A 72089-nucleotide genomic window follows, 5' to 3' on the forward strand; every position below is an offset into this window, starting at 1 on the left:
TCATGAGACCATTCAGTAAGCACTGAATAGAATAGGAGAGGAAGCTTGGTAACATCCAGACATCTAAGAAAGCATCTTGACCCTTAAGAGGCTTTTGGTGAGCATCTAAATGGTTACTAGTGTTTTTCCACTTTGGATTTATCCCATGTGGTTTACTCACATACCTCTACCAAAATAGTCTTTATTTTCAAATTTCTGACTACCTGATGGAGCTAATTAACCACTACTCATTGGTTTGTCATCGTCGTCGTCTTCTTCTTCTCCTCCTTCTTCTTTTTTGACAGCCCTCTCTTATGTTTTTTCCAGTTTTATTAATATATAATTGACATATAACATTGTGTTGGTTTAATGTGTACAACATAATGATTTGATATACATGTATACTGCAAAATGATTACCACGAGGTAAGTTAACATCTATCACCTTATATAGTTACCTTTTTTTTCTTATGTTGAGAAATTCTAAGGTCTACTCTCTTAGCAATTTTCAAATATGCAATACAGTATTGTTAACTATAGTCATAGTTGTACATTACATCCTCAGAAGTCATTCATAACTGGAAGTTTGTGCCTTTTCACCACCTTCACTCATTTTTCCTACCTGCTATGGTTTGTGTTCTTATTTAACTCAATCCATGACTTGTTCTAGGCAAATTAGGCAACAAAATAAACCTCCTTTTCACACCACCACTCTCTTAAGTGATGCAATAAGATAACATAAGTCCACCTAATGCTGCTCCCAGGAAATGAGTAAGAAGCATCTACAAACCAGGCCGTCTCTCTGTCTATCTCTTTATCTACCTATCTGTCTATCCATCTATCATCTATCTTCTCAAGCCACTAGGTCATCATGGAAACCCCTCCAGGAGTCCATTCCTGTGGTACTGAGAGCAAACAGCAGTACCACAGGAGGCCACCTGGGGAGAATGAACATACTCCTTGTGCAATTTAACTTGTGCATTCAGGACTGGCTTCAGTCATACCTTGGAGATCCTGTGGGTTTGGTTCCAGACCACTGCAATACAGCAAATATCAGAGAAGAATGCAAGTCGAATTAATTTTTGATTTCCCAGTGCATATAAAAGTTATGTTTACATTATACTGTAGTCTATTAAGTGTGCAGTAGCATTATGTCTAAAAAAAAACAATGTACATACTTTAATTTAAAAATATTCATTTTGGGTCACATGGTTAAGCATCTGATTCTTGATTTTGGCTAGGTCATTATCTCAAGATTCTAGAGATCAAGCCCTGCATTGGGCTCTGCGCTGACAGTGCGGAGCCTGCTTGGGATTCTTTCTCCCTCTCTCTCTCTCTCTGCCTCTCCTTCACTCACTCTCTCTCTCTCAAAATAAATAAATAAACATTTTAAAAACTACTCATTGCTAAATAAATGCTAACCATGATCTAAGCTTTCAGAGAGTCATAATTTTTTTGCTGGTGGAGGGTCTTGCCTTGATGTTGATGGCTGCTGACTGATCTGGGTGGTGGTTTCTAACAGTCTAGGGTGACTGTGGCAATTTCTTCAAATAAGACAACAATGAAATTTGCCTCATTGATTGACACTTTCTTTCATGAACATTTCTCTGTAGCATGTGATGCTGTTTGATTGGATTTTACCCATAGTAGAACCTCTTTAAAAATTGGAGTCAATCCTCTCAAACCCTTCCACTGTTTTATCAACTAAGTTTATGTAATATTTTAAATCCTTTGTTGCTATTTCAACAATCTTCAGAGCATCTTCACCAGGAGAAGTTTCCATCTTAAAAAACCACTCTCTTTGCTCACCTATAAGAAGCAATTCCTCCCCCTTTAAAGTTTTATCACAAGATTGCAGCAATTCAGTCACATCTTCAGGCTCCACTTCTAATTCTAGTTCTCTCACTATTTCCACCATATCTGCAGTTACTTCTTCCACTGAAGTCTTGAAACTTCAATTTATATATAAAAAAAAATGTAGTACCTGTGAAATTCAACAAAGTGAAGCATAATAAAATGAGGTGTCCCAGTATATATTCCACTTGATGGAGTGCTGCTGGGTATTCGTCACTTTATCATTTGGTGGATAAGTTCATAGCTGGTTCATAATGGGAAGCTCATTTCAAAAGATCAGGCATTTCGTGTCTACCAAGGTCTAGTAACAATGCAAGGGTTGTTTCTCAAAATAAGAATAGTTACTTGTTGAAGAGGTCATAGCTTTTATTATAAAAACAATCTTAGAGGTCTTAAATGTGAATTTGCTACTGGGGTTCCACAAAGCACCCCAATCTGCCACAAACTGTTTAAGCTTCATTGGATCTGCTGGGTCATATGGGCTGGCTGGTAGAGCTGATCACACTGCAGTCTGGACTGATTGCCAGGGGCTGTATTGATTTGAGTTAGTAAGGAGACAACATCTGGAACAGCAGCTGCACTTGGAGGCATCACCTAATTAAGCTTATGATAATCCACTCTCATTCTCCAAAACCCATCTGTCTTCCCCATCAGCCTAATTGGAGAGTTAAATGGAGCTGTGATAGAAATGACCACTCCCTATCTTTCCAGTCATTGATGGCAGCATTAATCTCTGAGATTCCACAGGAATGTATTATTGCTCTTCATTGACTCTTCTAGTGAGGAAGGGGAGATCCAGGACCTCCATCCCTGGTCCTTCCACTCATAATAACTCTGATTCATGAGACAGAAGCAAATGTGAGTAGCGTGCCAATTGCCTAGGATATGTTTTCCTAAAATACACTCAGGAAATGGAGGGGAAAGAAGAGGACGTGTCTGCAGGTCTCATTGTGTCCATGGTGTGATGGACTTGGGTCAAGAATCCACTTATCACCTGACCACCATAAGCTTCTGCTTTGACCATAGAATCACAGTGTCATTCTTCTTTGCCTAGAATGTGCTTTTTTAGAGCTATTATCCCAAAACAAGTGAAAAGTCTACTTATTTATATTCCTTTCCTCAGAATATATTTAAACCAGAAAATGACCACAGGCCTGGAAATAGGGATAATGACTATGTCTCCCTTTTGGTGAGCTCTATCAATAGATATGGAGTTCTTATGCAAATTTATTAGGAATTTTGTGAGTTGCCCATACATTTCAGATCTATAGACTCCATGATCGATAAACCAATGTGAAATACCCATGTGCCTCTATTAGAGAGAGTACAACCACCTAACCTCCGGAGGTTAAGTCCCTAAATTGGCTTCTGCACCTGACCCTCCTCCACTATAGGATTTTCCCATCTCTGTTGTAATCAGGCATACCATTTCACTATCAGTGTTTCTCTCAACATCCCTGACCTACAAGGAAAAACACGATTGCATTTTGTAAAGATGCCAGTGGTTCTCAATTTGAAATATTTCTCAAAGCCTTAATAAGGACAGAGTTTTCTGCGCCTATTTAAGGAAACACAGTTAGGAAGAAGGTAGGATTCATATTCTAAACCTAGTCTTTTGATTCCTTTCTGTATATTATGGCAAATCATTTGTGGCATCTTCACTTTATTTAGCATGATCACCATTCAGTACAGCTTCCTGTCAGTCAAACTACCTAAAAATTAAAACCACCTTGCCTTCTCAATGAATTCAGATAACTATGCCTATGTAAATGACAAAAACAAAAACAAACAAAACAAGAACAGACAAACCTGCTAACTTAAACTTTATTTTTTCAAGCTTTGGTTGAGCTTGTTCAGAAGTTAGTCCTACATATTTTTCCCATGTCTATTATAATATAAATTGATAAATATATTTATTTTATTGTATAACCTACTACTAAGGTAGACACCCTGACTGAGTGTGCTAAAATCTAACTCAGTTTGCAATGAAGATAGGGCTGGACGCCTGGGTGGCTCAGTTGGTTAAGCTGTCAGACTCTTGATTTCAGGTCAGGTTATGATCTCACTCTTCAGTGACTTTGAGCCCCACCTCAGGCACTGCGCTTAACAGTGTGGAGCCTGCTTGGAATTCTCTCTCTCCCTCTCTCTCTCTCTCTGCCCCTTGCCCCAACTGTGCACACACGCACGGACACACACCCAAACACGCATGTAAGCGTGTGCGCACATGTTCGTGCACACTCTCTTCCTCTCTCTCTCTCTCTCTCAAAAGAAAGAAAGAAAGAAAGAAAGAAAGAAAGAAAGAAAGAAAGAAATGGAGATTTGGAAAAGAGGCTTAGAACCCAAAGAGCACTGGCTCAAGAAAAGGAGGAATAGCCCCCATAAGATAAAGAAAAGAGATCTGCTTAAGCTATTTTGGTTACATTGACTGGCAAGAAAAGCTTAGACAATTTGGAATTTGTGGATATTGCAAGTCCTTCACATTCTCCCATAAGTCTCATTGCAATATTCAGGGTCTTACTCTGTCCCATTTCATGCTTTTACTTTACCAGAGGAGACCTGGAGACAGGGCATGTTGACAACCCATGGCCAAATCTTTTCATTTGTGTTTTGGGGACCTCAGCTCTGTGGATGTAGGAACAAAAAAAGAGAGAGAGAGAGAGTCTACTAGAATCATCAGGTAGAGTCCCTGGGTTTAAGTTTGTGACTTGAGAATTTAATATTTAAACTTCTCAGTCTCTTTTTTTTTTTTAAGCCACCTAGTGCCAGCCGAAGCAGCCACTCCCACCCTGCCTTGAATTCCTTCACGCCAGCAAGTGGATACCCAAAGCCTTACCTTCAAAGTGCACTTGATTCCAAGTGATTTCAGGAAAATAAAGGGTTTCAGCACTGCTTGCCTCAGGCTGTCACCTTTCTATCACTGCCACATACTGTGCGTTCACCCCCTTTAGCATTCACCCCCCCCCTTAGTACCAGGTATGCCCGGAAACAATTCCAGGTTTCCTCATTCTCCTTCTGGTCTGGTGCTTATAATCTACTCCAGGGACAGAGTTCCATTCCAGTCAAGGCTCCTTAGTGCCCAGAATACAAATGTATATTTGTTAACTCTTGATGGTTTTTGTTCCTTTGTCACTTCCTTTTTTATTTTTTGTTTGTTTTTGTTTTTGTTTTACAGATAATGTCCCAGAAAAGCTAGCAGGCTTCTACACAATCTTGTTTGACTAGTCTGGGCAAATGAAATCTCCTGTCACACTCTATTAAATGCTTAAGCCAGAGTACTTTTTATTTTGAGGTTTTTGTTTTTTTTTTTTTTAATTTTTATGGCCCTGTGTAGAAAATGCCTACCTATATATTATGCAAATTGAGTCTACAAACAGATAATATATAGAAATGTAGAGATGATAATATTCTTCTATTCTGTGTGTTTTCTAATTTTGTATTTTTACCAGGAAAATACAACACGTTTCAGAGTAGCTTTTTTTTATAATAATTAATATTATTCTGTTAAACACTAGGTCTTTTCAAAAGCGTCTCTGCTATTTTAATGCATACTTATCTGAACCAATTAACTTGTTTCGTATTTTTGAAATTTTGTTAACGTTGCTCCCATCATCTACTTTTCTTTTTTTCAAAAGTATTAACTGCAAATCCTGTGCTGGCTTTTGCTCTTTAAACTAATTTGTTTTTCTTGGTGCATCTTATTAAGACAATTGGCACACATATCCCAATATTTGTATCTTTGTGAGCATTCCCTATACATTTAGAATTAGTATCTATTTTCAGTACCTTCATTATCCTTCCTAATCACAGGATATATTTCTTCACTGCTTTTCTGTTTGAAACCCGATTTTATTACTTAGTCCCTCTACTACAATTAATTTACTTTAGTTGAATTGTTGCTGTATTTCACTTGAGAGACAACAGCATGCCTCTGGTGGTCCAAGTTATCACTTACCAAAGCACTCAGTGTGGAACCTTGGAGTTATCGAATTAATTTATTTACAAACACTTTGAAGATCCTACTGTATGAAGTGCATTGCATATAGCACTCTAGAGGGGTTACAGGAGAAATAATTTCTACTTTTAATATACTTATAAATTCATGAGAAAAAATACTCAGAAGTGAAATCGATTATTCTTTAAAATGTTAATCAGCCCAAAATGGCATAGTTTATTCCTACAATGATTTAGTGACTCTTAATCAATGCCCACTATGTGCCAGTCACTGGACCACGTTCTGGAAGTTCAGTAAAACCATGGTACCTGGCCACATGGCTTTGGGAATATACCCTGGAAGGCTGATTGAAAGTGAACAGAAATTACAAGTATGAGCACTACCCAAGATAAGCATTGAATGCTCTTGGAACAGGTACCATGGAAATCCAGTCTAATCATGGGGCTCAGAAAAGGCTTCCTTGAGTTAATGATGTTTACACTAAAAAGATTAATAACATCAGGTAGGTGACTAGAAAGGAGTGGAAAACAAGGACTGAATGGTATTGACTAAAGGAATACTTCGACTGCTGTCGGAAAGGCCTTTGGAAAGAGATAACCCTTGAGATGGCATGTCACTCAAACTAGAAAAAAAATTTTAAAGCATTAGCTATGCTCTCTATTAAAAATGCTGTGTGCTGGGAAGGACATGGAGGAGTTATAAGTGACTGAGGAATGCATTGCAGGTGAAAGGAAGAGGTTAACAGAATGGAAGGCAACATTGTAAGTGGGGACTGGACGGATCATAGAGGGCAAGCTGATGGGGAAGGTGTTAGAGAAACTTTATCATCTAAGGAAGTGTGTTCTAGATGATAGATATCAAAAGGAGAATAAGAGGAATTAGAGGCTAGGAGAATCCTTGCAACAATGTATTATTGCCCGGATTGGGCAGTGTGGCAGACCCTGTTGGAGCCCTGCCCAAATCCCTTTGGCACCGCTAATCCCGTTTCCATACAAACCACCTGCTACCTACCACAAGCATCTGTGACTCTCTGCCCTAGGGCTTTCCCTGGCCACAGGAGCATGCCCGCCCTATCCAGGACACAAACCCGATGTTCAGGAGAGTTAATACCTTTAACCGGGAAAGGATAGAAAGTCAGTGCATTAGTACCCCAGGTCTCCCACCCCAGCAGAGGGGGACAGCTGTGGGGGATGTCCTGCTCAGTCTTCCAGAGGTCCCTGGCAGGAGAGATCACCAAGTACCTTCCATTAGCTTTCTCCTGTTCTCCATATTACTTCCTCACTCTTGCAGGAGCCGTCCTAGGATCACCTCCAAATAAGTGGCCTGTACTACATCCCTGTCATACAGTCTGCCCCTGGAGGACCCCAAGAGCAGTTAGCTACTGAGGAAATTGAGGAAGAATAAGGAGTATTTGGAGGTACAATCAAGAGATAGTCCCTTAGTGGATATTCAACCTGTGAATCAGGTGCCCATCCCCAAATGCTGCAGCCAACTCATTTTCTCCTAGTAACGAAGATGGACAGTGACAAAGAGACGTGATCCTTAATTTACAAATATCTACAGAAATATAATGTTTAGTACTTTACATGGTTGTGTCCCAATTATTGATCGCAGGTTGTTTTGGTCACCAACTCACAGAGAATGAGCACCCACGAAACCAGGACATCTCTGCATTAACAAGGACTTGAAAGACACTTAATCGAACCGCTCGGTTTACAGGTAAGGCGACAGAGGCACAGGGAAGAGAAATGACTTCAGCACAGTCACACTGTTGGTAAGTCGAGATCTGCAAATAAGATCTGGATTCTCTGACTAGTACATCCGTCTAGTACATCCTACCCCACGGCTGCCTGCCAGCAGGAAGAAAAAAAACCTTCAAAAATAATAGGAAACCATTGTTTTACCATATGAACAGTTAAGGACTGACACCGTTTTTAAGGCAGTTGCTCTTAGTGCTAACAAAACAGCAGTATTTAGATACAAAAATGGTGATTCGTAATATTCTAAGCAGGTCCTCTTGCCACGTGTTGTTTTTCTTTTTTCTGGATTGAAAGATAATAGAAGTTGATGTGTAAAGGAAGCAGTTCAGCACTCCCAGGTGATGATAAGGGAAGTATATAAGTGACCCTTGTCATTTAATACAAACCAGACTGTTCAACTAACGCAGAGAATAGCTGTTAATGACCTATCAAAACACCACTCACCAGAATTCAGACGTGAAAGTCAAACAGGGAGAGATAGGTCGAGCTGAACACATCTGGAAAAGGACAACAGAAGCATCCAGTGTTGCACTGGAGTTTGGTGGATGTTAATACAGCTGTTCTATGGAAACTAATCTGGGTCCACAAAATCAAACGCGTAAGTGCACTGTTGGTCTTATCTGTAACTGAAATAACTGAAATCATTTTCCATATCAAGCTCACTGTGTCTCAGGTGACAAAACTTAATTTTCATTTAATTATGTATGACCCTCTGGCAGGGGTGTGTCTAAGTTTCTGGGGGGCTCTGACAAAGTACTGAGGTATCCGTGGGGATCAGGGGGTGAGTGGGCTTTGGATCAGTCCAGTCCGTACATTTTCTTGCTACATGTCACACACTGACATGTTTGTTTGCCATGCTTTCTGTGCCATGTTTGCACCGCTCTTGGTAGCAGGGAAAATGGTCTGCTTCTCCTCATGCCATGCCAAGGAGTGTGCAGACCCTGGGGAGCTGACACAGGTCCACATGTGTGGATACAGCTCATGACATTTCCTCTACTCTGGAGCCATGCTGCTTTCCCAAGCCCTGGTCAGGAAAGGTAGCACCAGGCTCTATGTCTCCGGTTTCCAGCCTCGTCCAGGTCCCGGGCCTCAGGCCAAGGAATACAAGCAGCAAGGTTTCCAGGGAACAAGCCAGCCTCTAAGTCTCTCCCTTCCCCCTGGCCATATACTTCCTCCAGTCTAGACCCTATAATTGGGAAAACTAAACCTGACTGATTAAAGATTCTTTCAAACGTTGCCTTATATTTTGCCCTTAACTTTTGAAGATCCCAAGAACCAAAAATTTCCCTCTTTTTTTTCTCTGTGTTCTCTGATGCCTGGTGGATTAGTTGCTTGAATAGAGAAAGTGTCACATGGTAATAACTGCAAAACAACCAGAAAACTGAAGATCAGTCATCAATTAATATATAAAAATGTGTCTCCAGTGACATTTATACAAATTTTAATTCTTACTCTGCATTTTCATGTGTAATATAAGAGCTAAATTGTGATTGAAATTGAGACTGGTGAATGACAGTGAGTCTGTCTGAAAATCCTAGGCTATTTACACACAACATAGCAACAGTTAACAAAAATCTTAGAAGCACGATTCAGAATCCTCTGTGAATAAAAGAAAAGCTTAATGCTGATGAACCCACCCCACCACCACCACCAAGAGGGGAAACACTAGCTCCACTCTGCTCATTGACTGACAGGCTGAAAGCCCCATGATCCCACCCACAGAAATTTACCTATTGGGATGGATGTCACCCGCCAGTCATTTCATTACAGTTGATTTACAGCGATAAGGTCTAGTACAGTCCCACCCAGATCCGCATTGGTACTCAACTGGTCGTCTTCACAACAAAAGTAAGAAGGGCAATTTTCAGCCTCTTGATTTGTCATGTACAGGACCCAGTCCCCAAAGCAAGACAGGGCAAAGCTGGGACTGGAGTTCAGGTATCTCTGTTTAACTCATGTGCTGGGTTTTGTTTATCTGTTTTTCTTCTTGTTTATACTCACTGGTCCATGCTGATCCTAGTGTTAGCCATTATGAGAGACTTGAACACAGTGTACCTTAAATTTGAAACTCTTCATTCTTGACTTCCTTAAGGAAACTAGATATCCTGTCTGTAGATTATGGCGTTAGAATGGAACCTAAGAAAACCTAAAAAGAATTTTATTTGAAATTTATGGAAATACATTTTTCTCCTCCGTGTGCAACAGCAGTCACCGGAAAAAAAAGTTAGTTTTCCTGTATATATAACAGTCTTATTTAGCAAGAAAGCATTTCTTCGAAAATAATTTCTAGACTAGAGACACAATTTTAATTAAATAGAAGCCATTCAATATAATAGAAGCTACAGTTAACTGCTTTATGGATATCCTTCTCGGGTCAAAAATAATTTGGTAAAACACCTTCCTGAAATTATGTCCATTTTGGGTCTCACTATATCATGCAATTGAAAGCTAAATGAAATTCTGATTAGTAGCCCACTGCTAAATGATACAACATAAAAGGCTAAATGCCATATAATTGATAAGCAACTAAAAACTCAGCTAGTCTGTATACCCTAAGCAAATGAGCATATTTCAAAAACAATGATATGATATCTCATTATCAATCTCAAAATTACACTCTGGCACGTTCAGTATGCTGAGTAAAAGTTTATTTTTCCTTTGTTCCCAAACACCATCCCTTATCAAGTTAGAGAAAGGGCTTGTTTTCTCTAATTAACCAGTATTTATTGAGCACCTACTTGGGATAAGTTACCATGCTAAAAACATTATGGGTCCTTAAAGGGATAATAAAAATTATCACTTCCTTAAAGTAATGTACTAAATATTTCTTAAGAAGTGTTAAAAAATGCTTATTTCTAAAAATAAATTCTAGACATTAGAAAGGACATCTTGATAGAAGTGAAAGCAGCCAACTCTTATAGGCACCATTGTTTTCTCCTGACCTTCATCCCTTGGTAACCTGTCTGGCAATCATGGTCTCTGCCATTCTGAGGGGAGAAACTGTTTCCCTTTTAGCTTCGGTCCAATTATGGATGTCTTATCTTTTCTTTAATTACTCATAGCATAAATGAAGTAAACCCTGAATACTTAAATAGCAGCTAAAGGATAACAAAAGGTTTATTAGCAGCTAAAGGGTAACAAAAGAGAAATACATTCACACATGCACACACACCAACCGCGGCACAAGATCATATGACTTAAAATATATACATATTCAGCTTCAGCTTGAGGAGTTGCCTCCCTGCTTAACCCTTAGTGTCATTCCATCTGCAAGAGACTACCTTTAAAATCTGCCACCGTGGAAGCCCACTCAAGTACTTCCACATTCAGCAGTCAACGGACAGAATGATCATGATTGTGGACTGTGATGTCAGAGAGATAGGAGTTCAAATCCCAGTTTTGTTACCTATCTGCGTACATGTAAACCACTAAATATCTATTATCCTTTGGAAGGTAGCATTAATAATGCCTTCCTCATTGCGTTGTTTTCAGAATTAAAAGAATAACAAGTACTTGGCACACTGCAGAACATAAGTGCACAATCAATGGTAATTAATATTCTCATCATTATAATAATTATTACTTAGAAGCCATAAAAGATAGCAAGACCCAGAGAGAGTGGAATTACCTCTCTACCTACCTAGGCCCTGCCGTCTTAGTTTTCATTTTCTGTCACAGGACCTCCCTCCGGAAAGTCCACTGTCATCAAAAAACACTATGCTCACACTTAGCAATAGTCCTACTAACAGGCGTGAACAGGATAATTCACTCAATAAAATACTCTAAACACATGATCCTACATGACATATACATATACGGAGTGGAGACCATTTAGCTACAAATGCATAAAGGGTTAAACAGTAAATGTAAGAGATAGTTCAAGGCTTAACATGATTAATGAGCAAACCAAATGTATAGACCAGGTTTTCAAGATAGATGGGGAGGGGGTGTTGGTAAATGTTATGCTTTTGAAAAAAAAGGCTCATTGGCCAAATAAGTTTCAGAAACCTTGATTTTAAAAAGGAAAAGATGTATTACTGCAAGATTTCCATAATCTATAATAAGCTAATGAGCACTATGGAGCTTAAATGGTGAATATAAAATCTGTAGCATTTCCCTAATTTATGTATGCTGAACTTGCACAAACATGTCACAATTTTTTTTTTTTATGGTGCTAGAGATAGTTCAAGAACTAGTGTTTTATGAACATTGAGAAATACTGGTGAATTTAAAAGAGCATTATTATTCCAGAAGACAGATAGTTCCATGGGCTCTAACACGCTGTCCAGTTTTAATGGGAAAGAGATTTAATCTCTTTGAAGAATGGATAGGATAAACCATTCAAGGTAGGAATTAACAGGGAAAAAAAACGCTGATATGTAGCTACTTAACGATATGTTTTACATATTCATTTATTTATATATACTTCCATTTTATTCATTCATAATTCTAATTTCCACAAGGGATTTGAGGTGGCTCCCAGATGTATGTTTAGCCCTCACCTCCACTTAGCTACCACTTTAAAAACAGCCCTTTACATTGTGTGATGGGCTGTGGTTTACAAAGTCTCCATATGCAGGGTTCGTGAAATATAACGTGCTTAGAAATGATGGCGATGGGAGGGGCAGTCTTGTCAGTATTACTGATTCCCAGCCTTCAAAGAGATCCCTGTACTTACAGCAAGTGTCTCAGGTGAGTCTATGCAGGTACTGTAAGACTACGCTTTTTAAGTGTTGCCTTCGATTAATATTATTTTGGAAAGATATCTAATCACAAACTTTCATTTTTCATCATACTCTAAAAACATAATATTTCTCTAGGTAGATATGATAGGTAGATAGATAGATAGATAAAAAGATACATACATAGATGATAGGTAGGTATAGATCCCAAGAGCATTAAAAAATAAATTATGAATAGGAATAATGTAGACTAGGCATTTCTAACTCTGCTGAAATAATCTGTCCTAACAAAGAGGTGACTCAAACTTCTTATTTATTTCAAAGTCAGAAATGAAGGCAAGGAAGAAATGGAGGAAGGGAGAGGGAGAGAGAGAAAGGGATGGTGGGAAGAACAGAGGGAACAGAGCTGGTAGTCATGGTTAAATATTTCTGATTTCATTAAGATGGTTTAAAAAGAAGAATGTACCTTGTATAGTCATGGTGAATCATAACAAATAATTTGATTTAGAGCCACTGAAACCAATGTCCGGCTGAGTCTAAGAACAGTAGGGAAAGGAGTTACGTGTAAAACAGAGCTTGGGGTGGAGAGTGGATGATGTTTCTGTGGCAAGCCCTGAAGGAGTGAGCCACAGCCCAAGTTCTCCTATCTAAGGACAGGTGAAGTCCACTGACTCTGCTGGCAGCCCCATCTAAGGAATCCTGTGGAGGGGGAGCCTTGCAAAAAGAATCATTGAAGGGTAAAGAAGGTTTGGATTAATATCTATAAGCTTCTGGAAAGTAACATTTGTAATGCTATTTTCCAATATGATTTCTAACAACTAAGGGGCAACGAAAGGGAGATAAACACACAAAACATGGCACAAAGTGGTGTGGCTTGCACAGTCCTTGGGAGATGGGGTGCCTAAGTGACCCAGAATGACAGCTGTCATTTCCAGCCTGTTCCAGCCCCATCCTTACATCTTCTAATGATTACCTGCCATCTGTGTTCTCAGCCACACCCATCCGGGCACCAGTGACTGACTCGGCCTGGCAGGATTAGAAGCTTTGCCCCTGTCCACTTGCAAGTGGGATCTGGAAACTGTCCATAGCCATCTTAAGTCATTGAACCTGGAGGTCAACAGAACCCTCTGTGCCAGGAAGAATATTACATTTCAGGTTCCCTCACTAGCCCTCTCTGGCATGGCCAGCCTAACTGACCCTTTAGTGCAAACTTGCAGTGCCTGCCTTCTCTTGAGAGTGTCTTCCTCAAGGTGTGGGGAATTAGGAAACTGATTTTGAACACCAGCTAGCCAACTCAGGAGTCAGACCTTTATGACCTGGCAGGGGAGAGGAGGAAGATGGGAGAAGATAGGGGAATTTTAATCCATAAGGGGAAGGAGGCAGGAAGGGGGAAGCAGTGCATTGGGAACTTGGCCAGGCACACTGCATTTTCAGCCAGAGTCTCAGTCACAGTGAAGATCTGGAAAGTAAAAACTCCCGCTACAAAAAGGAAAACGTAACAAAATCAAAGATGAGGATTGCAAAGAAGACCTCAGTTTAGTGAGCGCTTGGATACCTGGGTAATTTATCTAGACATGTCAGGCACCAGGCTCAGGTCCACGGTGAAGAAGCCTTCAATTAACTTGCACTGAGGACAGGCTCAGATCAGGAAGCAGGTAAGGCTGTCTCCAGGGAATGGAGAGCCTGGATATTTTTTAGAAGAACTGACTAAGACTGGCATTGGCTTTCGTTTGTGATGTTAAAACAGCAACACTTTTCATTAATTATTCTTTGAATGTTGACATGTTTTCTCTACCACTTTTGGCACATCTGTCTTCTCACTATTTTTTTAGCATGGTGACTAATGCATACAATGGTTAGAAGGAAAAAATAAAGCTACACAATGCTGGGTTCGCTTTTATTGCAGCCTTGATATTTTTTGAAGTTTGATGGAATAAGACCATCAGTCACTGGCATGTCAGACATAATGAGTGCCTGACAAACAGAGCACAGAACCGAATCCCCCACAGTTCCTGTTCCCAGAAAAGGGGGTAAGCTCCTTCATAGAGAAGCTGCTGTGGCCTACACTTTCCCTAATGCATCCTTCACACTTCCATCAGCATCTCTTACGGGTCTACCCTTCTTATTTTTCCATACCTCTCTCCTTCCGGGCACCTTTCCTCCTAAGTCTTCTAGGGTTCCTGTTTTGGTACCCCCTCCTCCTTTCACTGGCTGACTCTTGTCTGCATCCCCTCTGCTCAGGACCTTGCAGACATCCCTGGGCACGATTTCAAGATCTCTGTGGAATTATTTGGCATATCTGTCATCAAAATTTCTTCCTACTTAAAGCACAAAGAAAACAGACTTGCTCCTTTTTCCAAGCACAGAGTTCTGTGTGTAGAGAACTTGTCTCCATCCCCCTCATTCCCTGACAGGCTAATCGCACCCTGAAGTAGTCAACATTCTCTCTCAGTGCAGGACTTCTCCCGTGTATGCACCCATTGATGTATTTTTTAATTGGCTTATAATTGACATAGAACTCTGTATCAGTGTCAGGTGTACAACATCATGATTTAGTATTTGTCTACATTGTGAAATGATAATGTCTCATTAATATCTATCACCGTACATGGTTACAATTTTCTTTCTCTTTTGTGTTGAGAACTTATAAGATCTAGTCTCTTGGCAATTTCAAATATACATTACAGTTTTATTAACTATAGTCATTATGCTGTACATTACACTCCCAGGACTTATTTATTTTATAACTGGAAGTTTGTGCATCAGTGTATTTATTGGTTTCATATTCATTTGGTCGTAACTATCTTTGGCTTACGCTTCTCCTAGTGGCTTTTCACTCTTCTCTCCAAACTTCCCTCAGTAACTCTGACCTATGTGTCTCAAATATGTCACATTCCTGAGCCCCCAATTGAGCTCCAGCAAGGCTATTGAGGTTAAAAAGTTTGGAGATCACTGACTGACCTGATTACCAAAGAGAGTACTTAAAATTGTAGCACAGGGCAGAACAGCCATACTCCAACCCCCCGACCACCCCCCGCCCAGCCTCAGGGAGCCTCTCCATGATGCAGCCAAGCAGAGTGAACTTCCAAAAAATGTCTACTGATTCCATCTATTTAATCAGGGAATCGCTGGAGAACCTCTCCTTATGATATTCATATACAAAAACTTCTCCCAGGAAACCATCAAGTATTTTCCAATGAAGTGCTCTTCAAAAGAACAACGGACAACAAAATTTTTAAAAAGTATTTCCTATATATTTATATACAAAAACAAACAACCTACTCATCAGAATTTTCAGGTTCCATATGTCTTCCTCAAATACAATTGTAGTTGATGAAAACCAAATTTAACAAGTACGAAAGCTTGTTATTTTTCCAGCTCTCACCTACTGTGTTCAAGTTCCTCCCACCCACCCCAACCTCCATCCAGCCTTCCTTGGACCAAGCTGTTTGGGGACATCCCTGAGAAGCCTTATGATCCAGACACACTCATGACTTCCACTGGGCCTAGCTCTACTCTCTCTTTCTACATACCTTTGTGTGTGTGTGTGTGTGTGTGTGTGTGTGTGTGTGTGTGAGAGACAGAGAGAGAGAGAGACAGAGAAAGAGAGAGATGATTCTGCTTTCAAAGCCTTTATTGTGTAGTAGAAACATAAGACTTGACATTTACTTAACTATCAAATATTTGCTCTTCACTATGCTAGGTTATTTACATCCATTATATCACTTAATCTTTGTAGCTTTCTCAATAAAATACATATTATTATTCTTCCCACTTTAGGAATAAAAAATTTAAAACAGAGACAGAGAGAAGCTAAATAACTTGCAGAATCACATACCAAGTGTCAGAGAGTGGTTTTGTCTTGAACACAAGTTTGTCTGGGTTTTCTCAAACAACCCACTTGCCCACCATTTCCCATCTTTCCATTTCATCTCCTGGCACCCTTACTCTACCAATCCTTCAGCCTCTCCGAAACTGGCAATCCATTGCTCCCACCACTTCATCACACACACATACACACACACACACACACACACACACACACACACACACACACACCTCATTTTTTTCCCTCCTTACCCAGCTTAAAATCCACAGTCACTCATCATAAACACTTGTTGGCACACACCTCCACTCCCGCTCTGGTCTGCTCCCTTTGCATACTCTCTTGGTGAAAGCCCAACCCTGATTGAACCCAATGCTGCACCTCTTCTATCTGCTCCCTGCCATCTGCTAATGGCTAGAGAGACACACACGAGAAGAGGACTGGTCTCTGGTGAGACATAGGCCAGCCCTTAATGGTGAGCAGATTGTTGTCACATGCGTTTAGAGGACTGGCTAGAACATAAAACTGAATGAATGAAGTAAGTTCTCTAAGTTCCCGAGTGCTTCCCAAGATGAAGCCTGCTTTATACGTAGGTTAGGAATCACTGCTTGAAATGTATTAATTGAGAAAGCTATTTCTCCTAGTTTCCTTAAGCCATCTTTGCTTTTCCTAGTAACACCTAAGCCTTACTTTTAGAAACTTTGTCCCCACCTTTGTTGAATTAACAAAAAGAGAAACTCACATGGATGTTCCAGAAGTATAAACAGTCTATATGTTGGCCAGCAGTGTTGCATACAAATGTCATCAGAGGAACCCTGGCTGACTGACTCCAAGTATCCTAACAGCAAGAGCATTTTCACCTTTAGCCTGTCAGGCTCAAAAACCTAATGTTTTCAGGGCACTAAGAGCAAATGCAAGTTCTCAGTGTAAACTCACAGCAACCAACTGGGCAAACAGATGCATAAAACCAGAATCAAACTACGAATAGACCTATCACAAAGTCTCCAATATTGGAATTGGTACAACCCTTTTCCTACCCTCTATTGGAAGCCAAATCATAAGCAGAAGTTTGCCTGGTGAGCTTATAACAAAGAAGTTGCCTTAATTGAATATATAAGAGCATTAGTTTAAGGTAGCCTGGGGTATCCAGTGCCACCATACTAATAATAGCTTTGCCAATGAGACTGGAAGCCTGAACCTCGGTTGGCCCCCACTTCTCCCTCCTTGGCACAGTGCTTGGACGAACACTTGTCAATATTGGCCTTTGTGATCTTCCTCCCATAATAATGAAAATACCTTTCTTTAATAACGTTGAGTCAGTCTGGTTACTATTAAGTTTTGCAGATCTGAAAACTATTCTGTTTAAGGTAACTTGACATAACTCTACTTTTTATTCAATACTTCATAGGTAAATTCTGAGTTCAGTGACTATGATATATATACAGATTCCTAGGGAATCCCTCTCTGCAGCCTCACAGGACGTCAGTGGGAAATTCCCGAATAAGTGAGAGGAAAGCATGATCTAAGTTCTATTTGGGGAGATAAGAAAAATCAGGAAGATACTTACGGTATTTCATCTCCCTTCTTCACCTGCGTACAGGGCTGGTACATCTTGATATGTGCCAGAAAATTGATTACAGTGGAAAATTCAACTCATGATAGAACACATCCCCCCAAATCTCCTACGTGTCTGATATTTTTTTCAAAGAGTTATCATTACAGTGAAACGCTACTATTTAATCCATCTCATCTCTGTGCGCCAGAAAATCTGTAAAATCTGTAGCAACAAGGAAACTATGTGATGTTGTCTCTTCAATTCTAAACAATCTAAACTGTCTTCGTCATCAAGAGCACTTGTGATATTCATTCTATGGCAGTATAATAAGCAAGATATCAAAGATATTGTTTTCTCTGCTTTGTCTTCTCTGCACACTCAATTTATTTTCTTTTAAACCTGGTCAAAAGAATGTAGCTTGCTGCCTCCAAACTCGTTATTAGTACAATAAGATAATGTTCACAGAATGCAATAACTGTAGATGGAATTCAAACTACGGATGGCTATATTAAGATCATATTTTTTGACTGAAAGAGCCTTTTTTACAATTAATTACAGAATACCAGTTAATTCCTCTGAGCATTTAGGTTTTTTACCATCAGTAATTAACTCCTCTGACCTTCCCTCATCTTTTTAACACTGCGAACCACTGTCATTAGCATCATGTGAGATGCGCTTTCTCCTCCTCGCCCCACACAGATGCAAATCTCAGCGACGGCACCGTGGCACCAAAATGTAGACGTGCACAAACTCGTCTGAGACCCCGCTCCCATCGGAGGCTTCCTGCACACAAACTCTGAGTTCTGATGCAAAATGCCACCAAGGTGATCTTCACCATCTGCCCAGCATTTCTGGGGAGGCATCACAGGCACATGTTGGAAGGAGGATGAGTCGATGTCTCCCTCACATTGGTCTGTGCTATTTTTTCCGCCCACCAAGCCAGTAAGCTGCACAAATCTCTGGCAAGAAGCCACTTTCAGTTTTCTGTGAAGCCGAGAGAGTGGTTCCCCTATATTTTAAAAAGGCAAATGCTTCCTTACCCAACCTAATCATTACTTAGAGAACGAGAGCAAAGTATCAAGCCCACTGCTTTTTTATGCCTGAAGAACCAGCCCGGGCTGCATTCTAAATGTTCCAGAGGACAGAAGAGTCGTGTACAAAATGGCTGGCTCTCCTCCAGGGGAACCACCCACCTTCTGACACTCTGAGTACAAGAATGTGCTATTTCTACTCCCTCCTGGAACCCCCAAGTGGAATGCGACCCAACCCTAGCACCAGGTGGCTCTCCTTGAAAAGTACACAGTTGTCATCCATTTAAAGCAGCATGCGTCCACTTGTAACAGAAGCAGATCTGAAAATGTTGACTATTTCCATTAACATCTGTGACTGGAGTTCCAGGGCTGATGTTGCAGTGTGGGTATTGAAGAAGGCGGGCTGGACGTGGTGAGGAAGCAGGAGGATTAGGACACAGACACAGAACGGTATTTGGGAATGAGAACTCCAAGAGCAAGGAAAGAAGTTCCAAAGGGAGGTGAAGAAGTACCAGAAATAACCCTTCCGTGTAGAAGTGTCCAGGGGAAAGTTACTGAAAATTCCCTTTGCAATGGATCTGAGGTAGTTGATTTATTTTTCCATTGATACATTAATATACAGTTGTTGTTTTTTTAAAAAAATTCCTCATTGGTCTCACATTTAATTTGATCTACTGAACATCAAGTTGCTGCCCACTCTTATTTCCAAAAGATAATTTGTATTCCACTTCTTTCTTTAAAAAACTGTATTGAGTGCTCTTTGTGAAACACTTTAGTATATGCCATGGTAGATGCAAGATTAATAAATATGGGTGGGTTTTTTTTTTTAATTTTTTTAATGTTTATTTTTGTGAGAGAGACAGAGAGCATCCGGGGGAGGGGCAGAGAGAGAGACACACACACACAGAATCTGAAGCAGACCCCAGGCTCTGAGCTATCAGAACAGAGCCCTAGCGGGGGCTCGAATTCACAAATCGTGAGATACTGACCTGAGCCAAAGTGGGATGCTTAACCAACTGAGCCACCCAGGTGCCCCTAGAGGCAAGATTAATGAAACACTAGAAGTTTTATTGATATGACAAGATCATTAAAATGTGGTAAGAATGCTCAGCCAGGAATGAGAAAATACAACAAGGTTCTTAGGGCAATCATTTGCTATTTTTAAGCTGTGACTTCTTAATTTATCAAATGAGAACATGTATTAGGAGGTCTCTAAGTTTGGATACAATGTTAACATTTCTTCATAGATCTTGCTTTTTTTCTTCCTCACTACCTCTTCTTCTTTAGGGACCTCTTTTTTTCTTTGTTGCAACACTTTCTTCTTAGAATTCCTTATTTCTTCCCTAGGCAATTTTATCTATTCCCATTGTTTTAATTTCCACTTATAGACTTATGATTCCCAGATGTAAATAGATAGGCAATGGGGGGAGGGCAGGGGGAGTGGAGGGAGGGAGAGAAGGCAAGCATACTTATCCCCTGGTCTCCAAACCTGGCATTCAGCTTTCTATTGAGTGTCTCCACCCATATATCCCCAATTCAACTCAAACTTCCTTGTGCAGAATTGAAAATCTTCTGTTTATATACCTATCTCAATAAATAATAATGTTATCTACTCAAATACCAAGTCCAAAAATGGAATTTTCCTCAATAGTTTGTATCACCATCGAAGTGGTACCCTGAACAGCCCATTCTCCCTCTTCCATCCTCACACCTCCAATCCATCTTCCAGGCCACCATCAGACCTTTCCAGACCCCAGTGATATTAATTCATTCCTTGTCTAAATTTAAAACAGTTAACTGCGAGTTTGTTGCTGCCACTGCCTCCTTCAAATCCACCAGTGGTTACTCATCCTCAAGTGTGCTTCTTAATCCGGAATACACATTCCCCAGGAGTCCTGGCAGTGTGCCAGGAGAATTGAAAACCCAGCATAATATCCTCCTTGAAATTCAATTTTACTTGATGGCAAGAACTTTCAAATATTGTTTTAGTATCAAAACTAATAGGCAAATACACAGTAGAATACAAAAATATGAAAGGAGACTTCAAATAAATTTTTCACTTATCATGGCCCTTCTTCAGGCAATGTACCCAAACCCATGGGGGTGGGGTGTGCAAAATATTCTTCTTCCTTCTTTGGAATACTTTGGAATAGACAAAAATGTTTGAGAAGGACTGTGAATGTAGAATAGAACCAAGACTTATTATATAGCCTTGGCAATTCTCTGTCATCTAGTCCACATGTATTGCTTCAGTGGCCTCGTCTTCTTCCCTTCTCCCCTCACCCAGGAGCTCCAACCATAGCAAGTTCCCTTTGTCTCAACATACTGCGTTGTTTTGTGTACAAAGATATGAGTTAGACAAGGATATGGAATGGGGGAGAACCGTGAGTAATTTGTGATGGTGTAAGCCTAGAGAACCTGGTTGAGAGTAGAAAGAACAGAGTTTGGGAAAAGATTGGAAAAATTGGGGCCAGCTTGTGAAGAACATTGTCTCCCACAGTAAGACTTAATATTGTAGGAAATTGGGAGCCCTTAAATGTTTTAAGTAGAGCAGTGACAGGATCATCTGTCTTGTAGAAATAAAAGCTCTAAGCTGATTTACGATATCTCCGGTGGTAACACAGTGGGTCAAAACCTGGGGTGGAGACTCTGGGCAGTGGTCCAGGTGAAAGATGACATTATTAACAATCACTGAAGAGTTGACCCATGGAAATGCGACATGGTTTACTATGGGGTTTGAGGTTAAGAAACAAAAAATTCAGCCACAGCAGGAACTGTGATAATGATTCATTTGGTCATCCTGTAGTAGATGTTTTAAGTAGCCATATTCGTGAAAACACATTCAGTTTTTCTAACTCCAACATATATAAATTAAAAACAACGAGACATTATTTCAACACACTGGGTTTACCAGTTTCAAGCCTCTTTAGCATCACATGTAGATTCTGTTCCCACTGACTGGAATGCCCACATCACCTCAGACCCTATTCCAGTGGTGGAACCTTAGTTATGTTTCAAAATCCAGACCAGAAGCTACCTCCTTAAGGAATGCTTTGTCATTGCCACCTCACCGCAGGTGCATCGGGAGGCCCTGTCTCTGTGTGCTCCCGAGTTCTGTGTCCACATGGCCCCAACAGCCTCATCCCGCTGTAATATAATTATGTTTCTGCGTGTTCATCTCCCACTTGAGACTGTGAGCTCCTTGAGAATGAGGCCACAACTTCTTTCCCTTTGTATCACCAGCAGCCTGCCCAATGCCTGCCACATATTAGATAATCAAAAGGTTATTGGCTGTGTACATCGAAGAATTAGAACTCATAAAGAAACCTGCCTCACTACTTTGTTACATTTCATACATACACATGTATGCCAAAGAAAATGCAAGGACGTGTAAGCTTATTTCAAAAACAAATGCCTATATTACAAAGCTAAATGTACCTGCTGTAAAATCTGTTCAACTAATACAGATTTCCTACATGTTGTGATGTCACTAACAAACATTTTATATTTGATGGAAATTTAAGTGGCAATCATGCAAATGTGAAATTTTAAGGTTTTGCGTTTAATTCTCCAATAACATTCTGAGAAGAGGGCAGAAGAGTTCTTAATATTCCTTTTTAGAGATTCAGTGGCTGAGATTCAAAGTGGATATGTGGCTATCCACATCTCACTTCTTACCCTCTATTAAGATGCTTACATATATGCTATTAGGAAATTTTAAGTAAAAACAAAATGTCAGAAGATAATTACATTTAAGAAGATGAAGATAAGTTTGCCTGATTTATTTCCTCTACTTTCATGGATGTATGTTATCTGCTCCAAAGGAGAGAAATATTCCCATGAAAAGGATAACTTTTTGGTTATAAAAAAGTTAATGTAAATAGAAGTAAGTTATTATTAATAGATCAAGATCTTACCACATTTCTCTGTACTACTTATATGTATATATACACATATATACTATTCACATATACATATGTGTATACGTATATATGGTGAGAGGGAGCGCAATCCATTACAACAGATATGTATATTTTAGTCAAAGATATTTTCCAGCTAGTTTCCTCTTTAATCTCTCTGCTGGCTTTTGTAATAGAGGCAACTGAGATACTATATCACTTCAAGTCATAAATCTAAGTCATGACTACTAAACTTTTAAAATGAAAATAGGGAAATTAGAAAATGAATTATAACCTTTATTTAATACTTGCTATGCAGAAACCTGAGATAAACTCTTAAATGTGTTGTCTCATTTAATACAAACAATGTTCCCTGGTTTTCCTTACTAGCACCAACTGCAAATAGCCACATGCACTTTGTGACGTAAATTTAGTACCTTACTGATTTAGAGCAAGTATCAAATCAAGAAGAATGAAAGGTCAATTTTTGCTTTAATTGACAGGACTAAAACATCTTTTATGACCCTCAAAATTCTGAGATGCATCTGCCTTCCTGAGTTTGATTAACACTCACGGTGTCTCATTTAAAGTTGGGGATGAAATGACCATGGAGTCTGTTTTGGTTTCCTGTGTCTGTACTGTATTATGTCACATTTTAAACAACGTGTAAAATTTTTTTAAACATTGTGTAAAAAACAGTTTTGTGTTGATGTGGGTCCAATTTTCAGAAGTTAGAAAACCTCAAATACAGACAGCACGCTCTTCTTAGAATGTAAGGTAAATTTCTCAAAAATATTTATTAAACACCTTTTAGAATGAGACCATTATTTAGGGATGTGGGGCCTGAGAGACTATGAAGACATAATACGAACAATCTAGTTCAATCTAGTTCAAGCAGTAGTACGTGAAGGAATAAACTAGGAAGATAAGTAGCAGAAACTGAGACTGCCACGTAGACACGTAACACCATCAGTTACAAAGAATCATAAAAGTCTACTTGACCACCATTATCACTTTGGAACAAGAAAAGCTGTCCAGAATGTATTGCCATTCCATCTTAATCTTCTGTACACTTTGGGAAGGTGGACTTTTCCTGTCACTGTTGTCATCATTGTTTTCTGCTCTTTAACAAGCCGTTCTCTAGGAAGCACATAAAAATCAACTCTGACTCCCTCCTCCTTCCCACACTGCCCCACAACCGCTTCCAATGTTAGCACTGGTCTGAAGGAATATAATTATTTACAAAGTAGAGAAAATCTGTTTTGGTTACTTCCATATCTTGTCACACTATGAGTTCATCTACTGAACACAGCTTCTAGAATTTTAACTTCACTACTTTATATTATCAATTCAGACAGAAATTAAACTTCTTTTGAATATCTGATTTTAGTAAGTTAGATGTTTCCTGCCAATGTTTCTCTAGACTCTACCAGACCTAATTTAATAATGAAAACACGAACAAAATCAGATTTCCTAGATGGAAAACCACTTACGTTTACAGATTTAAATTTTTGGTGGAGATTATTTATAAGCATATAATAATCACTCCTGTTGCCCAGGTTCTGTATTAAATGATGTGTACTCTAAAGATGGTATGCAGAAAGTAGACTTTGGAGAATTCTGCCTGGATTCTGCCAGGATCCTCCTGGCTGCCACACTTCCATGTCTACCTTGGAGTTTCCTGTAAAGTCAGATTTTTGCCTTTACCAAAGATGTTCCCAAAAATGACATGTATTGTAAAACCACATGTTAGGGTAGACAAGCCTGGGGACCTCCAAACTTGCATGTGAAATATGGCATAACAGGAAGAACATACTGTTTGGAGGAAGAAGGATGAATTCAAGCCCAAGCCCCTAATCTCACTGCCATTGTGATTTTGGGCACATCCCTTAACTTTTCTGGGTTTCGAGGTACACATCTGCTTACCTTTTAGGTGATGGGCTTGTTTATCAAATAAAATGATGTGAAGTTACAAACAAAATGAGTTACAGATATTCAAGAGTTTACGGGAAGACGTGGCAGTGCCTGGGTGGGTCAGTCGGTTAAGCATCTGACTTTGGCTCAGGTCATGATGTCATGGTTCACGAGTTTGAGCCCCACATCGAGCTCTGTGATGTCAGCACAGAGCCTGCTTCACATCTTCTGTCCCACTGTCCCTCTGCCCATCCCCTGTTGTTTCTCCTCTCTCTCTCTATCAAAATAAATAAGCTTTTTTAAAAGAGAGAGAGAGAGAGAGAGAGAGAGAGAAAGGATGTGGCAATGATTGCCATATTTCTTCTTTATCTTTTTTCTCTTAGTTTCTAATCACTCAGCAAAATATTTTTGGAGAGTCTGCTAAGTTCCAATGAAAAGCATTAGAGATTCACAGATAAAGTGATATGGTCCCTGCCCTGAAGTAGTAACAAAGTGACACGATCTGACTTTGGTTTATAAGGATCATTCTGGCTACTATGCTGACAATGCATGATACAGATGTAGAGGCAGAAGCAGACACCTGGTTTATAGACCATTGTATCATTTCAGGCAAATAATGATGGCGTCTGGGATGAGGGCTGTAGCAGTAGAAGTAGTGAGAATTCAACCGAGACAGGGACTGGTAACCAAGTCTGGAATTTATAACAAGAAGAGAATTGGTGTCTTTGTGGCAGAAGCAAAGTTCAATCAAAGCATGGGGACTAAGAGAGAGTTACATACAATAAAATAAAACTTTCATAGAATATATTGTAAAGATTAGGAGGGAAGTCAACGAGAAGGAAGAGTATGCAGGGGCAAAGCACCAGCTTTGGAGAGGCTTGCTTTGAGGACAGTGGCATAAATACACAAAATGTCCATGAGATTGGATCAAAGGGGTGTCTCAGAATGGAACTCATCTGAGTCCTGTAGGGGAGAGAATCTTCTGTCTTTACCATTAATGCAAAAACAGCTGCTACCCATTTGCCTAGGTGACTAAGATAAACATAGTGGAACTGAAGAGGTCTGAGCTGGAGCAAAAGAATCCTCACCCCTGAATACAGTTTTCACCAGGTATTTGAGAAAGGGGTAGAGAATATACAATTATTCCTATTAATGATTGAGTACCTACTATATATCTGCCACATTTAACCCTCACAACGAACACCTAAAAGATAGATTTTATCATCCCATTCTCAAGATGAGGAAAGTAACGCACAGAGGCATTAAAGAACACTCACCTGCCCATCTTCACACCATCAGAAATGACAAAACAGACTCAGCTCTCCCTCTCTTTCCATAATGCTACGCAGGGTCACAGAGACGCATCTCTTTTCAGAGCGTGAAAGACTGGGATTACTTGGAAACATAACATCAGGAAGGGCAGGGATAGACAGGATTAAAATAGACGGTTTAAGAAACAGGACTGGACTGGAGTTGGTAATGTTCTCCACTCCTCCACCGCCATTGTTGTAGCTCCCTCAGGTTCAGCCACTGGTCGTTAGCGGCTTACAGACTGCTCTCAGGGACCTATGAGAAAATTGCCAAGTAACAGTTACTTTCAGGTTTGGAATCCAAAGAAGTTACTATTTTAGATGACTAAGTGCTGGTAAGAGTGAATAATTTTCTTTAATTAGGACTATCATCATAGGCTCTCCCCTCTTCCAAATTCTCACCCTTTCAAGTCCGACAGGAATAAAATTAAAAAAAAAAAAAATCCAGCGGCCATGCATCACCTTCACCAGTACTTCTTGACTTTTCCAAACAGCTGTGCACACCATGGGGCTCAGGGCAACACAGAATTATTGCCTAGCACAGATTGGACCTGTGAACCCTGAATATTTAAAACCATGAATAATGAATCCAGACTCAGAGGACTTTGAGAAGGTATTCTTCTGACTGCTTATGGACATACTGCTCATTATATATTTTTACCTTGGTTCAAAGCTTTCCTTCCTGAAGGCTGTCCCCCTCACAATTTCACATAAAGGTGATGTAACTTTGATGATAAGCTCCAAGAATCAAGATACCAGAAATATGGCAGTGTGAGTTTTGCTCCGTGCACACCTCCATCCCAACCAGCAACTCTAAAGGTGCTTATTTGTTTCCTTGTTTGTTTTGTTTTAAAAGACGCTCTGCGTGATTACACATTTTAGCACGTAATTTCTGGAACATAATGATCTACTGTCTTTGACTTTGAATTACTTCATGTACCAAGGATTCTTAATATTTGATGATTGAGATTCAAATGGTATTAAAGCTGTTCACTACGTGTGGAGCACCAGTGTTTGGTTTTCTTCATTTTTCTTTTGGCCAATTTAATGAAGACCATGAAAATTGATTTAAAAAAAAAAACAACATAATATTTACATTGAAAAAGTAAACTGTGGGCACAAATAAACTAAGAAACAAGTATTCTTGGGTGTTAATTATCAAATGTCCAGATTTGGGAGGACAGTTCTGATTTCTAATACTCTGTGCCATTGTTTCCATTTCGGTCAAATCAGACTGTTACTATATACATTCTAGTTTTGAATGCAGATAATATAGACATTGTAGCATAAGTAAAAGAGACACAGATCTGGAATCAGACAAGTTAAATTCTCAGGCTCTGCTGCTGATTTCTATGTGACCTTGCAAAGGGGACTTAACATTCCTAAGCTTAATATTTCCTTATCCATGAGGTGATACATTTGTCTAGATGACCTCCAAAATCTCATTCTATTCTCAAATCTTATCTATATGTAATACTTTATGGGAAAATACTACACAGATACTATTTCAAAGATTAAAGAAATGTAACCCATTATTTTAGAACATAACATGTCCAGCTTTTACTGGTTTGCTTTTCCAAAATATATGATTTTCATTCCAGTCCAATTTGTGACTCTTTTTCAAGTTAAGTCTGGAATTGTTTCTGCGATGTAATATAGTTTCAGAATTTTCAACATACAGTGCACAAAGTATGATGAAATGCTCTACAACAAAATGTATAAAAGAAAGATAATATTCCTCAGACATGGATAGTTATGAATCTCATCCAAGTAGACAGGTAAAATAAACTTAGGGAGAAGAAAACTGACATTTAAAATTGGTAGAGATACAAGCATTTCTGCAGCAATAACATCTTATCCTTTCACAGCAATCTGTCTCCTTTTCTTTCTTCCAAACACATGAAAAAAGGCATTTCAAGTTACTGATTAACTTCAACATGCTGATCTTTGATTCTGTCTAAGGTCCATGAAAATTGACTAGATTTGCTTCTATCAGAGAGGAAAACTAAAAATGTTAACACATTTTTTTAAAAGCTTAGATTCTCTATTATTCCGATATATCAACCCAAGTCTCATTTGGTTGAACTATATTTTTATTTGTTCCTATTCCCAAAGAAACTAGAAACTTCTAAGGGGTTATTTTCCTAAATATGAAACTATATGTTATGATCTGAATGAACTAAATTTTCATGGGTTATCCTCCTTCTCTTGATATTTTCCACTGTAGAATGAGAGGGCCAGGCTTGTGGAGGGTTGATTCCATAGCCACTGAGGTTCTTATCTATTGTTGGCCTTGGCAATGGATGGAGATAAAGGGAAAAAACTAAGCAGGGAGTCACTTTGGCTAAAAAAAATAATAAAATACAAAACAAAATCCTTTGGTCAGGAAATCAAAATGAATATACCAAGTGAAAATGAGTTATCATATATGCCCTTACAAGGTGAAAGAAACAAAAATATGAGGTATAGGAAATATCTATTATTATCATACAACTACTGTGTAAGAGGCAGCATGGCTGCCCTTACATGAACAAGGCAGCCCTTTTCTCAACAGTTTATGTGATATAAATCACAAGCACTAATTTTTTTTTATTTTTTTTTTCAACGTTTATTTATTTTTGGGACAGAGAGAGACAGAGCATGAACGGGCGAGGGGCAGAGAGAGAGGGAGACACAGAATCGGAAACAGGCTCCAGGCTCTGAGCCATCAGCCCAGAGCCCGACGCAGGGCTCGAACTCACGGACCGTGAGATCGTGACCTGGTTGAAGTCAGACGCTTAACCGACTGCGCCACCCAGGCGCCCCCACAAGCACTCATTTAAGGAATAATGCAGTTTAGTGCTATGATAAAGGTCCCACACTCTGTGGAGAGGACAGGTTGCTGGTATTGGAGCCATCCTTGAGATTAAGAGGATCATGACAGATATGAACAGGAAGAAGGAACACAAGCACCTTGAAGAGAGGCCATGAAGAGAGGCATGTTTGAGGAAAGGCAACTGATGCTATTCTATGTAGGAGGTGTGGGAAAGGAAAGAGGTAGAGAAAGAGTACCACTGAAAAGGCAGGGCTTTATGTTATATGTAATGGGAAGGGGCTTGAAAGATTTTTGAGCAAAATGTGGGCGAGACATGATTAGACCAGTACTCAGTTAGGATAAATAGCCTGAGAGCAACATGCAGAAAGCCTTGGGAAAGACAGAAGGCAAGGAGATCTGGTAGGAGGCTGTTTCACTGGGGTCATGAGTACATTGGAAAATAAACAAATGCCCATTATTCCTTCCCAGTCTTTACCAGCCCAGGAAAAAAGTGAGTTTTGTATATGTCAGATATGACATCGGATACAAAATATCTAGGAACAAAAGTTAGAGTCCCTTCCTCAATCTAGCTGGGCAGCTATGGGTTGACTTGTTTTTTGTTTATTGTTTTTGTTTAGGCCCTGGCTTTTAGCATGATCAATTGCTAATGATTCATAGAATGCAATTCCTTATCTTTCTGCCCAGCAGAGACTCATAGTTCTAACTAATAGACATGTCCACATGGATGTTCCACAAACTTTTTGAAGGGACAGACACATCCAAGTTCTAACTCCCCTTCATCTCTGCTAGCCTACTTTTCCTACTGTCTTTCATGATTCTCTCAGTTTTCCTAGCCAAAAATTCCAAAGATACATACTATTTACTTTTCACTCTGTATCTAAACCATTAGCAAGTCCTGCCAATTCTTGCTTGGAAACTTCTCATGAGACTTTCCCCTTCTCTCCTTTCCAAGCCACCGTCTTTCCTTGCTTAGATCTGCATCGGCGCTCATCTGGATGATCATCTTGGTTTTCTATCTGATGTTACTTCAGTCTGCTTCTCAAGGCTGTCCTCCATACAGCTCCCAAAGGTATCTTCCTTTCAAAAAAATCTATTACCATCATTCACCTGCTTCAAATTCCACATATTTACATAAGCCTGAAAAACAAAACTCAAGCTCCTGAGTTTGGCGTGAAAGGACATTTTAAATGTGACCAAAATACAATTGTTTGCACCAGCTATTACATGTACTCCAAGCTCTAGCCACATTGAACATCACCATCTTTGATGAATTGCCGTAAGAGATTATCTTTCCGTGGCCACTGCACCTGCTATTTGCTCTGCTTCAAATGTCACCCTTTTTTTCTAAGCTGGGACACCTTTTCATCCTTCAAGAACCACATCAAAAAAATCAGTTTTTCTTCCCTAACACTGCCCTAGGAAATTAGTTTCTCCCTTTATCCAAGGTACATTGTTTCTACCTCTATTCTTGCATTTGTTCCCATTCTATTGTAACTTTGCCTGTTTATGTGTCAGAGCTCTTCAAATAGACAACAAAATTCTCAAGCGTATGGGCTAGATTTCATTGCCTTTTTATCTCCCATGTCTCAGATTAGCCTGGTAAGTGGCACATGTTCAATAAACGTTTGTAGAATGAATGACTGATTATCTCTGTCACTGTTGAATACTGTACAAATAAGTAATTACCTGTTAGGAATAATCACAATGTAGACCAGGACTTCACACAATGCACAATAGAGAAGAGAGAGGAAGTAAATCTCATGGAGATTTAGAGATTCATCCGCAAGGAATGTTTTAAAGAAAACAACTATATCCTTGTTAGCAGCATGGCTTTGACAGCAAAAAATCAACTAACGTGCTTTGGGTAGTGTGAATTCAAGACTTTGGTTGTGGAGAAGAAATTAAGGATACTTATTCTATCCCTGGGTGTCTCCTTTGTAGACGTGGTAATTGAAGCTTTGGAACAGGATAGGGATATCAAGGGATCAGGTGTAGGGAGAGAAGAGTACATACATAATCCATGTTGACATTCAAATTCTTTCTGGAGATGCCACAGTCAAAACATTTCTGTTTCTGAATATGGTTGTAGTGCTGTGTTTTAGTTTCTGCTTAATTCTGTTATGTTGTGTCATTGATATGCTCTAATTTGTATGCAATCAAGGAGAAAGCCGTTTAAGAGTAAGAATGCTTTCAGCTGATTAAAAGCCCCAGTTTTTCTGGGTATTTTGTTCAAATAAAAGATAAAGTTGGAGGCAGTATCAAAACGCTCTGCCTTCCCTGTTTTATGTGCTTCTCTTCTTTTCCCATTCACTTGAGCATGTAATAATCCATATTCCAATTACCTGCCAATTCTTGCGGGGGTTTTCCTGATAAAGTTCAACTGACATCTTGGCATGCTTGGTAAAATTACAACAATATTCATCTTAAATTCAACATGTTCCTCATAATATTTATTCATTATGCTATTTATAAAGAACTGGTTTTATGATAGTTTTAGAGAAAAAAAATTGCCAGAATCACAAAAAGGCAAAGCACTTCTACTCTAGCAGAGCTTTTTATGCCTTGTGTTCCCAATTACCTAACACAGATTTAAAACAGTCAGTTCCATGCAAGTTATATGCTCCAAAGTACTATGGACCTTATGTATAATGAAACTTGGGAAGAGCTCAAATGCTAGGGAAATGGAAGAAAGAACATTTTCTTTTCTCTTAATCTCCATTATTTAGCATCAATCACATTGTGTCATATGATAGGTTGGTTGATTGATTAGCTTACTTCCCATAAAGTTAGAAGATCGTGAATTTTATAGATCTCATTAGCCCCATGATTAGAAATCTTGGGATCAAAGATTCTGGGGCCTAGAAACATATTTGTGTTGTTCCTTCCTTTATTCTCAGTAGGTAGCCCAGGCCTCCAATTGATTCTTTTTTTAATGAATAAACAGTCAAACCTCTTTTATGTTTCTGTAGAAAATCAGTAGAAATGTTGATTATGTTCTCCTGTTCATCAAGTCATTAGTACATATACATTCTAAATTATTGGGAATTGCACCAAGTTGATTGAGAGTATTTACAGGATACCATACCTATGAGGTATGTGCCTTATGTAGGGTGAAAGGACAAAGTAACTGGAGAAGATTTTGCTTCTTGGGGAAAATATACAAGAAGAGGGACAGATAGGAAGGGCGGCTAATTTTTAGCTGCTCATTACATAAGGTCCTCTCTCTGGTAAAATAAATGGGTTTGCCTAAGAGACAAGACACTTTAAGTTTGGTATTGCCTACTCCACAGGTGGTAAACATGGGAAAGCTGAAACAAGAGAAATGCATGGGTATGTGGGTGTACATAATACAGAATTGGTGACTGCTGTTCAAACCCATGTGGTTATGGATGCCCACAAAAAACTCATACCCAGCTGGATGGATCCATTATAGTCATGGCAGCAACATAGAGGCAAAATTCCAGAGCTGAAAGGAAAGCAGAGAAAACGAAACTGAAACTAACCTATTTTGGAATATCTTGATATTGATGTAGCTTGGCATTGATTGCCTCACCCAAAAGTGGTGGGAAATAACTGCCCCAAGCTTTTTGGACCATAAAGGAGTCTGTCTTCCATTTCGATCCCACTCAGGTCAGGTATCTGAGAAAGCTTTACTGGATCCCAGAAACAGTTCAGTGTCAGGATCTTTAGCCCTTAACATGGCAGAGTGTCCCTTACCATCATTTGGAAACTGTCTTGTTGTATTAGGGAAAGCTGGAGGAGTTCCCAACAAACTCCAGAGTAAATGTATAAAAAAACCTATTAACTATGCCTAGATACATAAGTTGTCACAGGAGCCTAAAGAATTAGGGAGTAGTTCTCGGTAGATTTTGATAGTTCTACCCATAAACTTCCATATATTATTTGCAGCATGTGTGGTTCCATCAACTGCATACAAAGTAATGCTTTATAATGGAAGAACCCAAGTGTATATTGTTTAAATTATAATGTAGAGAACTGAGCTATTTACAACACTTTTGTTCCCTCATAAAAATAAGTCAACCCTCCTCCTCTTCCAACAGGAACACCCTAGCCAACCAAATTATACCACTTTAAAATTTGCAAAGCACCACAAAAAAAAAAAAAAAAAAAAAAGATCCAGATGTTTTCAGAAAGAAAAAGGGTGGGGTAATAAGTGCTCATGTCCTTCTTTTCTTGGATTATTTGATTCAAAGCACTTTTTTGTTTATTAAATCAACTAGTGTTCACAGTTTCTGTTCTAATTCTATTTTAGAATTTCTAATTCTAATTCTTACCAAGAATGCTATTTCTAAAAAAGGAATTCACTTTTATTCGATTCAATAGTTGACTTATTCTACTATTGTCGAGTTCCTAGTCTGTGCCAGGCACTGTGCTAGATTCTGGGATTATTTTAAGGAACAAGACCAACGTGATCACTGTTCTCATGACACAACTTAATTTCCTTTTTAGTTTGTTTCAATAGATTTTACCTCTTGTTCAAAATTTACACATTATTTTTTTAGCCAATCAAATTTCCTATTGAAGTGAATGTCACATCCCTCCAAGTTTATCTTAAAATTTAATGCACTTGTAACCAAAAATTATAATCTGACTGCTTCATAATTGCCAATTGATTATAAAGCTCCTTTGGAAGAATGACTGTTGGCAACTAACTAGGCTATGTTGAGAAGGTGGCGAAGTGGGAATAGAATTGCCCTGCAGATGTCAAAATACAACACAAAGTTCCAAGAGGCAAAGGAGTGTGGTCATAGTGCAGGCCCTGATGACTAGACAGTATATAGGAATTAAGATTCCACAAACAGACTCGTGTACTTTTTAAAAAGATAGTGGAATTCAGATGTTTTCTCCTTCCCGTGAAACTTGTCAAAAGATCTAAAATTTAAAACCATAAGCTATTAAAAAAAAAGCCTGAAAATACAGAGAAATTTGTTCCAAATCCAAAGAGAATGCCAAAAGTTAACTTTGCTGTCCTCCAAAGTATAAATTTCTCTTAAATAAAATTAGAGTACCCCAAGAGGCTAACCAACATTTTTTCTCTCTTTATCATAACTGCAATGGAATCATAGGCGGGGGAAGGGAGAATGTGAGGGTCAAATTCTACACTTCAGTGGTAGGAGAGAGTAATTGGAATACCTCTGTAGATAGTTGTATTTATTATCCATCTCCTCTTACCCTGCTAATTCCTAACACTGGAGAATAGCTTTTAGATGTGGTAAGGTAACAGGGAGAAAGGGAAGCAGCAAGCAGAATTTATTGAACAGAGATGAGTCACCAAATAAGTGACCTGTGATCTACATAGGGCTGCACTGTGGACCTTATTGACCTGTGTGATCAGCCCATCCCAAGATGTGAGTTCCTAAAGCTAAGTGGTGATGGGCCCCCCACATAGAGGTAAACTCTGGGCAGAAATTCTGAAACAACAAACCCAAATGGGCACTACCAGTTTCCCAAGATCATGCTTCCCTGACTTAATAGTATCAGCAGGTAAAACTTCCTTTTTTCAAGTTTAATATTGACCCAATTCAAATATAGAACCAAGTCATATAAATGAAGCCTAGCAACCTGTTACAAAATGGAATGTAAGCATTGTAAACCATGTAATATAAAAATAATATAAGAAACAAAAAAATAGAGGAATGTGTAAGATGTGTAAGGAGGCATAATTGTACTAATTTCTTCATCTTTATGTTCAAGAATTAGTGATGCCCTCTAAGATTTAAATATCAAAGAACTTGGATTTAAGTAAATTATTAGAGTCATAGAAGTAACATTAAAGGAAACTTATGTAACTACGCTAAACATAAAGCATACTATGGAGCATGATGTTTTTATAATTACAACATCCTATTAGTTTCAGTTGTACGTCATAGTGATTTGATATTTTTATACATTACAAAATGATCCCCACAATAAGTCTAGTTACCATCAGTCACCATACAAATTAGTGCAATATTAGGGACGCCTGGGTGGCTCAGTCGGGTAAGTGTCCAACTCTTGTTTTCTGCTCAGATTCATGATCTCCCAGTTCTTGAGTTTGGGCCCCCCATGGGGTTCTCTGCTGTCAGCGCAGAGCCTGCTTTGGATCCTCTGTTCCCCTCTTTCTCTACCCCTCCCCTGCTTGCTCTCTCTCTCAAAAATAAACATTAAAAATTATTATAGTATTATTGGCTATATGCCCTACGCTGTATATTATATCCCACGTGTCACTTATTTTATAACTGGAAGTTTGTACCTCTTAATCCCCTTCACCTAATTTCACCCACCCCCAAACCCCCTCCCCACTCTGGTAACTAAGTTTGTTTCCTGTATCTGTGAATTGGTTTCTCCTCTGTTTTGTTTGTTTGTTTTGTTTTTTTAGATTCCACATATTAGCAAAAGCATGCAGTATTTATCTTTTCCTGCTTGACTTATTTCACTTATCATAATACCCTCTAGGTCCATCCATGTTTTCACAAATAGCAAGATTTCATTTTTTTTTTTTTAATTTTTTTTTCAACGTTTATTTACCTTTGGGACAGAGAGAGACAGAGCATGAACGGGGGAGGGGCAGAGAGAGAGGGAGACACAGAATCGGAAACAGGCTCCAGGCTCTGAGCCATCAGCCCAGAGCCTGACGTGGGGCTCGAACTCATGGACCGCGAGATCGTGACCTGGCTGAAATCGGACGCTTAACCGACTGCGCCACCCAGGCGCCCCGCAAGATTTCATTTTTGATGGCTGAGTAATATGCCATTGTATATATAGATGACATCTTTATCCACTCATCTACCAATGGACGCTTAGGTTGCTTCCATACTATGCCCATTATAAATAATGCTGCAATGAATATAGGGTCATATATTTCTTCGAATTAGTGTTTTCATTTTCTTCAGATAAACTCCCAGAAGTGGGGGGCGCCTGGGTGGCGCAGTCGGTTAAGCGTCCGACTTCAGCCAGGTCATGATCTCACGGTCCGTGAGTTCGAGCCCCGCGTCAGGCTCTGGGCTGATGGCTCAGAGCCTGGAGCCTGTTTCCGATTCTGTGTCTCCCTCTCTCTCTGCCCCTCCCCCGTTCATGCTCTGTCTCTCTCTGTCCCAAAAATAAATAAACGTTGAAAAAAAAAATTTTAAACTCCCAGAAGTGGAATTGCTGGATTGTTTGGTGGTTCTATTTTGAATTTTTTGAGGAAACTCCATTCTTTTTTCCACAGTGGCTATACCAGTTTACATTCCCATCAACAGTGTACGAAGGTTCCCTTTTCTCCACTTCCTTGCCAACACTTGTTATTTTTTTGTCTTTTTGATAATATCAATCTGACAGGTGTGAGGTGATGTCTCATTGTGGTTTTGATTTGCATTTTTCTGATGATTGGTGCTGTTGAGCATCTCTTCATGTGTGTATTGGCCATCTGTATGTCTTCTTTGGAAAAATGCCCATTCAATTTCTGTCAATTCTTTAATTGGGTTGTTTTAAAATTTTTTTATATTAAGTTGTGTAAGTTATTTATATATTTTGAGTATCAACCCCTTATTGGATGTATGATTCTTAACTATCTTCTCCCATTCATGAAGCTGCCTTTTCATTTTGTTGATGGCTTCATTTGCTGTGAAAAGTCTTTTTAGTTGGGTGTAAGCCCATTTGTTTATTTTACCTTTTGTTGCCTTTGCTTGAGAAGACTAATTAAAATATATATATGCTGCTAAGACTAGTGTCAAAGAGCTTACTGCTTATGCTTTCTTCTAGGAGTTTTACGGTTTCAGGTCTTATTTCATTTAAGGCTTTAATCCATTTTTTACATTTTTGTATATGGTATGAGGTGGTGGTCCAGTATCATCCTTTTGCATGTGACTGTCCAGTTTTCTGAGCACCATTTATTGAAGAGACTGTCTTTTCTCCATTATATATATTTTACCTCCTTTGTCATAGATGAATCGACCATGTATGTGTGGGTCTATTTCAGTGTGTCTGTTTTTGTGTCGTCCATACTGTTTGGTGACTATAGTTTTATAATTTAGTTTAAAATCAGGAAGCATGATACCTCCAGCTTTGTTCTTGTTTCTCAAGATTGCTTGGGCTATTCGGGGTCTTTTGTAGCTCCATACAAATTTTAGGATTGTTTGTTCTAGTTCTGTGAAAAGTACTATTGGTATTTTGATGGGATTGCATTGACTCCGCCGATTGCTTTGGGTAGTGTGGACATTTTAACAATATTGATTTTTCCAATCCATGGGCATAATATATCTTTCCATTTATTTGTGTCATCTTTAATTTCTTTCATCAATATCTTATAGTTTTCAGAGTATGGGTCTTTTACCTCCTTGGTTAAATTTATTCCTATAGTGTCATGTCATCTGCAAATAGTGACAGATTTACTTCTTCCTTTCCAATTTGGATGCCTTTTTATTATTTATTTATTCATTCATTCATTCATTCATTCATTCATTCATTCATTTTTGCCTAATTGCTATGGCTAGGAGAACAGCATGTTTTATATGATCCAGCATATATTAAAATTATGTCCTTATTTGTTACAAGTTTACAGATCCAGAAGGAGAGCATACATATAGTTATTACTCCTGGGGTATGGAAGGGAGAGAAAATGTTCACATTTTCTATTTTATTTACATTCTTTCCCATCATCATTTTCCTTTGGAAAAACAAAAAAATAAGAACTTTTTAGGAGTATTGCATATTTATCGAGGCCTTTCCTCTAAAAAGTACATTTATGCAGCTAACACCATGCAAATAGCATCATGATGTTTTAGTTCAGACTTGTTAGCTCAGTTGGGTAGACCATGCTGTTAATGAAGCCTACCCTGAAGTTTTGTTTCCTGTCTGGGTCAATTAGCTCTGCACAGAGGAAAAGTGGCTCTTTTGTGCATTATCTGTTAACCCCAGGAGCCAGGCTTTCAAGTCTTTACCTGAGTTTCATGGCAAGAGACACTGTGTGTATGTTGCAGAGCATAGAAAATGGAAAAAAAAAAAAAACAAAAAAAACCCAAAAAACAAAAAACCCTCAAACCATGTGAAGCCAAAGGGTGGAGGCAGTTAATGTCACTTTCACCTAAGAAGAATGACTCATATCTTATTCTCTTTGAAATGTCTACCTTTGATATTCCCAGACCACCACATTTCTGAGGTTACAATAAGTCAAATCAAAACAATACTACATTAAGTAAGAAACTCTTATTTTTTTAGCACTCCCTTTCCATTTGCCTTTATTGCTTTCTTCCACTTTCTCTTCTTCAGAGGATTTCTCTTTTTTTCCCATATTCATTCTCATAACAAATGACCTCAAGAAATAGAGGCTGACCCAGCCACTATGTATTGCCTCACAAAGGAATTCTGATTATTTCGGTTACAGTGAGGAACACCAATTGCTTAGGGATTCTAGTCTGACAATTTTTCAGGCCCACAGTTTTACCCCTTAACTTTGCAGCAAGTAAAGCCTGGTAACATTTTTTGGAGGCTTGTCTAATATGGAGCCTACCATCTAAGCCCACAGCTTCATTACAATCTGCATAGATCAGTGTCAATTTATAACCAGAATCATGGAAGGAATTTGAGCAGCTTGTTGGATTATTTATGTTGAGTATATGGAAGAGTTGGGGTTGTACATTCCAACATATCATTGTGAATGATGTACTAGGTAAAATTCTAAACAAGTCACTTAGAATCCTGGGTATTGGTTTTCTCACTGGAAAGAACACCTAGTATATGGGTACACTGTAATGAGAAACAAGATCTTATAGTATCCCCCGTGTTTCTTTTACAACATGTTTTCAGCTTTTCTGTCATCAACTAATAATTTTTCAGTTGTCTTTGTTTTAGAGAAGGCATTTTACACATTGATAATAGCAGTAGTGTTTCTAGGGCAACTTTTCCTCAAAAAAAAAAAAATTCAATTTTCTAACACTTAATACTTGGATACCAAGAAAAGAAAAATAAAGTTCTCAGGAATTTATGGCTTAGATTTTAGAAATCCCTGGATATTTCTTAAATATTCTCTCCTAGGAAATATGGAAGATATATGTATGATGAATAAAATAATTCTCAAGATATTTTTTCAGATAATCTGGCCATTAACTAGATAATTAATATAAAACCATAAGTTTCCACAGAAAACCACTTCAAGTACAAAAGAGCTATGAGGGAATTCATTGTCAATCAATTATATTTATTTTTAAAGCTCTTCTTCCTGTCAATAGTGGTTAAGATCACATGCTACAGAGGATTTTAATTTGGGCAGACATACATTCTGGTTTCTGGAAGAGTCCTGGTTGGCTTAAGCTGTGTAACTATTGATAGCATCCCTTTTCATTTTCCAAAATTTGAAAGGATTATATAATCACTGTTTTAATAGGTTGATAACTCCTTTTCACATCTTTCTCTTCATTATGTCTCTTGATGTATATACCTCTCTGAGGAAAGTACAAATACATGAAGAATGCAAACACTATCTTTATGCACCCTGGTCCTTCACCCAAGGCATCTGCTAATCTCAGGGTTGCCACCCAAATCTCGGGGTTGCCATTCACATCATAATCTGTTTGGACAGTGGCTCCCCACTCTTTTTCTTGTAACTATCCTGTAAGGGGAAACATGTGTTTACATGGATTCAACTAAATTAAATAACCCTTAGGTCTGTCTCTTTCTTCTTTCTCATACGTGCTGCGCCCAAGCCCTCAACTCAATCTCACACGAACAGTTTTTATCTCTTTGTAACTAGTCTCATTTCGCAAAAGAAAAATCCTTCTCAAATATCATGTTGTTGGTAGAATCTGGTGTCACATGAAAAAGTCTGGGGGTTTGTACTTGGCTATTTTTTATTCTAATGTTCAGGGTAACTAGTGCAATACTACATGAAAAGAGTGAAAAGAATTGTTTCTGTGAAAACACATGTAAATGTTTTAAAAGACTAGATAATTGCTGAAAGTAATACTGTTGAAGTAAGTGTGGGCAAGATAACTAAAATATGAGTTTACAAAGCTGAAAAACTCTAGGAAGATCTACACTCATTACTTTGCATGTTTCTTTAGTTTTTCACTCCACTTTAAAAAACACAAATATTAAACCACACACCATGCATTATGTATATGACTTGTGTGAGAAAAATAATAGAAGAAAAGGCCTTGACTTATATTTTTAAAAATCAGTGGAAATATATAATGTGTAATCTTTTAAATTAAAATATGAAAAGGTATTTTTAAATATAACCAAATTTTTATTTGGTTAATAAACCAACCTCTGGGCCAAGCTGCATTGGACAAAAGAGCTTGAATTGAACATAAAAATCATTTACCTGTGTATCTGCCCCCCTTACTAGAATTTTAGCTCCTTGAGAGAAAATATCAAATATTGGTCTTAGTATCCTTTGTTCTCCAGCACCAATGAAATGCCTGGGCCTTTAATAATTGTTTGCCTCTTAAAAACTTTCAATGGATTCCCCTTGGATAAATAATATACTACCAGATTCTTTATTTTTACATTCATAATTTCTCATATGAAATTTTTATTCAACTCCATGAATCCAAATGGAAGCCTCTAAGCAAACTGTTTTGCTTGACTTCCTTAAAACACACACACACACACACACACACACACACACACACACACACACACCATATACAACTATTTATCTGCCTCTCCTCATGAGGTGCTTCCACTTGGAACTTCCTCTCACCAATTTCAGTATCCTACCAACTAGAACCCTAGATATGACAGTCATTCACTATGAAGTGTTACTCCTCCGACATGATTTTCCCGACTCCCTCCAAGTGACCTGGTCATTGGCTATTTACACATTTGGGTACTGAAGAACAAGTCATGAGAAGTCAGCTCCCGTGTACAATTTTGGGACTAGCTAAAGACACAAACATCAGGCTGAGGGAGCTGACTCAGCTGAGAGCCAAATGCAGAAGCTCAGAAATGCCATTGAGCAGCTGAGACACGGCATCTGGCAGCATTATAAGTTAAATCAGGTTTCAGACAATAGCCAACCCAAGATTTCCTAAAGCCCAGAGCACAGGAAAGACAGTAATAGGCAAAAGAGCACAGTCATGAATCTGTGTGGAAGGCTGCCATCATCACTGAATTGTGTTGTGAGCTCACAGACCCCAACAAGAAGTCACACTGTGCAGGCTATGGGACCATGCAATAGGTGTGACCTCTCTTCTCCCAATCTTCTCTTAACAGGGTTACCAGCCAACTTTGCTGTATAGAGAACAATGCAAAAAACAAATAAAAATAGGCTATCTATGCCAGTGGGCTAGCAGACAGCCGGGTCTTTGAGGTAACATATAGTGGGGTCCCAAGGGAACACTGGATTTCAAGTCTAGAAACCAACAGAAATAATCATTTATTATGAGAGCCCAAGAAAGCAACTGGATCACCAGGTCCCATGTTTGGAGTAGTGAGCATTTTAAACAAGGAAGAATGGGGAATGGAAAGGAAGGCACTGAAGCTCTAGATACTCCCTACAGGGAATATGCTCAGGAAACAGTTGGATCATAAGCAGATGCAGCCAGATTTTGTGACCCTGGAAGAAATGTAGATGGAGCAAATAGCATAGCCTCACAGTTAAAAACACTTTAACTTAGACACTGAGTGATACTATTTTGTACTATAGGTAACCTAGAGAATAATGGGCCAGTATCCTCAGATAGATTTTAAACAACAGTAGGTTTTAGAATCTTTAAACAGGTTTTGGTGGTAAGCACTTGGGTGGAGAGAAGCATAATTCTGTTAAGCTGAGCACCTCTTGAGAAGCTTCTTCATTCACCGCAATAATAAAGAAAAATTTGTCAGTTACCAAGTCAGCATATTTTAGGACCATGCATCTGGATACCTAGAGAATGTAGTTTTCTATGACTTCATAAAAACCTAAGTCAACCAGTTTTCAGATTTGTTAATTACTCAAAGACCTGAAGGCAAACTTTCTCATCTTTGATGCATTGGTGTTTCAGTTTTTTTTTCATTCTCTGTTTTATAATATTGTCATGTTCTCCGAGTAATTTTGTTAAAAGTAAATTTTAACAGATGCAACAAAAATCTCTCTTTCTCTTCCATAAAACACTACCTGGTATGGGGCATTTTTTTTTTTTTTTTTTTTTTAGCTACAAACCAATTTGACTTATTCGATCAAAGAACTGGAAAAAATTAAGTGTCAACACTATTGCCTCATTCTACTCTTGTTTGTTTGCTTGTTTTGTTATATCTGTTTCCTAGTGTTAGTTGCCTCAAATCTTTTTAAACATAGGCTAGTGACAAATAATAATAAGGTAGTTAGTAATTATGGAATGCTCATTTTATGCAAGAACTTATGCTACGCACTTTATTTATATTGTTAAATCTAATCTACACAAAATCTTATCAAATATGCACCCTTATATTGCTATTTTGCAAATAAAGAAACTAAAGTTCATTTAGGCTAAGTAATTTTCCCAAGATCACATAGGTAGTAAGAGGTTTTGTGAGTTGCACATTTATTGACTATAATGTGTGTGTGTGTGTGTGTGTGTGTGTGTGTGTGTGTGTAAGATACTAAAATATGCTCTTTTCTTCGTTTCATCGTGCAATTATTTTTTCTTGTACGGATGTTTATTGAACATTTTGTGCATTAACCAATGTACAAGGTATTCAATAGGATTCAGAAATGGCTAAAAATCAATCCCAGTTCTCAGAAGCTTATGGTAGACATTAAACATTTTTTAATTAAAATGACAGCTTTTTAATTGGAAAAAAAATAAAAAGAACTGGGTGTTTGGCCCTCAAAGTTAGCCTAGGAAATTCAGATGTTGCAGGAAGGAAATTAAGTGGCTCTCACTGTACTTCACAGAGAGTAACTTGAACATTGTGAAGAACAGAATTCAATATCTATTGAATACAAATGGGGTTTTTGTCATTATCCTTGGCTGTGGAACATATTTTTAATATGTTTGTCTATGTGATAAGATTGTAAGTTCCTTAAGTGTTGAGACTCTTTTTATACCTCTATTTTGCCACAAAGCCTCGTGCATGGTTGTGTCACTCAAGATTGTGTTTAATTGAATTGAGATAGTATCTCTTATCAGTATTTAGTGCTTTTTCATGAAATACTTGGGAAATTTCTCGTCTTTCTTTCTCCCACAGCACTGAGACCACTGCAAAAATAACCAAGCTAGAAGTTACCCACAATTCTAATGCCCAGTGCACAGTAAAGCTCTGCCCCTTCTCTTTTTCTCATATGCTTTTTATATGACCTTTTTTTCCCCTGGATTATAACAGGACTGTACATTACATTGAGAATTATTAATCCAAATATTTTTTCTGACAACCCATTTTGAAGGAAAGAAGAAGTCAAAAAAGTGTTTTGAATTTGAAACTCCACCTTTAAACAAAAATATTAGATGATCTCTTTAACATTGCTATTACCCAAACTATTAACATTAGCAAATTCTCCAACAAAATATATATCTGTTTTTTAAAATATGCATTCAGTTTTGTAGTAGTATTTTTTTTTCTTTGCTAATTACACATAATTGGTGAGTGGCCACCAAGAGTTCAAATCCTTGAAGTACCATTTTGTAGCACTCTGGATGGCCTGTTTGCAAGATTATATTACAAGGTTTGTGTTATTCCTCTGTTGAGATTTCAAAGATAAACTTCTGACAGATTTTCCACAAAAGAGACCATCTCTTTAATGTGTTTGCTTCTAATAAGTGAAACTTGTAGGATCACATTATTACTATAAAAAAAAATAAGTTTCATACCTTTTGACTTAACCAACTAAGGTCTTGAATGTGAACATTGATTATGTCAAAAATAGAATTAACTTTTTTGAATTTACAATAATAATTACATTTTTTTCTTTTTCTTAATTCTGTACATTCTTCATCCTGTGTTTTTGATTCATTGGGATTATGCTTTAAAAATATATAATTCAGGAGGGGATGGATGGGGGAAATGGGTAAAGGGTCAAGAGGTACAAACTTCCAGTTATAAGATAAGTAAGTCCTGGTGATACAATAAACAGCATTAAGAATACCGTATTGTATATTTTTGGAAGTTGCTAATAGAATAGATCTTACAAGTTCTCATCACAAGGAAAAGTTTGTAACTATGTGAGGTTATAGATATTAACTAAACTTATTGTGGTAATCATTTCAAAATATATATGTACATCAAATTATTATTTTGTACACATTAAACTAACACAATGTTATATGTTAATTATATCTCAAAAAAAAAAAACTGTGGGAAAATGCTTAATTCAATGATAAGTCAATATCTGTGAAATACTTCCTACAAAGGTACCGACAATTCATTTAATCACTTGCAGCAAACAGAGTAGCATAGCAGGAATTATATTTGCTATTTTTCACTGTAAACTCAGATAACAAAATAATTTACCCTGAATTAACATCTTGATAAGATAAGAAAGTAACAATTAAATAAGCATATACCCTAGTGGTATGCAAAGTGAACAGGCTGTCACTTGATTCGAGGATGGACGGAATTCTCTTTTTACCACTTATTCCAATCGTTTGTCCTAAGGAATCAGATGATGGTACTTCCCCGTCCCATACTGTGTGCTGTGTATATTTACATAAGATTTGTATAGTGGAACAAAGATATAATTTGTAGTTTATTACTGGTAAAGGGGAAGATGCCAAATGTTTAGAAACTCTTGAAGACTGGCTTTAGATCCTCAACTGTTCCAGGTTTTGTTCTAAAGCGCGGGGTTAAATGAATTGCCAATGTGCTGTCTTGTACTTTGTTTTGTTTTCCATAATCCTACGCATGGTGAGCCTGCTGCTACACAAGAAAAACAAAGTATAGCTTAAACTACCACTTCTTACCACAGACTCATTCATTCCCATTCTAGAATCAACACTTTATATTTTCCTTGTTAGAAAATTAGCAATGCAGCTCATATCCCTGGGTTAGTGGATGAAGGAAAGAGATAATTTGTATAGATTACCCAATTTCCTGCGGGTGAATGGGAACACAAAGAGAAGGGAAGAATAGAGAAGGAAAATACCAGAGTAGCCAGAGACTAATGGGCCAGTCCAAAGTAGTTGCCTGGAATGCAGGGAATGAAAGCCTGAGGTAATTGTTTGAAACTGAATGAGTCAATTGTTAATACTATTTGAAAATATTTGAAAGGTCCATAACCTCTAAGTAAAGTTAATGTTTTTGTAACCAAGATAACCAGAGAAGTACAAAGCCATCACTTCTAAAAACACTTGATTATAGAAGTATTAGAGTGTTATTAAGTATGCTGTGTAAACCACCTACTGCAAATTTTTAAATGTATTCTAAAATAAGAAAGGGCCTATCATGGGTAATGAAAACAGATGAGACGTTCTTTCTTGACAATTAGATTCTTACAGTTTATCATGGTTCTGTATCATGGTATAACCTTGAAGTTCTGGTTAATGAAATGGATCATAACAAAGAACAGAAAGACAGAGAATAAATTGTCTCTTCAGTTGGACTATTTAGTTCAGATGCCATGTGAAGAAACTCGCGTCTCCTGTCATCTCAGTATCAGACATTACCTGTGAGACAACTTGGAGCCCAGTTTATCACCTTTGGAAGCTGTTAATTACCAGGGACAGGTTCATATTTGACAGTTCTTCTCCCATGACTATAATCTTAAAACCTCTACAATCTGGAGGAAAGATTCATCCTTTTACCACCCGCGATAGCCCTTCCCTTTTGGTAAAGCCTTCAAACTCAGCTAAGCATGTTCTCACCTTCTCTGCCCAGCAAAAGAGTTTCAGGGTCCAGATGTATTTGTTCTAGTTGACTGTGCAATTTTGTTATAAATGACATATAGAGAGAGCCAAGTCCTTTCTCTCTGACCATGTGGGGATCAGGAAAGTTGCATAGGTAGGCCAAAGCAAGTTAATCCTTAATCATACATGGTTACCAAAGCTTTATGTATTTGTTTGGACCCAAGGACATTTTTGCTGAGTCAGAGCCAGTCAATATCACTTTTTAGATAATTTTTTTTTTCCTTATATGCGTGGGTAAGAAGGTCGCACACTTTAGTGCCTACACGCCTGGCAGGGCCTCTCACAAACCTCAATCCACATGTTAGCTTCTCTGAAAGTCTAGTAAATCTCAGGAGTAGATCCCAATTGTCTCAGGAGAATGAGGTACTTCTTCATTTCACCCCCAATTTGGTCACAAAGAACTTCATCTGACAACATTTTATGATGCAGTGACACTCTGCCAATGGTTTTAATTATGAACTCATTAAGTTGGCTTAAATACAGCAAAATGTATTTAGTAATTTGTTTCCATTCTGAGTGAATTTGCTGTCAGTCTCTGCCCCTCAGGAATTTATCTACCAGTACCTACTTTTGGAATATTTACACAGCAAAATAGAACCAAGGACAAAAAAGGGGCCCCTGGGTGATTCAGTCGGTTAAACATCCAACTTTGACTCAGGTCATGATCTCACGGTTCTTGAGTTTGAGCCCCAAGTTGGGCTCTGTGCTCACAGCTCAGCTTCAGGATTCTGTGTCTCCCTCTCTCTCTATCCCTCCCCCGCTTGCACTCAGTCTCTCTCTCTCTCTCTCTCTCCCTTTCCTTCTCTCTCTCTCTCTACCAGTCTCTTGCTCAGAAATAAATAAATATTAAAAAAGAGAACAGAGGCACCTGGGTGTCTCAGTTGGTTAAGCGGCCAACTTCGGCTCAGGACATGATCTCACAGGTTCACAGGTTCGAGCCCTGTGTGGGACTCTGTGCTGACAGCTCAGAGACTGGAGCCTGCTTTGAATTCTGTGTCTCCCTCTTTCTCTGCCCCTCCCCTGCTCATTCTCTGTCTCTCAAAAACAAACAAACAAACAAACAAACAAACAAACAAAACACACACACATACAAAAAAAAACCACGAGGGGCACCTGGGTGGCTCAGTTAGTTAAGTGTCCAACTTCTGCTCAGGTCATGATCTCATGGTTTATGAGTTTGAGCCCCGCTTAGGGCTCTGTGCTGTCAGCTCAGAGCCTGGAGCTTGCTTCGGATTCTGTGTCTATCTGCCCCTCCCCTTCTTGCACTCTGTCTCTGTTCTGTCAAAAATAAATAAAAAACATTAAAAAAAATTTTTTTTAAAGACAACCAAGGACGAAAAAAATATAGGGCAACTATGTCAAAGTCGAAGGAAGTTCACTAAATATAAAAATAAAGGGTAAGTGGGAAGATAACTCTATGGTCATTTTCTGTCATCAACATATGCCCTATGATTTATTTTAGACTGGCTCTGGCTTTATACAAAGCCCAACACTCAAAGGACTAGGGAGACCTCTTGAAGTCTGCAATGCACTAATAAACTGGAAAGAAGTTGCTAGCAAGATGCTACACAGCCCAAATATCCCAAACATGCAGCAGTGGTGGTGCAATCATCCACCCAGCCATGAATTCCTGAAGTCCCTCCAGATGCCACACAGAAACTTGGGTTTCTGAATCATCCAAGTAATAGGCAGAGTCATACACAAAATAGAAACTTCAACATATTTTTAAAACTAAAAATTGCTTACGATTTGGAGGAAAATGAATGTCATTCAATTTAGCCTTCAAACCAGTGAATTAACCTCAAATGTTAAGGTAAGATTCCTAAACCTAAATTATTTTAGTAGGAAAGATTTTGTGGTGGATGGATTTTCAAACCCAAGGGGGAAATGCATTGAGAAGAGTAATTTTATAAGGGAACCTAGAAGAGTTCTTACAGGTATTTTTGTATTTACTGACAAAGTTCTTTGGAAATAATAAGGGCCAACATTTCAGTATTTTCCATGGGCCAGGCACTTTGCATTCATTATCTCGGTTTTTGCAATACTGCTAAGCCACATCTCTTTTCTACAGATGAAGTTTAAAATCTTGCCCCAAGTCACACATATAATAAATAAAACTAGGATCGAAAGCCAGAGCTGTATCGTTCTGAAGCCCCCTCTCCAGCAGTGCTGATGGCAGTGCTGGTGGAAAGGGAAGGAAGCACTGCAAAATCTCCATTTACTTCCTATCATATCTCCCTGCTCTTCTGGAGTTTCTCCCTTAAGCTTTAAGAAACAATTAACGTCCATGTAATCTCCATGTCTTCTTTCAAAGGTCTTTCTGCATCCAGCCATTCAAGCTGTGCTTCTTCTGAGGCTCCAGTTATGCGCTTTTCAAAAGAGAGTCTTTGGGGACTGAATATTGGTAAAGCTGTTTTACAGATTGCCAGCCACCTCCCTTTTGGTCAATGGGAATAGCAGGGTGATACTGTAGCTCTCTGTCCCTGTAACCTGAGTGCCGGGTCTGCCTTCTCCTTGGCAGCTCCGTTTCCCTGACATAATTAATTTCCTGTGAACTGTGGCAAGGAAAGGGCATTTTAAAACCTTCTTTACCAACAAGAGTCACTTCCTGTTATACTCCACCAGGCCGAATACAGATTTTCACATTACATAGATCATAACATTTCCTGTTTTTCACCTTATACGTCTCAATGGCAGCTGGAACATATCAGCACTACCTTTAATTACTTTATTCTAATAGCTAGGTTAGGTTGTCTTAGATCCTATCAGGAAGTATTATGAATTATAATGGTCTTCAAAAGGTTTTTGTTGGGAAATTGATGCTTGATTTTTACTATTGGTGCTGTTAATTTATAAATCTGATAAAGGGAAATAACTCTAAAAAGAAGTAGTGTTCCCTTCAAAACTCAGTTTGCCACCATTTTTTATTTATTTATTTATTTATTTATTTATTTATTTATTGCATCTGGCCTTTTTCCATGGTGGAGAGAGCAGTTCCTCAAGCAACAGATTGAAATCTGCAATCTATGTACAATGACTCCCAAATCAATTTCCTCCAGCCATATCTCTACCCTTGGCTCTAGATTTGCATTAGTATTTGCAAAGAGATATTATTTGCAAGATATCCCCATGCATAGTATGACAGGTATCCCCTAGGTATTTCTAGGATATACCTAGAAATAAATTCCTAAACCAATGCCATCTTTTCTACTCTTTATCTCTTCATAGAACCCCATAACTGGTTCAGGTAAACCAGAGATCTAAGTGTTTAATGATCAGTCACTAAGTTCTGTCCTGTAACCTCCACCTCCTAAATAGCTTTCAATCAAACCCCTACCTACCTTCCCCTGCCACTTCTTTTGTTGGCAATATCATTATTGAGCATGCTAGTTGCTGCCTGCCACACCCACCCAGACCTTTCCTATTTTCCTCTTTTGTGAAAGAAGCGTTAGTCCATTCTCTAAAGAAGAGCTGCTAATAAATGGACCAGAGCAGACACACCTGCTCCAAGAGTACCCAGTGATTAATGAGGTCACTTAACACAGAACATTCTGTTCAAAAGAGACAGCAGCATCTAGCAGGTTATTTCCTGCCATAATTTGGATGTGGAATATGGAAGGGATTGACCTATCCATAGAAAAAAAGGAGAGCAGAGCATACATGCTGGGTGAAGCCAAGAGTTCTGTGTTAGAAAAATAGAGAGAAGTTAGTCCTTGGAAGTGCTGACTTGTAGACAGATTGACAATTGCAAATCTGGCACACAAGTGCACAAAAATGAACATTCCTTTTTATTAAAGATATTAGTCTCTATGCCTTGCAACCAGAAGGAGGTGGCTAACACAGAAAAGGGGTCAAGAGTATCCTTGCAATCACAGTCTCTTCAAGGGGGTGCAAATTTGTTTGTAGGGCTGTAGAAGATAGGACAATCCCTTCTAGGATGGAGAAGCAAGCCATCCTTGTAAGGCAAAGATAAAGTGGATACTGTCCTGGCCAAAGCAAGGCTTTGGTGATTTTGCTTTGGAGCAATTCCAAGGAAATAGGAAATGCAAGCACAATTCTCCCTCCCTCTGTATCTCTCTTCCCATATTGCCTCTTCTAGAAGGATAGGCACCAATTTGTTAAAAGCAGTTACTTTCAGAGGGTGGAATTATAAGAGACTTTTAGGATTTTTCCAATTGTATTTTCTTTTTTTCCCCAGTAATGTACATGTCATTGTTCAGGGGTAATGAAATAAGAAGGCAAAAATGAAATAAAATTCAAGAACGGCAGAGCTGGACAACTGCCTGTCATACTATTAGACAGTTGCAACAGGGCAGCACATGCTCTGGTCCCAGGTTGCCTGGCTGAAAGCAGATAAGGAAACACAGGGCCACCATATGACTTGGCTTGAGGAAACCCTTTCTGTTTGTAACCGGTATTCTGAGACCACTTAAAATCAGATCCAAAACTAATAGTTCCCACTGCTGAATTGCAATGTCAAGCTGAATTGTCTGACTTGCCAGGTTTCTATGGTTAAAATTAATGCCCTCCTTGGCAAAGACTGTCATACTAGCAATTGGAACCATCTGAGAGGAGCCAGAGCAGTCTGGATTTCCTGACTCCTGGGTCCCTTTGAATTACATGTCTGCATTCATCTGCTTCCCCCAAGAGTAGAATGAGGTGCAGGCTTGTCCTAAGGCTTCAAACACAGCATTTGATCCAGTGATGTGCAAAATCAGAGTATGGGGGAAAAGAATAGTATCAAAAAGAAATCATAGGAGTTGTCTCAGGAGTATGAGGAAGAGCTTCATGAGAATATGTAGACATGAATTTTACATTTGCTTAACCAGGAGTGCAAAATGCAATTGAGAAGATCTAGCCAAATTCATCCCAAGCTTGAGATGAGAAAGGAAGGAGAAGAAGGCAAAGAAGACAGGAGCTCTGTGGTACCTTGCAATAGAAAGATGTGACTAACAGGACTAGAGTAGGCTCAACAGGCATTAGACCTTTACAGGAAGTGTAAATTTGGATGTAGCGTTGTGGAAGACTGAGGAACCGTGAGGACAGCCCTTCCCAAACAATAGGTTGCTATCTGCAGTCTATATGCAAAGCCTCAGGAATCAACCATCTCCAGATCTTTGCCCTCGGAAACTTTCTGGAGTTCCAGAGGTACCTGGAGGTCATCTGTGATCCAATTAGCAACAACGAAGAGCTAGACTACCAATGGCCAATGTGAAAAAGGTTTACAAACAGTGTAGGGAATAGCAGTGTTAGAACGTTTCTCTAAACTTGTGTCCTACTCAACTGCTCCAAACCAGGTTCCCTGTTTGGGCTGAAAGATGCACACTTCTCTTGGTCATTAAAAATAGAATAATAAGAGAAGCCATCTTGGGAATGAAAAGTGCTTTCCTCACTAGGATTTGCAGATAGTGAAAGGAGACAACTGTTAAAAAACAAATACGGGACTGGGGTGCCTGGGTGGCTCAGTCAGTTAAGCGTCTGACTCTTGATTTCAGCTCAGGTCATGATCTTACAGTTAGTGAGTTGGAGCCCTACATCAGGCTTGCACTCACAGTGTGGAGCCTGCTGGGATTCTGTCTCCCTCTCTCTCTGTCCCTCCCCTGCTGGCTCTCTACCTCACTCTCTCTCTCTCTCTCTCTCTCTCTCTCTCTCTCTCAATAAACAAATAAACATTAAAAAAAAATTAGGGGACACCTGGGTGGCTCAGTCAGTTAAGTATCAGATTCTTGATTTCGGCTTACATCATGATCTCCCAGTTTGTGAGATTGAGCCCATAACAGGGATTGGGATTCTCTCTCTCCCTCTCTCTCCCCCCACCCCCGCTCCTGTACACACGCTCTCTCGCTCTCTCTCACTCTCTCTCAAAATAAATAAATAAACTTAAAAAAAAAACACAATAGATTATGCAAGAATGTCTGCATGAATAAAAAGGTAGCACCCAAAGGGGCATGGAATTTCCAGTGCTATAGGAATGAAACCTAAATCTCATTTACCTATGCTTTGGGCTGCAGAATTATGAGGGAAACAGACTAACAGGCAGAACAGCAAAAATTGTCTTGGTCGGGAAAAGACTAATATGCAAAACATCTAGGAATTGGGATAAATAAAGTGGAGGGAATGAGCTATTCCATCAAGAGGAGGGCTGTATATCCGCAGGGAGAAGCAGAAACACTCTATGAGATTGAACTAATGTCACGGACATGAGATTAGCCAGGTTTATGGACTCCAGGTCCAGTTTGCATGTGAAGAGATCCCCTTTTTCTTTTTCTTTTTTTAAAAATTTTTTTTAACGTTTATTTATTTTTGAGACAGAGAGAGACAGAGCATGAATGGGGAGGGTCAGAGAGAGGGAGACACAGAATCTGAAACAGGCTCCAGGCTCTGAGCTGTCAGCACAGAGCTCAACGCGGGGCTCAAATTCACAGACTGCAAGATCATGACCTGAGCCGAAGTCGGCCGCTTAACCGACTGAGCCACCCAGGCGCCCCAAAGATCCCCTTTTTCTTATGGGGGCCTGAATGAGTCATATTTGGCAGTCAGAAAATGCCAGGTATCATCTCTCACCTGAACTTTTACAAGCTGGTCGTATGTTCTTATATCTTCAGCCTTTTCCCACTCCACTCCATCTGCCATGTAACTTCTAGAATAATACTTCTAAACAATTTCCAGTCAGGTTATTCTGCCTTCAAACCCATCTATAACATTCATCTTGACCCTGCAGACTTTTCTCACTGCCACCTGTCCATACCCCCAAAGGTTCTCTTGGCTCCAGTCACAGAAGAACCATGTCAAGTCCTTCAAGCGTGTCATCTCTGTTGCTTTGTAAACTTACACATACTTTGTTCTCTCCTCATCCCCCGCCTGCCTGATTCTACCAACCGCCCTTGCTGCCGAAGTATGCAAGACTCAGCCCAAAAGATCACCTCCTTCTTAGGGAATTCTTCACTGATTAAGCCTATACAAAGATGTTTCACTTCTCCTGCTCTGCTATGTAGCTTCTTTCACTCTTGCTCATGGCATAGATGACATTGTTGTGTCTCTGTTTACACTTCTGTTTCTCCCACTGGAGTGTGAACTCCTTAAGAGTGGGAAGAATCTCTTTAAGTCTGTAACTTATCTTTAAATATCTTTAACTCTCCAGCATCTGGCCTAGTTACTAGGCTGCTGTGATGTCTATTGAAAGAATGACTATGATCGTTACCTGCTAGATATCCCCAAAGGTCATAGTCAATACCTGAGAGGGGATTTGGGATTGTTACAGTGACGTTTCTGTGTAGAGGTAAGGGGAAAGTCACCCCCCAACCTGTTGTATCTCATCCTTTTGAGAAGTTTAACGATTCTTTTTAAATGGATTAAATATTATTTCCCCCTGAGGCATATTCCCTTGATTTGGAGAACTTCCTATCTGACTGCTTACTCAGGACTTTACCGTCAATCAACATGGCCACAACTTTCTTATATAATTCATTTATTTCACCTAAAATATTGAGCAATGGAATTGAGATGCTTGAGCCACCCTGTAAGTGGAGAGTGCCTCTGTAGTGGATCCTATACCATCCTAATTCTGCTTATGTGGATATTTTTTAAATGTAACATTCTTGAGTTCCCTTTGATATTTCAGCAAGGCTTTTTTATTAAAAATGTACTATGGGGGCGCCTGGGTGGCGCAGTCAGTTAAGCGTCCGACTTCAGCCAGGTCACGATCTCGCGGTCCGTGGGTTCGAGCCCCGCGTCGGGCTCTGGGCTGATGGCTCAGAGCCTGGAGCCTGTTTCCGTTTCTGTGTCTCCCTCTCTCTCTGCCCCTCCCCCGTTCATGCTCTGTCTCTCTCTGTCCCAAAAATAAATTTAAAAAGTTGAAAAAAAAATTTTTTTAAATGTACTATGTACTAGGCATGATTTTTATCTTCACAATTTATTGGGTGCATGGCAGGGTCAATAATGTATGCAATACCACTTAGGTGAGAGAAATATAATTTCTTTTTTTTTTTTAATTTTTTTTCAACGTTTATTTATTTTTGAGACAGAGAGAGACACAGTATGAACAAGGGAGGGGCAGAGACAGAGGGACACACAGATTCTGAAACAGGCTGCAGGCTCTGAGCAGTCAGCACAGAGGCCGACGCGGGGCTCGAACTCATGGGCCATGAGATCATGACCTGAGCCGAAGTCCTGAAGTCGGACGCTTAACCGACCAAGCCACCCAGGCGCCCCTATAATTTCTTTATTTTCTATTTTAATTTTGCTCTCCAGCTAGTACACTGCTGGGTAATGGAGAAAACATAACTCTCAAGTGACGGTATATAAGCTTTTGGGGCAGTCACTTTGGAGTAAATCCTGAATCTTTCTGGTCTTCTCCACTCCCATTCCCAAGATGGTTCCTGGATGGGGGACTTTCAAAACCATGAGTTACTGGGATAGAAGTTACTGGAGCCATGCCCAGAGATCCTGCAAATAGATGAATTTTAGGTCCTTGTTCGCTGCTTCATTAATGTCCTGTCTGAATGACCTGTGGGCCCACAGTGCTGGGTCTGGTGGACTCATGGGTTGTTCCCACACTGGTTCTGTGAAAACACCTTGGCCTGGCACTGTGGGCCTGTTTGAGGATCAGCAAGAGATTTGTCCAGGTCTGATTTAGCCATCTACCCTGCAGCCTGTGCTGTGGGGTCACTTTGCTCTGGTCTCCACAGCTGGCTCCTGGATTCTCCATTCAGGTAATTCCATGTACCCTACTAGTTAAACACACTTACTGCTTTCTGGATTCCTTCCGTGGTACATGAGACTCAAGAGTGCGGGGAGAGTTGGAGAAGTGGAGAGTCTGACTTCCATCCCTCTATTTGAGCCCTCACTCAGCCACTTGTAATACAGCCTACAGAACAATGCTTCTCAAACTGTAATGGGTTCTCCGCACCATCCCTTGCAGACCAGTATTTCTATAAAATACAATAAAAATCAGTTACTAGAAAAATAAATAATAAAGAGGTACACAATACAAGCCCCAGTTTTTTAACATATTTGATTCAACAGGCATAAAATTAGGTTTTTTTAGTCAGTTTGGGCTCCTATAACAAAAATACCACAGACCGTGTGGCTTATAAACAACAGAAATGTATTTCTTACAGTTCTGGAGGCTAAAATGCAAGTGGGCCAGTGTGACAACTTCTGGGGGTATCTTCACATCAAGGGAAGGAGAGAGGAGGCAAGTGCATTCTCTCTCTCTCTCTCTCCCTCTCTCTCTCTCTCTCTTTTTCTCTCTCTCTCTCTACTTTAGGGCACTAATCCCATCCATAAACCCCAAGTTCCCTCAAGAACCCTCAAGTTCTTGTCTAATTCCAATGACCTCCCACAGGCCCCACCTTCTACTACCATGACATTGAGGGGTAGGGTTTCAAATTATGAATGTGATGGGCTTGGAGGGGAGGACGCAAACATTCAATCCATGACACTAGTCTACCAATTGCTATGGAAGTTTCTAAACCCATTTCAGAACTTACCTCAGGATGGACTGGAGGCCACAACAAAGAATTGCAGGCCAGCACCTTCTCAGGACTGCACTTTGAGTGGTGCTGGCCTGGAGTGTCCCATCTTGGACCAAGCACTTTTCTGAGGTGGCCTTTAATCTTCCCAGGCAGTGCCCAGGGAAGAGAAAAACAAGTCCCGCTGTGCTGGAATTCTGAACAGTTTCTCTTTTATGTATTTTTTCACAGCCTTCAAACACCACACCCAACTATACTTGCCATCGCCACGTTCCGGTTTTAGTTAGGGCTAAGCCAGGACACCTTCTTTCTCTGCCTTGGTCTCCTTCGGCGTCTGCCTCTCTGACCAGGAGCCTTTTCCACTCTCTCTTCTAGTTGTTTTCTCTACTTGGGGTTTACAGACAAAACTCCCTGTCTTTGCTTTTGATATGAGAACAGGAGGGATTTCTTTTTCCTTTTGCTTTTTCTTCTTTCTTTCATTTTCCTTTCTCTCTCTCACTTTTTTTCTTTTTTGGCATTTTAGAAAACTCTTTTCACTCTCTAAAAGGCTCAACTCTCTTGCTGGAATTTTTTTAAAAGTTGGCTTTAGAACTCGAAACTGATCAATGCCCTCTTTGTTCCAGATGGTACCCGCCCTCTTTCTGGAAGGACAACTGGCATTGACAAAATGGGTGGGGAGCCTCAGAGGCCAAAAAAAGTACAGGATATGAAAATATTTCATAAAATGCCTATTACACTCACATCTGGGTGATACAATAAGAGTGATTATGAAGGATTTTAAAACCCTTCATCACTATTACCTTATACTTGTTTGATAATTGTATAAAATGATGCTTTGGATGGAAACATTTATATATTCCTTTACCATACACTGATCTCACAGTGAGACAAGAGAAGTTTCCATGTTTTAGATCTTTATATATATGAAATCAAAACTAATACCACTAGAGAAAATACAGTTAAAATTGTGAGATTTATTCTGTGTGTGTGTGTGTGTGTGTGTGTGTGTGTGTGTTTGTAAACAATGGGAGAGAGAATTAGTTTTTAACTGAGTGATCCTTATACACTCTTGGAATTTTAACTTCATGTACCAATTAACTTCTGCTTTACTCTCATGAAAATTGAGTTGCCCACAGAAAATTGAATGGTTCCTTCTTGATATTCGTATGTTTAAAAATTACAATTTTGTAAAGATGCCTGCAAAATTACTTTATAGAATTCAAAATAGCCATCAAAAGAAACTAGAAAATCTGGACAGTGTTTATACATTTTCTCTTCTTGTTATCAATTTTTTATTATGACCACATGAATAATTCTAGTCATTATTTCTATTTCAGTAGCTATTATATACTTGAAAGTTGCTGAAAAAAATAAATTCTACTGTTCTGAGACCTTACCTCTTTAAGACTCACAGCTGAGTGCAGATCATACTCCCTTAACTATTTTAAATTTTTGCTCGGGGCCTGGACTAGCAAAGAAACCAAATAAATGTTCACCAAATTAATTAACTATTGAAGGTAAACCCTCACCTTCCCCAGACTTTTATTGAGCACACTGTCCCTTCATGTGTACACACTTTAAATTAAACTAGCTTAATAGAAGAGATGCAGGAAACACACAGTTATTTTTAATTCTAAACAAATATCGTGTTATGTGTATCTACAATATCCTTCAACAATGCATTTTCAGGATATTGGTCAGAGTCCAGGTAGGAAAGAGATGGCTCAGTCAACTTATATATTTGGGGAGAATTTAATTAAGGGATTACTTTCAAGTGTGCAGAAAGTACATAGGATACTGTGGTACCATGGGGCTGGTTACCAGGGGCACTGGTACCATCCTTGAGCTGAAAGATGCCAGGCCAGGAGAACCTGAAGATGGAGAAAGCTTACTAACAAAAAACTAAGAAACCAAGCTAAAGAACACAAATGTATATTTCTGTTACAAAATCAAGTAGCATTTTAAATGACATAGAATTTATCCCTCTTTCCCACTACTTACCAGAGCCTATTATGGACAGTGCTGTAAACATTATGTGACTTTGGACCAAGGGATGCAGCCAACCCCGTGATCCCTGCACCTTGCAAGAAAACTCCAGCTCCATTTTCCTGTCTTTACGCTCCCTCCGCCCTCTGATCTCCTGCTAGCATTCTCTTTGGCAGACTCAAGGAGAATCTGAGGCTAAAGAAGCCTGCTGCTATCTATCGGAGTGTTAGTCTCCAGAGAAGGATGCAGGGATGTGACAAGGGAAGCTATAGAGAAAAACACAAGACATCTAACACATTCAATGTGTTGTCTTGCAATTTACACAAGGTTGCATGTGTGATCTTTAAAATATTTTGCATGGGGCGCCTGGGTGGCGCAGTCGGTTGAGCGTCCGACTTCAACCAGGTCACGATCTCGCTGTCCGTGAGTTCGAGCCCCGCGTCAGGCTCTGGGCTGATGGCTCAGAGCCTGGAGCCTGTTTCCGATTCTGTGTCTCCCTCTCTCTCTGCCCCTCCCCCGTTCATGCTCTGTCTCTCTCTGTCCCCAAAATAAATAAACGTTGAAAAAAAAAATTAAAATATTTTGCACCTGAGGCATGCTTTTTAAACATACTTTATACTTAAAAAGTAGAAAAGAGCTAACAAAAGGATATATTCATGCATATCAAGAGTACCATAATTTATCTCATTTTCTTTTCATAATACCCCGTGGTAACAAAAGTAAATACATTTTTGGAGTTTTCATTATGTGCCAGGTACCATATATTCTTAAACCACTGTGGGTATGTCATGCTTTGTGGCCAGCCACCAGCCATAAAAAGCCTCCTTAAATGTATGGAGTTTTTCCTCTTTGAGTCTTGCATCCCAGGGTAGAAACCAGGGTGCAGTTTCCCAACCTTGGGCGCCTATGTTAGGCCAACAAGACTTACCCAAAGGAGACTGAGTTTGGAGGAGAACAAGGAGGCAGGAGACTGCATAAGGACTTCCTTTTCCCAGCATGCATGGTGAGGTGTGGCACAGAGACCAGAGTGACGGGCTTCCTGGCAGTGAGTCCCTTCCTCAGCCCTGCAGTGCCTATGACCAGCAAGGGTATGAATTCGATCTTTTTCTTGGCCGCGAGGCTGCTGTGTCTGGTTCTCTAGCCCTCTCAAAGATTTTGTAAACCATCTTTAATAATTTACTTTTCTACTAAAACTAACTAAATTAAGTTCTGCTGTTGGGAAATTGTTTTTTAATCAGGTGATAAATATTTTAAACAACAATCTAATACGATCTTATGAGATATTGTTGTTGATAGAGAAACTGGAGGTTGGAAAAGTTGAGATCACACAATATGTAAGTGGCCAAAGGGCCGACCACAGAAATCTACTCCCAAAGCGGCCTCTTTGCCCCATCACCTACAGAGTCAACAACAAACTCCTCAAAAGAAGGAAGTTCCGAAGGAGACAGTTGAGAGGGAGTTGAGGCAAGCACATAATTATCAGGTGGGTGGTTCTTATAGCTCCAGCTGGGTCTATGAAAAAGAAATGAAGGAATCACATTACTTTTTGATGTAAGTAGGAGAAAAGAGTGTCATCCGGGAATGTTAGCTACCTCAAAATGAAAACATCAGAGTGCCTTTCTTTTATTTTTGTCCTCTCTTTGAGCATCTTTAAATGTGAAACAGATGTCATCTAGACCCCTTTGGGCCTTGGAGCGCAACATATATATCTGGTGTCATTTCCATTAATTCTTCGAGAAATGATTGGCAAAACTTTCCATAAAATTCTGCTCTATTCCCTCTGTTCTGGTTCCTGAATTCATGCATGCTCTGCTCTGCAAAAATCACCTCCTTCACCTGTTTTTTCATCACCTCCTCAAAAAAAAAAAATTATTAGAGATTTTCAGGCACAATGAGTCATGTTATATATCATGCACCTTTCTCACATCTTGTCTTGTCCTTCTTTTTCCTTTCTTCTCTCATCCTTCTTTCCCAGCTTACCCCCAGTTATCCAAATTATGTTCCTTTTAGGAAAAAGAGAATTGAAGTTTTTCTTACAACAAACCTATATCCAAACTCATTAAAATGTTCAGCAAAACAAGAGATGACCATCCACTTAATGAAATGTGCCTTCAGAAGGTAATAAAAAGGTCAAAGAAACCAAGCTAACGAACACAAACGTACATTTATGTTACAAATACAAGTAACCTTTGAAATTATTTAATAAGAATGCATTAGCAATCATCAGCATTTTCCTCTTGACAGAAGGTACCAGAAGAAAGGGAGAGAATAGGAATCCTGAGGGTATATAGGGCAAGGGAGGATGTAGCTGGGACTGGAAGCAAGGGCTACACGAGAATCTTGGCTTCTTCCACATCTTTACTAGCTCTTTAAGAAAAAAGTTCCTTTAAAGAATGAGAGAGTTTTCAATCTGATTCTAACCTAGAAGCCTATGATGTATACGAGTCTGTGGTAACAATTTGAGAGGTGACAGCAAGCAGTGAGAATAATAAACTCTGTATCAACATAATTGGTTTTTTTTGAAAATCTATGTATTTAAAAAAAAATTTAAATTATATGGAGGAGTCCACAGGTTTCACTAGCTGCCCAAAGTGTTTCTAGCATGAAAATCATCTCGATAGTGTCTCCCTTTTAAGACATCCAAATGCAGGTAAGCTTTGCCATTCAACTGGCAACTTAGACCCATTTTATGAATGTGGCAAACTACAGAAATACAAAGTAATGAAAGTGATTTCTCATGCCACATACAAAAACCCATTTCATTACCTTGTAATCACATCTCACACTATGTGAAGCCAGAACATAATAAACATTCATAAATCATAGAGCCTCGATACATTACAAATTCATAATATCTTTTAGCAGATCCAGTGGTGTTTTTAGATTTCTGGAAAGTGATTTTTTTTTTAAGTAAAACTCATAAATAAATAAATGTGAAAATAGGGTCTCCAGTAATATTTGAAAGGGAAGATCGCAAACAGGATACTTTCAACTGTTACTTCTGGGGCGCCTGGGTGGCTCATCTGGTAAAGTGTCCCACTTTGGCTCAGGTCATGATCCCACGGTTTGTTAGTTTGAGCCCCACGTGGGGCTCAATGCTGACAACTCAGAGCCTGGAGCCCGCTTCGGATTCTGTGTCCCCGCCTCTCTCTGACCCTCCCCCACTCACGCTCTGTCTCTCTCTCTCTCTCTCAAAAACAAACATTAAAAAAAAATAAAATAAAAACAAACTGTTAACTTCTACTCCTGGGATTTCACATGCTATGGCTTTTTAAATACATAATGCAGTTTGCAAAAGGAATTAACTGGAACAATTGAACTGGAACAACCAGTTAAATGCAGTATTTTGGGGAGAGGGAAGAATACTCACTATTGCGTTGCTTGGTTTGCTTTTATTGTAGATCTAGTCTATTTTCTTTTTAAAAAAAGGATTACAATGTAGTTAACATTCAAGCTACTCCTCTTGATTTGTTCTTCTACTCTTTGGGGAAGGATAGATTTCTCAGGGGCTTGTCCATTTGCTGCCTTTTGTTCATGAGGCTTAGTTACCAGTTTGAGTGTGACTGCTCAGGTTCTCAATAGGACAACGAACCAAAAAACAATGGTGTCGCGCAAACATAGATGATATGAATTGAGAGGAGAAGAGTCCATTTCTTAACAATTTCCTTCAGAAATTGTAATCGTAAAAATTTGAAGGAAGAAATTTAAATCATTCCTATTTTTAAAATGGAAGGGGTGAAGGTAAAATAGTTATGGGGGGAGGGGTGTAAAATGTTACAGTTTACCTATACCAAATATCTCCCCTGAATTGGCCAATCTGACCTACTAGGAAGTTTTGTCTCAAAGGTGTTAAGGAAGGACCCACATGTGCAAGTCGGGAGCCCTGTGCCTGCTAACCTGCCTTCTAAATAGACCTATTTACTAGAGTTTTGTGGCCACCCGGTGAGAATTTCTCCGGAGCAATCCCAAGAAAAATCTGAAACCATATACTTCCTTGTAGCAAAAGACCTTCTGACCCCACCCCACCCCCGCCCCCGTGCTGTAACACGTGCTGTGACTCTCCTTAGCCAGGGAGGAAGCTGGCTTTTTTTGAGACAAGGCTTGGAGACTGAGAAGCAAGCAAGGGAATGAACACTTTTCAGGAGTGCATCAGAATGCATCGGTGCTTGTTTGCTATACGTAAGTGGGAAGAAAATGAATTAAACTCAACAAAATAAAAAGATTTTTCAGAGCTCTGGGCATTTGTATTCTGTGGCACTAAGAGTGGACAGGAAGGAGGAAAATCCTATCTTGTGATAAAGTAACAATAAAAGAACTTCAGATGTGGCTTAGCCAGATAGGAAATGATAAATCAGCCACCTGTATGCCACAAATGCCAAGCTCTTTCAGTCTCCTTGCTAATTCAAAAACAGAATATACTGCTTGTCACATGCTTCACATAAAATCCTTTGAAAAGGAAATTCATTAGAGAGAGAGAGAGAGTTCTTATAATGAAGCAGACATTTATTGCTAAAATGATTGCTGACCTGGCTTTTTAGTTATTTGGGTTCACATTAAGATATTCTGAGCTTCTGGCTTCAAAAGCATGTTGAGTGTAAAGTAATGTGTGTTTGTGCCCTGTGTTTCCAGAGGTCACATGTAGAGTAACCCCAGACCCTAAGCACACATCTGGGAATCCAAATATCAGTGGTGAAAAAGGACTTTGAACAGCGAGAAAACAGTTGTCACAAAGCACATACACTTTCTACTGGAGAGAGGAATGTGGCCCTCTGAACACTGAATCCCAGCTCTCGCACTTATAAACTGTCAGTAGCCTGGGTTGCCTTATCGGTAAAATGTAAATGATAATATCTACAATATAAGGTCTCTATGAACATGACATAAGATAATGCATATAAACATCTACCTGAAACATAAAAGACTTGGTAAGTGGTAGCTATTACAATTATTTATTTTGAGGACTCGGAATCTCTTTCGCTCCCTCCTTCAGATGATAAAATCTTAATTAAGGAAATAGATTAGAAGCCAAAAAGATATTCACATACATAAAAAGTTACAGCTGACAGAAATCGAATAGGCAGAAAAACAACAGAAGCGTGGTATTCAGAGCCCCTTCCCGCCCTTGGCAAAAAGCCTTTAAAACATCACTACCTCTTAAAGGTATCAACCGCGTTAAAGCACAGACCTGATGTCTGTAAGGATGATGGCTAAACATCAAAAAAAGATTAACTCTGGTATATGCTATACAAGAAAGCAAGAGAAATATTTGACATACCCTTGAATCACTTCTATAAAAGTTTTTCAATTAAAAAAATAAACTAGTGCTTCTTCAGTGGATAAACTTCAATTAAACTCTACGAAAATATCTTTTTCACCTATTAGATTAGGTTAGATTTGCAAATATTAAAAAGTTTGGCACACTTTACCACTGCGAAGAACATGTATCAGATATAGACATTGTTTAGGAAGGAAAGCTATTGATCTAGGGTGCATTTTTATTGTCCTGTGGTTCGTCTTACAAAACAAGATGAAAAATTGGTTCTTCGATTTTTCTTATGAGCCTACCATTGTCTATAATTCCTTTATGCCCTGAAAATAAATTATAGAGGAGGCTTAGCAAATATTTTTTTTCCAAAATGAGTTCAGTGAAATAATTGTCCAACAAAACAATCCACTAGAAGGAGGTCTCTGTGACCAAATAGGTTTGGAAATCCTGAACATGATTCTTCATGCTTGGATATTCAGGAAGCACAGGAGCATGTTCAAATGTATTTATGTAGGAAAGTCACCTTTTACTTTTGAGCTGAATACCTATCAACAGGAAAATAATATCCAAAGTGGCTACTGTGTTTGATTATCAATTTCATGTTCGTTTCAGAAAAGTATTACTACATTGAAGTAATATAATTCCAGTGTAAATATTCTGTTGTACAGCCTGGTTGATTGATGTACTTAGGTCTGTTTTGTCCACTGGTATATCCTCCACTGCTAGAACAGTGTCTGGCACATGATAGGTATTTAATAAGTATTTGTTAGATCAACAAATGATGGCATGAATGGACTATACCAATAAAATACTTAGTAATGCACTAATTATCTAAGAATTAAATACACAAAACACCAAAACTATACTAACACACTTTTCCTCTTCTTATTTTTGTTTTTCTAGAGATATTCCCAGAACTGAAGCTGTCTCGAAGGGGCAGCATTGCAAACGTTATGTTTTTTAGATAGACGTTAAAAAAAATCAGAATAATTGTTTAGTAAAGCTTTGGTCATTAGAAGGTCACGTGTATTGTATTTAGTGAGCAAATGCTAAATAAATTTTTTTCTTCTAGCTATGCCCCAATCTGTAGCAACTCTCAGTACCTTGGGACTGACCTGGGTTGGGTCTGTCAGTGTTTCAAACCATGAAATGTGTCAGAGTTGGGATCATGTCAAAGTCAGACGGTGCCCAAGCAGCTTAGCATATCACTGTCAAATGCCAGAATGAGGGTTTGCTGAGTCATCCTGGCATCCTTCAGGGAGCAGGAAAATATTATACAACCTCTCTGGCCCCTAGTCATCCCTGGGGCAAATCAAACTTGGGTCAATTAATTAAGTCATATGTCCATTCAGTCATTCATTAAATATTTACTTACTGTCTACCATGTTCCCAATGGAATACCGGGTATTAAATTACTCCATATAGGTTCTCTGGTAACAACAACAGAGTTTCCTGAGTGGTTACTATATACCAAGGACTCTCCAAGAAGTTTACATGATATCTCATTCAACATCACAGCAACCCTCAGAAGCGCTACACTCATTATCACCTTTTACAAATGAGGACACTAAGGCACACAGACATTATGGAGCTTGGCCACCCAGCTAGTAAGGGGTGGCAGGATTTTGAACCCAGGCTAAGTGCTGCACCTCTAATTTTAACCTCTGAGCAATAATGGAGTCTGTCCTCCCTGGAAGTAAGACTAGACCTTAACATTGTCACACGAGTGGAGCTCAGATTTGTTGAGCATTGTCTGAGCACAGGTCCTATGGTTTATATTTTCTGCATGGTATCTCATTTAATAGAGCTACACAGTGAAGAGGTAGGGAACAGGAATTAAGAGCACGAGACTGGTTGGTTAAACTGGGTTCAAATTCCAGCTCTACCACTTTCTGGCAATGTCCTTGAGCAACTTCCTTCACCTCTCTGTGCCTCAGTTTCTTCCTCTGTAAAAGGGAGAGTGCATACTGTATAGAATCAGTATTATTTAATGAGTTAATATATAAACCAAACACTTAGACCATGGTTGGCGAATTGTAAGCACTATATGTCATAGCTATTTTATTTGTAATTTAGGTAAAATCTAGCTTAAATAACCAACTGAAGTTCTCTAAAAAAATCATGGAAGGAAATGGAAGTGTTGGAGGAAAGCAAAAAGGATAACTCCTCTGCCTGACCCCCCCCCCCCATAGGATGTTATACAGCCAATATGCTCACCTCCCAGGGTAATCTGGATAAGGTGCCTCTGAATCTCTGAACCTCAGGATGCTTTTGTCTCCAAACACACCCTCCACTATCACCCTTGTCCAGAATTTCCAGCCACTTTGCCCCAAGCTGTCTCAGCATCCAAGGCTACTGCTTAATCTTCTGGGGGTTGGAGGGAGGGGCACTCTGACCCAGGGCCCATCCATCCATTCTATCATATCTGAAAACAGGACTTCGATTAGGTCTTGATGTCCCCATATACACATCTAGGAAGGGAAATGTGGCTAAGTAAAAAGAGCTGAGCCTCAGTTTTAAGTGAGATATATTACAATTGCCACAGATTGGAATGAGCATATACCAGCAAAAGAAACTGTTATCAATCTTAAGGCATTGCAGTTCCACATATATATCCTAAGATAAAACTTTCTGGAAAAAAAAAATCATTAAGATTGTGTTTCTGAGTTACATGTGTTTGTTCTTTTTCTGGAAGAGCCTGGTGATTGCTCTAAGACTGCACATCTAAAAGATACAATTTCAACAGGTGTGTAGAAAAACCTCACTATTTTAAAGTACTTCATTAACCATTAGTCATAGCAACAATCTTAGCTCATCACTGTTCTGATTACAGAACTCCAGATGACCTACAGCAAAGTTAAGAGGTCTTACGCATCAAAATCATTGGTCTGGCCAGTGTTAGCACCATTCAGAACTAAAAGTTCCAAGGCTGTTACTTGACCCTTGCTGCCTCCTCCCACTCTTCTATCCAACAGCCCAAACTTCTTTGGCCCTACCCTAAGCCTGTTAACCCACAATGCATAACAATCTGCCAATGAAGTTCAAACAGCCCTCCAAGTTGTTGTTGATCAAGTCGTAAATAAAAATTGTTGACTGATATGTCGACTGGTGAGCTAGTTTGCTGTATATGCCAGTCTCCCTCTGTCCTTGGTCTCATTTATTGTTTTTGAGGCCTCAGTGGCTTCTAAAGTGTATTGTTACAAAGTCTGGGATGATTTAAGAGCATTTGGTAATGAGAGAGAAGGACCTCAATAAGGAATTTCTTAGTACACTATTGATGGAATAGGAAGAAATATTTATTTTGTTATAGTTTGTAACAAAATGTGTATTTTATTACAATTTAATCTGGTTTGCAACAACATTTAATTTAATTTAATGTAGTCTATAACAAAACATACGTTATTTTCTCAACATAGTTTAAAGAAAGTATTGGCATATATATAGACTCTGCTGGGAAACTTGACTCCATCTTGCTTGACCTCGACTAGAAGAGGAAAGGTAAACACTACAGAGTTGATACGTCCCCAGTGGTTGGGATCTACATCACTAGTAGCTGATTGAAGAAGCACTTAACGCATACTTTTTATGATAGTCGAGTGTTCACGTCAAATCGCCACGTGACATTAGTGCCAACTGTGTGCTTCGATAGTAAGATGTCCAGTCTGCAATACATTTAGTCAAGTAAACCATTATCCTTGTAGACAAATACCGCAGTTTTTCTACATAAAAACTGCTGGCAACGTTGAATATTGTTTAAAAACAGAGCCAAGGAAAATATTTTTATTTCCGGTGATGCCTGCTGGTCAGTAGAGCTCTACTGGTTGCTGTGCTACTGAGCACTATGTCTCTCTGCTCCAGTGGGTATCTTCAGCCTTCTGGGAAGGCAACCCTTAGCTTGCTGTGGATTGCAGTAAGCTTGCATGCATAATTACCAAGTCTCCAGTAATTACGGTTTATCTCTGCATACTTTTGAACATTTATAATGGAGAAAATATTTGCTGGAGGAAATTCTCATCAAAACATTATTTGCAAGAATGTTGCTTACATAGTTCTTTCTCGAGATGCATATTGCTGTGTTCCATAAATAACAGTGTTAAATATTGCAGCATCCTTGGGAGGAAGTCAAGCAGGAATATTATATTCATTTTTTTCTATGGTTTGGAAAAACGAACTCCTTTCCTGGTTTACCATATTGAGTTAGCCACACCTGTTTCTGGGCTTTCATGGAAGTGTGGCGTCCCTACAAGTTTGTGAGCTCTAAGCTGACACTATATTTTCATTATCTTTTGAAATAACATTTATGGAGAATCTTCTTGGCAGAAAGATTAGAAAGTGCAACATAAAGAATAAAAATCTGTCAGCAACACTGCTAAAAATATTTTGATGTTTAAAAGCCTTTTTATGTTTATATTTAAGTGCTTTCCAAACATCATTGTATATATGAGTTACTTGGGGATCATGTTAAATGTAGATTGTGATTCAGGAGGTCTAAGGGCCTGAGGTTGTAGATTTCTGTCAGACTCCCAGTGGTGCTGAGGCTGGTGGTCCATGGGCCACACCTTGAATAGCATGTCCTATCTTTATATCTGCTGCTATCACTTTATCAGAGTGTAGAATAAATGCTTTTAAAATCTTTGACAGGTTTTCCAAATAATATTATTAGTGGAATTTTTTATTTATTTAAAGTTATCCTGAAATGGGGGAATTGGTGGTCATGATAGTATTTTCGTAACTAGAAAAAAATTGTTTTGTGATTCAGGAAAGAACACGGAAGTCTCTTCTGAGCGAAGATCAAAGAAAATTGGTAAGGAGTCACATGGCTTGTGAAGATGGCAGACTGTAGAAAACAAATATACAGTATTAGGGAATCTCAGCAAAGTGGCAGAGACGTGAGGGCCACATTAAAGACAAAGACACATGGAGAGCAGGGCCTAGATGGATGCAAATCTATGACAAGTCAGGCTGACTTGAGAGTGGGGAAAAGATAAAGACTTGCCAGAAGGCTGAGCCTTTTTGCTACTGTGCTCCTTTAATGAAATGTTATCTCCTAGAGCAAATCACTCAAGGCATTTGATATTCCAGCTATCACACTGGGTGCACTCAATATTTATCAAAGGGTCATGGTGCTTTAAAAGGATTTGGTAATACCTGCTTCTCTTCTACTTTATGTACAGATTCTTTGGTTTAAAACAATTCATTTTATCACAGTGAGGAATATGGTGTTAGGATAGGTTGTCACCCAGACACAGAGATAATTTTTATTGAAGCACTAAATTTTGACATAGAAGTTTTTCGGATAAGATCATTCTTCAACTAATATGCTTTGTCTTTGGATGAATGAAATCAATGTACTGCTTCAGCCCATCTCACCACTTAGGCTGCTCTGTATGTCTGTGATATATTTGAACAAAATGGAAGAATTATTATATCAGTTGGAATTGTACAGATATTTTAGGTATGAGTGTAAGAACTAGAAATAACCAATTTCACTCTCTTATATTTAACAAGATCTATTGAGGAACCACTGTGTACCTGATAAGATATTGGAGAAATAAGAAATGGAAAAATATGGTCTCTGTCTCTACCATCTAGGAGGAGAAAGCTTCAGAAATAAATAAAAGCAACAATGTAGTAGTTGTGATGATGCACAAAAAGGGGAGTGATCACTCCCACGTGGGAGGAATCAAATATGATGCCAAGATGGTGCGACAGCTGAGAAGTCAAATGTGCAAGACTATCATGATTTTGGTATATGTTAGGCATTGCACGAAGAGCTGCAGAAAGTTATAATGTAAAAGTTTCATATTTATCCAACAAATGTTTATGGAGCACTTTATTCCATGTGACATGATCAGTTATAATCTTTATTTTCAAAATGTATAGCCTAGGAGAGGAGATGAGACATAGACATGAGTGTGTGTGTGCATGATGCACGTGTATGTGTTAACAGAAGTGTTTAGGTGCTAAATGAACATAGTGCAAGTGAGTGGTAAAGGAGGGAGAGAGCACTATGAACCCAACTGACCCAGGAGGGCTACAAGGTGATGGCAGAACTGGAGTAGGACCTGGGTCAGCGGAAAGATGGCTATTTTAGTTGGAGGGAATGACAGGGCAAAGGCATGGGCACAGGATTATATCACCAAGGATATTTTAAGTTCAAGAAATGGAAAACTTAAGACAAATTGGCCTAAACAATAAAGGAAAGTTGTTATTCAGAGGACTGAAAAGTGTGGAGGGAGGGTAGGCTTTGATGCCGTTGATTCCAAACTCAGTTTGGCTCAGTTTCTTGGGATTCTCTAAGCCCTGCCCTCATCCGTATCCTACTTTGTTCCAGGCTGGTTTTGCTCAGAGTAGCAGAAGTGGCTGGAGTCTGTCAGGAGGCAAGAATATAGAGTCATAACATTCCAGGTATAATTGCTGAGATTTGTTCTCACTGGACTGACTCAGGCCATTTGCTGCTCCTGAACCTGTCCTTGTTCAGAGGGATGGGGTACAGACTAGAGTAGCTGCACTGGAGTCAGGTTCCCGGGAAATTTTCCGAGCAGAAATAAGGGGACTCTTTGGAGGTGGGGAATAGGTATCAGATAGCAGTCAAGGGGTGGCAAGTTCAGCTGGTTCAGAGGATGTTCTCCTGCCCTCAGGACGTGTTGTCACCCTTCTCTGTGGCACCATTGGCAAGTGCCATGTTCATATAGATTGTGAACACTTAACTTGATTGTTTGCAGTGTGCCTGGTTCCTCTGGTAGAAAATGAACTTTTTGAGGGCAAGGACCATATGTCTTACTCGTCGTTCATCTCCAGCACCAAAGCAGAGCGGGCACATAGTAGACACTTAATAAACCAGTGCTATTCAATAAATCCTTGTACAAAAGAACTTCAATATGACAATGATAGGCTCAAAAAAAAAAAAGAAACTGAAGTTAACAGCCCATTATACACTTGAGGCTTGAGTCGAAAACGGGTTGGTCAAGGGCAGCATTTTCCAAAGTGTGTTCCAAGAAATACTAGTCTCACATGATGTTCCTGGGGAAAGAACCGTCAAAACAGTTTAGGAATAAATGTCCCCCACACGTGCTTCTAAGGAGGCTTGTCATATGTATTAAGGTATTACACACACATTACTTTACATAAAACAAAAAAAAAAATGCTGAATGTATTTGACCAAGCAGTTCTCAAGCTTAGCTGACAAATGCCCATTCCTCATGCTTCTCCACATAATGTCTGTTAATCTTTGGGGAAGCAAGATCTTGTGTTTTTTTTGTTTTGTTTTTTTTTTTAATTTTTTTTTTTTCAACCTTTATTTATTTTTGGGACAGAGAGAGAGCATGAACGGGGGAGGGTCAGAGAGAGAGGGAGACACAGAATCGGAAACAGGCTCCAGGCTCTGAGCCATCAGCCCAGAGCCTGACGCGGGGCTCGAACTCACGGACCGCGAGATCGTGACCTGGCTGAAGTCGGGCACTTAACCGACTGCGCCACCCAGGCGCCCCAAGATCTTGTTTTTTATAAGGAAATGTGTCACTTGTTCCAGTGTAGGAGTGCCAAAAACCTTTCTCTCCCATGCATTCCTAACAGCAAAAATGAGATTGTTCTTCTTTCTCACCTGCACTGTCCACGGCACTTGGGAGGGGATTCTGGGTTCCTTCAGGAGCTGGAAAAAACGGGAAGGGGCTCCAGATCCCAGGCATCCCTCCCCCTTGTCTTCCTAACCACCACAAAAGGTAACCCCATCCCCCACATGACCACAAGGTAACAGAAAGTCAAGTAAATCCCGGTACCTCCCCTGGGATACTGTAGCCTGGGGCAGCCCATCATATACATATGTGGTGTCAGTAGACGGTTTGAACTGATTTCAACCTGATGTAACAATGCGGCAATCAGCTGGCCCTCCAATTCTCTGCACACCGTGCAGAGAAAATAAAGTCACCCAGAGACAAAAGTGACTCTAGGTCTATGTGTGTAGCTCCAAAATCAATCCCTGTGAAGAAGGCCTAATCACTAATTCAAGAAAGTGCAGTTTCCAATTTGTGTATCAGCTCACTTCTAAATATTTTTAAAGTTTGGGGCACCTGGGTGGCTCAGTCGGTTAAGCATCTGACTTCAGCCCAGGTCATGATCCTGCGCTTTGAGGTTGGAGCCCCGCAGCCGGCTCTGTGCTGACAGCTCGGAGCCTGGGGCCTGCTTCGGATCCTGTGTCTCCCTCTCTCTCTGCCCCTCCCCCGCTTGCATTCTGTCTCTCTGTCTCCCCAAAATAAATAAACGTTAAACATTTTTTTAAATATTTTTAAAGGTTATTTATTTACTGTGTGTGAGAGACAGAGAGACAGAGAGCACAAGGGAGGATCAGAGAGAGAGGGAGAATCCCAAGCTGACTGGAATCAAGACGTGGGGCTTGAACCCATGAGCCATGAGCTCATGACCTGCGCGGAGATCAAGAGTCAGACATTTAACCGAATGAGCCACCCAGGTGGCCCTCTGCTCATTTCTAAAGCAATGAACTGACATATAATTTTTATTGTGCAAAATTTTCAATCGTAAATAAAAGCAGGAAGGGCAGTGTAAAAACAATCTTTGTCCTCATTGGTCCGCTTGAACAATTATGACATTTGTCAGTTTGTTTTCATTTATACTCGTTTCCACTCTTACTGCTTGTTTTCTAAACTATTGTAAACCAACTGCAGACATTACGCCACTATGTTTTACTATCCGTCCCTAACTGACCACACCACATCTGTATCATGCCCTTATCAACTCAAGAGAAGTAATGGTAATTCCTTAATACGATCCGCTGCCTAGTTCATACTCATGACTCCCAGGTTATCTCAGAGACACTCGTATGCAATGGAGGCCCTTGGATCAAATCAAGATCCAGACTAGGGTCTCATAGTTACTTGTTATTTCTTATGTCTCATTCTCCAATGTTAGTTCCCTTTTTTGGATTTTACCATTATTTTCTGCTTTCTCTTTTTTCTTTTATGCTAAATTCATTTTTAAGATATTTTTAGGACTTATTGTTGTAATATAATCAAATGACCTAAAAAGTCAAATAGGTAGGTCATCTTTTAATATTTGGGTGGAGTACATACAAAATTAAATGGACCTTATATTTTATGCTTTCTGTTATGAATGTCACTTATTTATCCTCAACCATTTCTTTGTAGGAAGAAAAAAAAAGAACAAGCAGTAAGTCAGGAAGCACAGTTCCTGAGTAATAATTATAGTTTATAATTTTATATTTATAATTTATAATTAATCATTCTTATCAGTGAGACAGGACCGTGACCCAAATGTACTGATTCCTGGGTATCCCAAAGCCTATTCCTGATGCAATAAGTCAAAACCTTAAGTGCTCTTCTCAAAATGTTTGCCTATATCCATCTAGATTTCGTAATTTATTTTAAATATTAGAGTTAACTACCTCATGAATGTTTCATCTTTCCTATGCCATGATTGGGAACAAATTTGCAAAAGAAAATCGAATGATGATTTTCAGAAATAGGATCCAGCCTTTTTAAGAATTTTCCAGTTAGCCATCCCTGTTTCAGAAAAGCTACATGCGAAATGGGTCACTTCATTGGCAAAGGCAGTAATTTCTGAGCCTTTATTTAGAAGAGATGAGAAAAGAAAGATAGATTGTGAAGAGAATTAGTAACCCAATCTTTCAATTGCAGGTAGTTCAATTGATTAACTGTCAGGCCAAGCATTTCCCTAAATTCTGCAAACCAACTCAATCTGTCTTTTGACATCTTCTTTGCAATTTGTTAAGTCTTTTGGCCCAATCAAGAACACCAAACACTGACAATTAGTTTAGGTTTGATTTGTTAGTTGGAATTATTTTCCATAGGGAAATCTATACATTGCATGGTAACTCCACAACCCAGTTAATCAAAACTGTTGTAACAGTGAAGAATGTGCCTGAATGTCCTAAATAGGCACACAGAGATATGTAAAGGTATCTTTATTGTTTTCTTCCTGATTTGTTATAACTGTGATATTCCTTCAAGCTC

The 72089-nt window shown here is 39.1% G+C and overlaps 1 long non-coding RNA gene across 1 annotated transcript; it reads right to left on the minus strand.

Annotated features, from left to right (window-relative positions):
- Positions 1 to 25131: 25131 nt before the first annotated feature.
- LOC121037850 (uncharacterized) lies at positions 25132 to 55402 on the minus strand. Its single transcript, XR_005794022.1, has 4 exons — positions 54849 to 55402; positions 54105 to 54287; positions 31987 to 32042; positions 25132 to 26017 (listed from the first exon to the last, which is right to left on the minus strand). It is a non-coding gene; the product is annotated as an uncharacterized LOC121037850 (long non-coding RNA).
- Between the last annotated feature and the right edge of the window lie 16687 nt (positions 55403 to 72089).

The sequence above is a fragment of the Herpailurus yagouaroundi genome, unplaced genomic scaffold, assembly GCF_014898765.1.
Source record: "Herpailurus yagouaroundi ecotype Mexico unplaced genomic scaffold, PumYag 164, whole genome shotgun sequence".
Taxonomy (NCBI): Eukaryota; Metazoa; Chordata; class Mammalia; order Carnivora; family Felidae; genus Herpailurus; species Herpailurus yagouaroundi.